This window comes from Nicotiana sylvestris, chromosome 7 (assembly GCF_000393655.2).
Source record: "Nicotiana sylvestris chromosome 7, ASM39365v2, whole genome shotgun sequence".
Taxonomy (NCBI): Eukaryota; Viridiplantae; Streptophyta; class Magnoliopsida; order Solanales; family Solanaceae; genus Nicotiana; species Nicotiana sylvestris.
The window spans coordinates 69,170,718-69,242,806 of NC_091063.1; the positions used below are offsets into that span (position 1 = coordinate 69,170,718).

General features: G+C 37.4%; 2 protein-coding genes across 5 annotated transcripts; one reads left to right on the forward strand and one right to left on the reverse strand.

The window, feature by feature from the left end:
* Positions 1-14,314: 14,314 nt before the first annotated feature.
* On the forward strand, positions 14,315-20,182 carry LOC104210808 (uncharacterized). Its single transcript, XM_070150854.1, has 7 exons — positions 14,315-14,894; positions 15,690-15,767; positions 16,210-16,244; positions 16,343-16,398; positions 17,689-17,787; positions 19,102-19,191; positions 19,746-20,182. Exons 1-6 carry the CDS (start codon positions 14,469-14,471, stop codon positions 19,158-19,160), a joined length of 753 nt encoding a protein of 250 aa, XP_070006955.1. The 5' UTR covers positions 14,315-14,468; the 3' UTR covers positions 19,161-19,191; positions 19,746-20,182.
* A 672-nt stretch (positions 20,183-20,854) lies between these two features.
* On the reverse strand, positions 20,855-24,123 carry LOC104210809 (uncharacterized). 4 transcript variants are annotated; one of them, XR_011401067.1, is made up of 6 exons: positions 23,831-24,037; positions 23,577-23,647; positions 22,688-22,777; positions 22,156-22,200; positions 21,624-21,668; positions 20,855-21,136 (listed from the first exon to the last, which is right to left on the reverse strand). XR_011401067.1 is itself a non-coding variant. In XM_070150932.1 (5 exons), exons 1-4 carry the CDS (start codon positions 23,955-23,957, stop codon positions 21,645-21,647), a joined length of 312 nt encoding a protein of 103 aa, XP_070007033.1. In that variant the 5' UTR covers positions 23,958-24,040; the 3' UTR covers positions 20,855-21,136; positions 21,624-21,644. The 4 variants fall into 4 exon arrangements, 3 of the variants coding, with proteins under 3 accessions (XP_070007033.1, XP_070007034.1, XP_070007035.1); XM_070150932.1 differs by lacking the exon at positions 22,156-22,200 and having other exon boundaries at positions 23,831-24,040; XM_070150933.1 differs by lacking the exon at positions 21,624-21,668 and having other exon boundaries at positions 23,831-24,035.
* Between the last annotated feature and the right edge of the window lie 47,966 nt (positions 24,124-72,089).

Consider the following 72,089-nt stretch of genomic DNA (forward strand, 5'->3'; position numbering starts at 1 on the left):
CAGCATAACTCTTTTGCATCGATTGCGTTATACGAAGCCTTTCCTGAATCACCTTCACCTTCTCCAAAGCATCCTGCACCAAGTCTGTCCCCAATATCCTAGCCTCACTGAGCTCGAACCAACCAACTGGAGATCTACACCGCCTCCCATACAAAGCCTTATATGGAGCCATCTGAATACTCGATTGGTAGTTGTTGTTATAACTAAACTCTATAAGGGGTAGAAACTGATCCCATGATTCTCCAAAATCAATGACACAAGAATGCAACATGTCCTTCAATATCTGAATAGTGCGCTCGGACTGCCCATCCGTTTGAGGATGAAAAGCTGTGCTCAACTCCACCTGAGTACCCAACTCTCTCTGCACGGCTCTCCAAAACTGCAAAGTAAAATGAGTACCTCTATCTGAAATGATGGAAACCGGAACACCATGCAAACGAACAATTTCCCGGATATAGATCTCTTCCAACCGCTCTGAAGAATAGGTAGTACACACAGGAATGAAGTGTGCGGACTTGGTCAGCCGATCCACAATCACCTGAATAGCATCGAACTTCTTCAAAGTCCGTGGGAGTCCAACAACAAAGTCCATAGTGATTCTCTCCCACTTCCGCTCGGGAATAACCATCTGCTGAAGCAAGCCACCCGGTCTCTGATGCTCATATTTCAACTGCTGACAATTGAACACCGAGCTACGCATCCCACAATATCTTTCTTCATCCTTCTCCACCAATAGTGCTGCCTCAAATCCTGATACATCTTCGCGGCTCCTGGATAAATAGAATACCGCGAGCTATGGGCCTCCTCCAGAATTAACTACCGAAGCCCATACACATTGGGCACACAAATCCGGCCCTGCATCCTCAACACCCCATCGTCACCAATGGTCACATCTCTTACATCATCATGATGAACTCTGTCCTTAAGGACAAGCAAGTGTGGATCATCATACTGGCGCTCTCTGATGCGATCATATAAGGAAGAAAGAGAAACCACACAAGCCAATACCCTACTGGGCTCCGAAATATCTAACCTCACGAACTGATTGGCCAAGGCATGAACATCAACCGCAAGAGGTCTCTCCTAAATTGGAATATATGCCAAACTCCCCATACTCACTGCCTTTCAGCTCAAAGCATCGGCCACCATATTGGCCTTTCCCGGATGGTAAAATATAGTGATATCATAATCTTTAAGCAACTCCAACCATCTCTGCTGCCTCAAATTAAGGTCCTTTTGCTTGAACAAATGTTGAAGACTGCGATGATCAGTGAACACCTCCCAAGATACGCCATACAAGTAATGTCTCCAAATCTTCAATGTGTGAACTATGGTAGCCAACTCCGAATCCTGAACGAGGTAATTCTTCTCATGGGGCTTCAACTAATGAGAAGCATAAGCAATAACTCTACCTTCCTACATCAACACACAACCAATCCTAACTCTCGAAGCATCACAATACACGGTATATGAACCTGAAGCTGATGGTAAAACCAACACTGGAGCTGTGGTCAAAGCTGTCTTGAGCTTCTGAAAGCTATGCTCACACTCGTTCGACCATACAAATGAAGCACCCTTCTGAGTCTACTTGGTCAAGGGCGATGCAATAAATGAGAATCCCTGAATAAACCGGCAATAATAGCCTGCCAAACCAAGAAAGATACGAATCTCTGTGTCTGAGGACGGTCTGGGTCAACTCTGAACTGCCTCTATCTTCTTCGGATCAACCTGAATACCCTCGTTGGACACCACGTGCCCCAAGAAAGCCACTGAACCGAACCAAAACTCACACTTGGAGAATTTTGCATTAAGCTTCTCCTCCCTCAATCTCTGCAACACAACTCTCAAATGCCCCGTGTGCTCTTCCTGACTATGTGAATACACCAGAATATCATCAATGAAAACTATGACAAATGAATCGAAATAAGGCCGGAACACACTGTTCATCAAATGCATGAACGTTGCTGGGGCATTGGTCAGCCCAAAAGACATCACCAAGAACTCATAATGACCATATCGGGTCTTGAAAGCCGTCTTAAGAATATTCGAGTCCCGGATTTTCAACTGGTGATAACCTGAACGGAGATCAATCTTGGAGAACACACTCGCTCTCTGAAGCTGGTCGAATAAATCATCAATGTGAGGCAAAGGATACTTGTTCTTAATTATTACCTTGTTCAATTGCCTATAATCAATGCACATTCTCATTGTGCCATCCTTCTTCTTCACAAACAGAACCGGCGCACCCCAAGGTGACACACTAGGCCGAATGAACCATTTATTAAGGAGTTCTTGAAGCTGTTATTTTAATTCCTTCAACTCCGGTGGTGCCATACGATACGGCGGAATAGAAATGGGCTGAGTGCCCGGCACCAGGTCAATACCAAAATCAATATCCCTATTTAGGGGCATGCCCGACAGGTCTGCAGGAAACACATCGGGAAAATCCCTCACAACTGGGACAGAATCAATACTGGAGCATCAGCTCTGAATCCCTCATAAACGCTAGATATGAAAGACAACCCTTCCCAACCATACGCTGGGCTTTCAAGAATGAGATCACTCTACTGGGAACATAATCAATCACACCTCGCCACTCAATCCATGGCAGACCCGGCATAGCCAATGTGACTGTCTTAGCGTGATAGTCTAGAATAGCACGACATGGAGATAACCAATCCATGCCCAAAATAACATCAAAATCCACCATACTCAATAACAACAAATCCACTCGGGTCTCCAGACCCTAATAGTCACCACATACAACCGATACACACGGTTTACAACAACAGTATCGCCCACCGGAGTAGATACATGAACAGGTAAATCAAGAAACTAATGGGGCGTACCCAAATAATGAGCAAAGTATGATAAAACATAAGAAAAGATGGAACCAGGATCAAATAATACAGAGGCATCTCTGTGGCAAACTGAAACAATACCTGTAATGACAGCATCTGAAGAAACAACATCGGGTCTGCCTGGGAGTGCATAAAGATGGGCCTGACCACCCCCTGATCGACCTCCCCCTCTAGGGCGACCCCTAGCTGACTGACCGCCACCTCTAGCTAGCTGAGCAGGTGGTGGTGAAGAAACTGGCACTTAAGTCGATGACTGACCCCTCTACTAGGACGAACTAGCAACACGACGAGGACACTGCCTCCACATATGGCCCATCTTGCCACACTCATAATAACTCCCAGGTGCTGGAGGAGGGGACTGAAGGAACCCCTCGCACCGGAGTGACTAGCAGATGCACTCGGCATAGAAGAGCCCTGAGCTGATGGAGCACGAGATGAATTCTGAGCTGGAAAGGCGCTGAGTGATGACTGGCCCTACTGAGATCCATGATAACCATGACCCGAAGATGTCCCACGATAACCTGGGCGAGCTGACTGAGCAAGCCTGAATGAACGGCCTCTACTGTGCTGAAATTGACCCCTCGAAGGAGCACCACTATAGCTACCAGATCCTCGAGGCCTCTTGGCCTCCCTCTCCTCTCGCTCCTGGCGATGAACAGACTCAAATCTCATGGGCGATATCCATAACCTCCTCGAAAGTAGAACCAATCATCCTCTCCCTGGTCATGAGAATACAGAGCTGATAAGTAAGACCATCAATAAACCTCCTGATCCTCGCTCTATTTGTCGGGACCAACTAGATGGCATGACGAGCCAACTCAGAGAACCTTAACTCATACTGCGACACGGTCATCTCCCCCTGACGCAACCACTCAAACTGCCTGCACAGCTCCTCTCTATGAGATTGAGGCACATACTTCTCCAGAAAGAGAACGGAGAACTGCTGCCAGGTAAGGGGTGCTGCATCAACAGGCCTACGCCTCTCAAAATCCTCCCACCAAGTGAAAGCAGCTCCTAAAAACTAATAAGTGGTGAAAGCAACCCCGTTGGTCTCCAGAATACCTGTTGTACGAAGCATCCTCTGACACTTGTCCAGAAAACCCTGGGAATCCTCACCCTCTGCACCACCGAATGACGGAGGCTAAAGTCTACCAATCCTCTCCAACCTAGGCTGATCGCCCTCCAGTATGGCAGGAACTACATAGTCCTGAGCAGCTGCAACCGGCTGGGCTGGATGTGCCCCCAACATTTGGAGTCCCTGCACGACCTGCTTAGGTGTGCGAGCGGCGGGAGTCTGATTGCCTCCCCCGGCCTGAGAAGCAGCTGCAGTTGTAGTGGCTGAAACCGCCTGAGCTAGGCCAGTGCAAACTAATAAGATCTGAGCCAAGGCCTTCTGAAGATCCAGAATCATGATGGGCACAGCTGGTGCCTGAGTTGGTGCTGCAGGAGCGTCTATAACTGGGACCTGATCCTGAATTGGGGCAGCTGGTGGATCTATAGGTGCTGCCCTCGCTGCTCTGCCTCTACCATGACCACAACCGTGTCCTCGGCCTCTGGTGGCCACAGTTGGTGGTACTGGGGGTCGTCCACCCCAACCAGTAGCGCGTGTCCTCACCATCTGGGAGAGAATAGAATAACAGAAGTTTAGTACTCGGATCAACAAGTTCGCACGACAAGAATTTCAAGAATATGAAGTTTTCCTAAAGGTTTTGCTGCCTCTTGAGGATAAATACAGACGTCTCTATACCGATCCACGAGACTCTACTAAATATGCTCATGACTCGTGAGACCTATGTAACCTAGGCTCTGATACCAACTTGTCACGACCCCAAACCCGAACTCGGTCGTGATGGCGTCTTTCGTGAAGACAAGGCCAGCCAATCAAACCCAATTCACTTTTTAAACAGTTAAATAACATAAAAGTAGTCTAAAACATGATAGCAATACTAAGTCACGAAAAATGTCAATAAAGTGCGGAAGTACAACCCAACACAGCCCTAAGCGGGGTGTTACAAGTCACGAGCATCTAACCACACTAAGTCCTCAAATGTAACTACAGAGATTAAATACTGAACTAAGGACATAAAGGAAAGAGATAGGGAGGAGCTCCAGGCTGCGAACGCCAACAACTACCTAAAAACTCCTCGAAGATCCGCCTGAAGCTGGAATGAATCAGTACTCGGGAGCGGGACCAGCTACGCCTGAATCTACACACAGGGTGCAGGGAGTAAAGTGAGTACTCCAACTCAGTGAGTAACAAATGTAAGTAATGACTGAAAGTAAGAAAACACGTAAGGCACACGACATTCTGTAATGAAGCAGTAAAAATCATTTAAAAGCAGTAAACCAGTGAAAAATCAAGTAAAACTTCTTTAAACAAGTAAACAAGTAATTGATAGGTAATTAAGGTAAAGTAAACAAATAGAAGTTCGCCCCTCGGGCACAATATTAACAAATCCGCCCATCGGGCAATATCTCAGAACAATACTAGCCCCTCGGGCTCAATCTCACATCACAATGGGTACCCGCGCTCACTGGGAGAGTGCAGACTCCTGGAGGGGCCCCTTACGGCCAAAGCACAATAACAAGACATCTCGTGGCATCAAAACTAGGCCCTCGGCCTCATATCAATCAAGCCACCTCGTGGCATACATATCGCAGGCCCTCGGCCTCATATCAGTATCAGTGTTTCCTCACAACGTAGGCCATCGGCCTTACTCAGTCAAAAATCATCACAAGCTTCTCGGGCAATATTTAAACGGTGTTTCTCAGCCCAACCATCATTTAAAAAATCATTTAAGTATTAAAACTGAGTAAACATGGCTGAGTAGTAAAACAGTGGAAAATAACATGACTGAGTTCAAGTATAAAGTCAAAACAGTGAGAAAATATCAATAAAAATCTCGAAAGATTCAAATAGTTGGCACTAAGCCCAAATATGGCATTTAGCCCAAATAATGATGATAGCAAATAGTTTTCAATCAAATATGCAGTAAAACCATCAACCGGGATGGACCAAGTCACAATCCCCAATAGTGCACGACCCCACACTCGTCATCAAGTGTGTGTCTCACCTCAATATAGCACTACAATGTGAAATCCATGGTTTCAAACCCTCAGAACATCATTTACAATCATTACTCACCTCGAACTAGCTAAATCTCTAGCTCACGATGCTTTTGTCCCTCGAATCGGCCTCCACGCGCGTCGAATCTATCCAAAATTAGAACGAGTACGTCAACATATGCTAAGGGAACAAAGCTCAAGCGAAAACAATCAACAAAGGGCACAAATCCCGAAATTTACCAAAACCCGACCACCGGGCCCACGTCTCGAAATTCAAAAATTTTTACATCAACGGACTCCTTATCTCCCCACGAGTTCATACATGCCAAGAACATCAAATTCCATCCACAAATGACCCTTCAAATCCCAAATGTTTGGTCTCCAATTTCAAGCCCTAGTTCTTCAATTTTAGGCTTAGATTCTATGATTTTTTAGGTGAAATTCACATAATAATCGAGTTTTAAGTCCAAGAAACTTACCTCCCAACGATTTCCCTTGAATCCCCCTTCAATCTCCTTCAAAAATCTCCCAAAATGGCTAACTATGGAGGAAATGAGCCCCAAAATCGCGGACAAGATGAGTTAAAAACATTCTGCCTAGGCCTTAATTTCCTTCTTCGCGATGCGGTCAAACCTTTGCGTTCGCGAAGCACAAACTTACTTTGACCAACTTTTCCTCTATGTGAACACAACATGACCATCGCGAACGCGATGCTTCCCCTACCTTACCCTTCGCGAACGCGCCCACCCTTTCGGGAACGCGATGAACACTTGACCTTGAATTCATCTGACCCAAAGTCCTCTACGCGATCGCGAAGACCTTCTCGCGAACGCGATGCACCACTTCCCAGCCCTCCGTGTACGCGAATCCCTTCTCGCGAACGCGAAGGCTAAATCCTTGCCTTCCTCAACTACCTCTTCACGAACGCGAGGCTCCACTCGCGAACGCAAAGGGTAAAATCTCTGCAACAGCTGAACAGATTTTCTGCAATTTCCTAACTCCAAAAATGATCCGATAGACCACCCGAAATTCACCCGAGGCCCCCGGGACCTCAACCAAAGGCACAAACATATCCTAAAACCTTATTTAAACTTGTTCCAATCATCAAAAAACCTCAAACAACATCAAATCGCCTAAAACACATCGGATTCAAGCCAAACTTTCTAAAATCTTCCGAATTACGCTTTTGATCAAAAGCCCAACCAAACCACGTCCAAATGACCTGAAATTTTGCACACACATCCCAAATGACACAATGGAACTACTGCAACTCTCAAAATTTCATTACGACCCCTATATCAAAATCTTGCCTATCGATCGGAAATCGCCAAAATATCAATTTCGCCAATTCAAGCCTAATTCTACTCCGAACCTCCAAAACCCGTTCCGATCACTCTCCTAAGTCATGAATCACCTCCCGAAGCTAACCGAACCATCGAAACTCACATCTGAGTCCTCTAATACATAAGTCAATATCCGGTTGACTTTTCCAACTCAAACTCCCTTAAAAGAGACTAAGTGTCTCAAACCTTACCAAAATCATTCCGGATTCGATCCGACCAACCCGATACCATAAAACATGGATAACGAAGCATAAAGAAGCAGAAATGGGGGAAAACAGAGCGGTAACTCATGAGATGACTGACCGGGTTATCACAGGATCTGGTTGCGGGTTTCGGTCTGGGAGTTTAGCATTGAAGGAACAAAACTTAATTGTATGCTCAATCCTCCTATAGGCCTTACAAAGAATCCTCTCCCCCGCATACAGTATGGGTTGGGTGTGGATACCTATGATTACTGCAGTGGTAACTAGTATTTCCAATGGCACTTGAACACATATCCTTGCGTACCTGCCCCTTAGGATGGAGGAGGTACATGTGTCGATCTTTAAGAGTTTTCCGATTCTGTTGCCAACTTGTTCAAGAATGGCCTTATCATAGAATTCCATCGGCAACTGGGGTAACCTGATCCACACAGCTATTATGGCTATCTTAGATTTTGCTGGGATAAAATTTGATTCCCATCGGTGAACCGATAAGAAATATCCCGCTACAAGCCATGGGCTTTCTGTCAAGATCCAAGTCATGCTCTCTTCGAGATTGAATTTGACTATAAAGAAAATCCAGCTCGAATCGATGAGGGTGAGGGTTCTATTGGTTTCCACAAGTGTGCTAGCTTTGCTCGCGGCACTTGGTGGGGAATTTCTGCCCAACTTTTTTGATAATTAGGGAATTTTCCCAAGGTTGGTAGAGTCTGACTTTGTCTTCATTTGTCAGTGGGATTGGAATGTTCTCGGCGTTAAGTTCAAATAAGGGAATGGATCGTGATTGGTGCAGTAGTTGGTACAAAGTCGATAAGAATTGGTTTGCCTCAAGGAGGGTTTTCAAGGAGGGTTTTCTTAAAGGAGTTCTTTTGCCATATCCCGTGCGTGGGGGACAGGGAAAATGTCAGGGGGTTTCGGAGGGGTTTGAAGTATGGGATCAATTGCCGGAGGTGGGCCTGTGGTATTTTGGGTTAAGATGGGTTAGTGAAAGTTAAAGAGAGGGTAGTCTCTCTCATAAAAAAGGAACTTCGATGTGTATAGAATACGTAAAGTAATGATTTGCAATACCTCAAAATCATAAGATTGAAAATTAAATGTAACTATTATCATAATTTACGTTTTGTTTATGTCATTTAATTAAATTGAGCACATTTTTCCTTCCGAAAGCAACTGGTAGTAGACATATCATTGCAGAATTGTCATTATCGAACTATGATTTCTTTTTTTTCCATTTTGATAAGATTTCAAACTCTGTTTTTTGTACTATTTTCAAATAAAGTCGACAGTATAAAATTATAAAGATTTCAGAAAAATAAATTACTAATTGATGTAGGATAGCAGTTAATCAAAAACAAAAAATATACCATTCGTTTCAAGAATCTTAAAATACAATTAGCTTACAACATTAGCTAGTATAGAAGTACATGCAAATAAGCCATCAAGGAGGAAACTATTATTTCTTTTGTTCCATTTATAGACATTTTTAGTATATTATTCTTATGACACATTTTTATTAATATAATTTATTTCATTCTTATTCTATTATTAAGAATTTGTCTTTATAGATTTTTTTTATGAAATATGTAAGACAATAATTTCTAAGTTGATACCATATAAAATGAAACATAGAACTAGTAGATTTTCCTCTCTTTTTCCTTTTCTCTTAACTCATAGAAACAAATTACACCCAATGAATTGCCTCCTAATGGAAAGAACACAGTACATCACCAGAAAAATAATTGTTTTATGTTTTTGTTAATTCTTCTACACTAGATAAACTTAAATTGTTATAAAATACATATTATACGGGTGTTCACTAATCAAGTATAACTCTCACTACTCTTCTCCATTATGTAGATAATGCCCACTGCTTCTCACCATTATAGTTGTAATTCTCACACCTCCATAACCTCCCCATGATCTTCCCCTATGTTCTCAATAGTTAATACCATGTTCATAACATCCCTTTGTATTACCTCAATGTCATCTTATAAATAGAGGGTTTAGACATCACATTGTACACACTTGAAATACTTGAATACATAGAAGATCTCCTCTCTTTCTCTTTACATTCTTGTCTATTTTATTATTCTATATTGTTATTTCGAGCTAAGTTTCTTAATACGTTATCAGTACGATTGTTCTCTGCGACAATCCTTCTCAACTTTTAGGAAATGTGTCACAACAAAGTTGATCTGTTTTTGTATTACCATAGCCAAGTAACATTGTAGCTTCCAATGCGTAAGAATGTTCTATGGATTATCTTATTTTGGTAAGTGGTTCATCATTCCAAGGTATGCTCCTACGTATATAATTTTTGTGCTTACTTAAATACCAATTGGAAGGGTTAATATATGGCAATATAAATGTCTTCTGGTCATAGTCGTCAAATGTTTTGTTGTAGTTCTATTACTACTAGTAGTATACGTATCATATTACTTGAGCAACATTTTCCATATAGCTACAACTCAAGTATTTATTTCATTCATATTGGTAGTTCATTGTCATACATAAAGTATATCTATCTATGTGGTGTATTATTACTTACAATGCTAAATTATTTTGTGAAATAATAAAACATCTGTGGTATACCATCTATCTTGAAGGATTTATCATGTAATAGCTCTTTGAGTTGAATGTCTTACATTAGAAAATATCCTTGAACTATAATAGAGTTACTCGATATATATGGTTGTCAAAGTAATGTAATATTTTTAAATGTTTGAAGGCAAGTCCCAATGCATGCGCTTTGGCTTATTATGCCATTAATTGAGGGTAAGACGGAGGGTTCAAGTCCCAACGCACCACAAGGGTTAAAACATCGGGTTCGAGTTCCGATGCACCGTGATTATAAGAGTTAGGTTTGAGTCACAACTCATTATGGCCTAACATACCGTTATATGGGTAAGACATTGGGTTTAAGTCTCAATGCACTATATTGATGATATAATGATGACTAAAGAAATATAATATATTTTTCATGAAAAAACATGAAACTTGTCTCACTTGATTTGCAACATTCTTGACGTGAATGTGGTAGCAGTGCATAATAAGTGTAATGAAGACAAGTGGTTGACCAATGAACATGGGTGTGTCACTGATCAAATAATAATAATCATCATTATGGTGATTGTAAAAATAAAAACAATAAGGGTTCTCAAAATATTCCTTCAAAAATGTGAAGATGATGTTTGCCATCAATGTGGTATGAAAATAATAAGCATGCTCATATGATTATAGTCCACTTGAAGAGAATGTGACTTGTGATATGCGTTGTAAATGCAAACTCATTCTTAAAATTGAATGTGAAAATATATATGTGATTCAAATTATGCATAAGAATGTGCTTATGCAAGATTGGATGAATACCACAACTCAACTCTAAGGGAGGTTTGAGAGAAATAAAGATAATGAATATTACAATATGGTTACATGAATATGTCATTGGTCGCGTACATGTGGTACGTCAAAAAATATTTTGTCGTGCCTTATAAAAGGTTATTAAAGGTAAAATTAAAGCAAGAAATGATTTTGTTTATGATGATTTTGATCAAAACAATTATTATGATATGATTTTCTCCGTGAATGAGACATTCACCATGTGGATGGTGTGACAAAAGATCTTGTAGTACAAAATTAATTAAGAGCTCCGAAAGAACTAATTTGTTACTATCCGGATGAATGAAATTTTCTTGATATTGATATTGTAGTAAGTCTCAAAAGAAACTTTTTGAGTTTCAAATGTATTAGCCAAAGTGGTTGGCATATTGAGACTATAAATGAAAGGAAGATTAATTATTTTCATATTACTATAATCACACCGGGTAAATATAAAAGGTTATCCGGTTTTTCTTCTATTTGTACTACACAAGTATAAGCATGATGATGGAATCACATACGATAGTAAATTAGATGTTTATTGAAATAAATATCAGTTGGCATGACCGGTAGGCCATCCCGGTTCAATTATGATGCGAAAAATTGATTGAGAATTCACACTGGCATACACTGAAGAAATAGAAGATTCTTCAAGAATTCTCTTGTGCTGCTTATTCTCATGATATACCGGTTAAGGTTGGGATTGAATCCGTTAAAATCTGGAACTAATAAAAGGTGATATATATATATATATATATATATATATATATATATATATATATATATATATATATATATATATATATATAGGTCCAGTCACCTGCCATGTGGGTCGTTTATTATTATATAATTTTAAAAAATGCATCTATTGTATGGTCACATGTGAGTTTGATGTCAACTTGTAGTATGGATTTTGCAAGGTTGATTGCTCAAATTATTAGAGCACAGTTCCATAATATAAATTATGATAATTTATCTTGATAATGCTGGTTTAAATCCAACTTGGTTTAGCAAAAATTGTAGGTCTCCAATTATAGTTAAACCATTGGTTATGAGATGTATTAGTTAACGTACAGCAGCACTTGTATACATCTAGCCAAGTTATGATAAATTCTCCATATCACAATTGGTTTAGGGTCAGGAACCAAATAAATTTTATCTAAAAATATAGATGTGTTATATGATTTAATTATCCCACCACAATGCACAAAGATGGGTTCCCAAAGAAGGTTGGAATATGTGTTGGTGATCCCAACATTAGTGGGAGAAAATAGGCAGCTAAAAAAATAATACATGGAACGAATTATTATGAGTACACATAGATGCTCGTACAAGAAAATTTGAACTTGAAGTTCAAGTGATAATTCATTTGCAAAATATTGTCAGGCGCATTTGTTGACCCAAAGCTAAATGTCATATTTCAGCTGTTAATGCTCCAAACAGAATAAAGTCCATGATGGACAGAGTTTATGAGACGCATGAAGCGTAATAGACTAATCGATTCTAAAGATAAAACTCCTTGAAGAAAGAGAGGAGCAAATGATAAAGATGGTCATAATAAGGAGGCAAGTGCTTTATAAGAGCACCATGACATAACATTTTATAAGACCTCATGGGAGAGGCTCAGATACCTGAAAATAATGAGATCTCGATAAGTTATGTCTTTATTGATTGATGATGGAACCGACGTAAAATGATCGTGGATGATATTGTTGATATAATGTGGCCCTTAATATTATTAATATTGACGAGGATCTTGAACTCAAATCTGTCATGAAGTTTGGACGGATAAATGATTGGCTAAATGAAAAGTACGCAGTGAAAATTGACTTCACATGAAAAATGTGAAGTTGGACGGATAGTCCTAAAACCTGAACGTATAAAGCCAATGGAGGTATAAATGTGTTCTTGTGCAAAAGGTTAAATAAAAAATCAAGTCGATAGACATAAAGACGACTCGTGGCACAAAAAGATTTGTAAATATCCTAGCATTAATTATATGGAGACATGTTCTCTTGTGGTAGATGCAGTCATTTCAGGTTTTGATCTGACAATATATTTGATATGCATATAATGAAAATCCTTGAAGGATTTAAATTGTTCTGAAGCATATCAAGGTTTCAAGAAATTTATTAAATAAAGCTTCAACAAACCATTATTATGTGGATTAGAGCATCATGGCATACATGATTTATTTTTGTTGGTGCACTATGTATATTGAGTATGACAATATGCTAGCGAGATATAGTTTTGTTCATATATGAAGATATTGTTATACTATTCGTATTATATTGCAAAAGGAATCCTTGATATAGATTTGTTTATTATAACTAATACTGTCAAGGTTTTGTTGGTTATGCAAATGCAGACATTTTTTGAAGTCTGTTCTTCAAACAATCTATTTGTATGTGAGGGAATTGCCATATTATCATTTCATAAGGTTGTCAATTGTTGATAATTATTCAAGTCATGTCAATATATTAGCAACTGATGAAGCGAGTGACTTAACACACTACAGATGTGTGACTTTTCTTTGAAGAGAAGATTCTAATAATAGTGAAGACGCTAATGTTTGCTTATCTCAATTGAAAGAAGGATATATTGAAGGAGGCAAAATAAATCCTATATTTCATCAAAATTCTTTGTCAGACACAATCTTCAACAGAATGATGAAATAGATGTTCAAGAAATTCATTCAAGTGATAATTTGGCGTAATAATTTACCAAGGCATTGTCGGTCTCAAGATTAGAGAAGTTGTTATACAAGCTTGGAATTTTTCATCTCCGAGAAATAAAGTGTTGTTTTCATCAGAGGGAGGCACATACGCGTTGTACTCTTTTTCCCTTAGCTAAGATTTTATCCCACTGGGTTTTCCTGGCAAGGTTTTTAACGAGGCAACAAGTAATGCGTATTACAATATATGTGTACTCTTTTTCCTTTACTAGGATTTTTCCCACTGGATTTTTTTCCTAGTAAGGTTTTAACAAGGCACATTATTTATAGACATTCAAGGGAGAGTGCTGTGAAATATTATAATTATATTAGTGGATGTCTATTACTCCTAAAGAAGTTACTCTCACTGCTCTTCTCCATCTCCATATCTCCCACTTCTCCAATACTTATGGTTGTAACGCTCATGCTTACATAACCTTCCCCGTGATCTTTCTGCATGATCTCAAATATTTAATGTCATGTTTATGGCATTCTTTTGTATATCTCTATGTAATCCTATAAATAGAGGGTTTTGGTACCACATTATACACACTTGAAATACATAGAAGAAATAAGAAAGCTCCCTCTTCCTCGTATATTTTTTGTCTATTTTATTATTTTATATTATTACTTTGAGCTTAGTTTTTTAACATAAATTATTTATTGAGAAAAATATAAAACCTGGTCCCACCTCCTAGAAGAGCGAGTTCTAGGCCACGTTTGATTAGAAAAATCCTGTAGAGAATGCGAGCTGCTCTGCAAATTGCAACCTTCTTTTTTCTGTAAAAATGTCCCTTCTGTTTTTAGAATTGTAAAATATACAAAAACCTCAACTTCCCTTCACATAAACTTCCTTACTCAATTCATTTCACTTCCTCTTTTCTGTAGAAAACTATTGAATTTTGCCATGGCAGCACTTACTCAAATTTCCATCAATTTCCTAGCCTTAAATACACCACACAATGCTTTGTACAGAAAACCAAACTTTATTGGGCTAAAACTGCATCGATCCATCTGTTGTTACAGTCATTTAAGTACAAGAAAAGAATCACTTTGGAACAAGTTAAGAGCTTTTAAGGAGAAATCTTCATTCTTGACAGTTAAGAGGGATAAAAATGGGATTTTGGAGAAAGGTGAGAAGAGAATGGTTTTCGTGAAATTCAAACAAGGGTTTGGATTTGATGGAATTGGTGATGGTGGTGGTGGTGGTGGTGGGAAGGATAATAGTAACACTGTGAGAGTGGTGACTAATCTTGTTCTAGCAATTGGGCTGACTTATCTTTCTATGACTGGTCAGCTTGGCTGGGTCTTGGATGCTATTGTTTCTGTTTGGGTACTCTCTCTCTCTCTCTCTCACACACACACACACTCTTCACACTTGCATCACTTAAAGTTAGCATATTAGCATTTAGATTCTATTGGCATTCCACTTGGTTATTGGAGATATGCATTTGTATTTACTATTTAGTTAAAGTTTAACTTATATAAACTGATGTTGTAAATAATTCTTTACAATATCGTGGATATTACTTAAAATCATTTACTTTTGCTATGTGGAATTGTCATTATAATTTTTTGCTATGTTGTGCGGACTCTCCAAAAATGCTGCCGCATTCGTGTCGGATCCTCCAAAAATACTACTTTTGAAGGATCTGACAACCATTCGGCGGCACTTTTGAAGAGTTCGAGCAACATAGGTTTTTTGTGGTATGCCATGGCTTGGGTACTTATCTCAGTTTTTTTCTTCCAGATTTACGTACATCTTACGTGTCACCTTTTAGGTTAATTGACTGATGTTAGTTTGGAAACTTCTGTTAATTCTCATTTGCAGCTTCTGATACTTAACATGTTAGGATAACATAACACAATGGATGGAACATGCTTATACTATGATGATGCTTATCCTTTCATATTTATGGTGGTTTTATTTTACTACATGTTAGAATTTACTTAAAGTTATCGCTGCTTGCGTAGTGCTTCAACCTAAATTAGTGAGTCATATATTACAGTATAATTTTTTTCATAATGCAGTCAATCTCTGTGTTGCTGCTTTGCATGTATTAGCAATGATTCTCTTGTCACACCGCACCTTATGAAAATTAACAGTTGTCCATTTTCTCGCTCCCAGCTCCTTGCAGTTCTGCTACCAATTGTAGGTTTGGGAGCTTTTATTTGGTGGGCTGGACGAGATATAGTTCAAGGCACTGTAAGTGAACTATACTCGCATCTCTTCACTTTGCGTCATCTATCCTGTTATTTCAACTGCCTGCTTCAAAGTTGCAAAAGTGTCTTCTTGTGCCTGTGAATTATCAAATTTAAGCAGCCTGTTGACTCATTTGACTGATTATAAAAGTGAAATGCTTAAGTTTCAACTGGAAAACAGAATTTCTGGAATAACTACTATTTTGTGACAAATAATTGGTTAGTCTTGTGCTCATATATTTTTACAATGTCCACATGATGCTTACACCATGCAGTAAAGGTTATTCTGTCGTAAGTGCAAAACTTAGGTTGCTATGGTGTTGAGAAATAAAAAATTTCAAAATTATACCAGATCAAATGAAGTGCTTTTCGAGTCCATCTGACAACTATGAACTATCGCACATGTTTCCTGATGTGTTTGCTAATGGATTTCTTCTATTGTACAGTGCCCAAACTGCGGGAATGATTTTCAAATTTTCAGGTAAGAGCAATGGAACCTTGTTTAAGAACAAGATATGAATCCAGGTGGCCTGATTATTTCTGTTAGTTAGTTATAGCATTGATTTTCACCCAGTGCAGGTCTACTTTAAATGATGAGGTTCAACTTTGCCCTTTCTGTACTCAGCCGTTCTCAGGTTAAATTTCATACTCTAAGTTGGCTTGTCTCCCTTTTTTTTTGACAACTTTCTCATAGCTGATCGATAGATAGCATTCGTGTTTCTTTTAGTTACCACTATTCTTCTCAGTTCTAGCATTCGTGATGGGAAATTGCATATGTTTTATTGTATTTTTTATGTAACCTTATGTTATTAGGTATCTGAAGGGAGTGCTGTCAAAATCTCGTGGAGTTGGGCCTCTTTCCAAGATTTTTGCATTACCAGTATATTTCTCATCATGTATGCACCTTATAAAGCAGATGTGGGTATTATTTTAGTTGGTGGAATGGGGGGTAAGGAGCGGTAAACAAGACAAGCCAAGTCTAATAGATAGTTTATTCAATTTCGGGAGAAATTTTATAATAAACTTTTGTGTTGTGTTCAAACTTGGTATCAGTGGCCATTAACACATGAAGCAGTTCTCTAACACGGCTTTTCTACACACTGAATACAGTTCATTGCTTTGTCAATGGACTTTGAGCCTGAGCTCAATTAGCTAAGGAATATCAAATTTCGTCCAATTAGTTAATTATTTTCTGAAGGAACCACGGAAAAGATTTATCAAGAAATTCAAGTATCAAATAGCGTGTTTCATGTGTGGCATGTACCGTTGTTTACCTTGCTTTTCTCCACCTCATAATCTTAGTCCTTTGTCTAAATGCATATATGCGAGTTAGACTATCTATGTGGGCTTTTTGCATTGCAGTTAGGCTTACTGCACTGATCTCCCACTCCTAGATTTCGTAAGGAGAACTTCATGTATTTCTCTTCTTTGCCTTAAAATTAATCGATGTCCTTTGAATCCTTGGAGTATATACATGTTTGATATTTTTAATGGTGATTAAAAGTGCACTTGGATACAGCAGTGCCATCAGATGTTGCTACCAATAATTAATATCTTAAGCTATGTTGTGTGGACTCTCCAAAATACTGCCGCACCTGTGTTGGATCCTCCAAAAATACACTACTTTATCCGATACGCACCTGGCGATATTTTCGGAGAGTCTGAGCAACATAGATCTTAAGAGTTGTTGGATATGTTTGACTTTCGTTTTGTTATCTTGATCTTTCTCGGTGTAAATTTTGAATTTTGTTTGTCAATTGATCAAGTCTTTGTTCAAACATTGATGTGGGCCATATCATGGTAACTGATCCAAGCTAAGCCTGTTATTTGATGCATCATCTTTATTGATGAGTTATATTGATGATCATCTTAATTGATGAGTTATTCTACACGTCATCTTTGAGCTAAATCAGTTATATCTGCAGTTGTTGGCAATGAGTTCGTGAGAGACCCAGTAAAGTTCTCTAACCAGTCAAACACATTTGGTCAAGCATTCAGTGATTTCAGTGCTCGTTCAAAGAAAGGTTTGCATTTTTCTTACATATTAGGGAAATAACAGTCTATTCATTTCATGTTGTTTTTTTTTGGAGATCGTTCTTTTAACGAGTTAATGCTGCCTCTCCCCTAAATGAGCTAAACTTTTGCAGTTCTCCTTCTCTAAAAGTTAGTCAGAATAAATAAATATGAAAATGAATTCTTTCAAGGAAGAAAACCCATTTTGTTCCAACTTTCCTGGGATCCTTATTGCTCTATTAGTGCATTCAAATCCCTTAGATTAAAGCCTTTTTCTAAAACTTAAGTTTTAGCAATTGAAAACGTTACAGGGAAGCTGCTAATCTTTGCTTTATTAGATACAAACTTTGTAAGAAGTAGTTTGTTATTCTTGTGGGAAATGTGGGACTTTCCCACATCGGTGGCCTAAAGCTACTTTATGGGCCTTTTAAGTTCTTGTCCATTTTATATATTTGCTTAAGAATACACACTACTTTATGTGCCTTTTAAGTTCTTGAATTTAAAATTCAAATAAACAGACACATCTGTTAATGAAATAAAGTGACTTTTCGGAAAAGGCCTGATTTTTGCTCTATAAAGAAACTTGAGATTCCCTACAAAGAGATTAAGAAAAATCTGCAAATATCAAATAGTGGCTTGTTGTATCCTGAAGAAGATTGTCCGTATTTTCCCCAAATCTATATACAGGCAATAACTTCTTAAAGGAAAGTCGTTCTCACGCCTCAAGCCTTCTCAATCTCGTTTTTCAATCACTGCTTTCTAACAAACTTAAATGCTTTGAGATCACTATGCTAGACTATGGATCAACTTTCTCATGCTTATTTACTTTGAGTTTCTCTTGAAACAAAAGGAGCCTCTAGTTTTTATTCTTCTGGATAGGATATGATATTCAGACATTTTATATTTATTTTTTTAGAAAAGAGAGTGTTATGCAATTAGTAACTATCTTTGAGTGAACATTCCTTCTAAATCCACCCCCTTCCCTTAGCGGGACACGTATTTTGGGAGGTTGATCGTGGGGACATAAGGATTCAGGAAAAGCTAAAAGGCTTCACGAAGCCTAAGATTTCAACCAAGCATTCTTTTGTTTTTCTCATTGTAAGTTTCTGTCTGAGAACTTTTTTAGCATATGCTTCTAAGAGATAATCTTCCAAACGTATTTCTTGGATAAGGTTGAAATAATCCTCATAAGAAACTTCATTTAACCGCTAGATTGTGGGAAACTGCCAAAAGATGTGCAACTTTTGATCACCGGGGGTTTGAATCAGGATCCAATGGATCCCTCAATATCTGAATTAGAGACTATTCATGTATTTACTTTACAGGTAAGGATTCCACTACCGGAATTGTTGATGTTGAAGCAGAAGTTAAGGACGCGGAGTAGGCAGTGGTCTCCAGTTGTACAGTGGCATATGGTAAACATATATGTGCATTAGAGAACAAATTTGTGTCTCCGGTTTTTTATTTATTTGAAAAGAAAATCCTTGGAGAAAGATCCCATGAACAAACATTTTGTTATTTATCCATATATTTGTCAGCGTAGATACAATGTCCAGAATAAGGGCAGCCCGGTGCACAAAGCATCTCGCTTTCACGCAAGATCCGGGGAAGGGCAGCACCCCAATAAAACTATAAAAATGTTCGAACAGGGTGTACAAGCTGTGGTTCTTTAAAGAAAGTCATTTCGATATAGTCATATTCTGTCCGTCTTTATCTGCTAGATGAAACCTTGTTCTGTGCATCTTTGCCATTCCTCGCTTGGGAGGGGTTTGTTTCAGAATTGATCCTTTTATTGTTGTTATAATTCTGGAGACTTTAGGCTAGCTTTGTATCGTTCGGGTGCTGGGTACAACATTATTTGCTATAAAATTATATGAGCATATGCACCCTACGAATTTAGGAAGGAGATTTATCTTTTAGCAGCCCTTTCATGTCATGTATGAGGATGCTTCTTTTTCTTCTTTCAAAGATATCATCATTAGGGAGTATTGGGAGGCAGCAGCAGCTGAATGGGAAGAAGACCGGAGAATCCCACGTTCGTATGAAGAGAAAAGCTTCGGGGGCACTATTCTTATGAAATACCGAAGAACACCACATTCAGCATAGCTTATCATGCATGGCCCTACATAGCATACAGTCAGCAAATACATGGTAAACGTATTATAGAATGCTGCTGATGATGTTAAAGAAAGTGGTGATACAATTATACTTGATTGTAGTATACCATAACATACAGAAGCGTGTATTCGTTATTCCCTCATCATGTAGATAGCATGGGTTGGCATTTTGTAAGAACGCGTTGTTGCTTCGCATCAGGCGAGGTGTTGATGGGTATTGTTTAATGTGACTCAATTGTATATCGTAGTACAATATTTTCTTTGAATTGGACGGTTTTCATTCCTTTAATCTTCAATTCCAAAGCTGCAAATGGTTTATTGGATTTATGAGGTATTGTCTCCACAAAATATGTAAGCTCTGGTTATAGAGATTAAACAGGTACCTTGGTAATTTTCTCAAGAATTAAAGCTCCGTTTGTATTGTGAGGAATTGAAAGAATTGCATAAAAAAATAATAGGTTTTACAAAACCTTTTTGCTATATAAGATGGAGTCTACGTAATATACTGCTCTTCCGAACAGTATAAATTTGTTAAGTTAAGCAAAGGTACATTTGCGAGCACTAGTTCATTTTCTAAACGTTGTAAAGCTTACCCTTGCATAAACCACAACTAAAACCGTTCCATATTTCCACCATCATATCACATAATACCAGCGCCTCATTTTCAGTTTTCTGTAATTTGTCTCCTTCAGTAGCTAGAATTGTAAGAATACATCTCCCGTCTAACAAGCATGAATATAGGCACCAAAAGCACGACGGAAGCAAGCAGCTTGATGATCAAATGAGCTTGGTGCATCTATTGAAGCTCCTAGATTATTTATTCCCAGCTGTTGAGGTACTATCATGCTACTCGGTTCATTAAGCTCCATCAAACCAGGTCTAGGCATCCGAATTTGTTAAAATGACAAAGAAAGGAATGAGAAAAACAATGTGGCTCGTCTCCTCGACGTACTCATGGTCATTATGCAAATGAATAACTAAATTTGCTTCAAAAGAAAGAAACACCACAGCCTTAGTAAGCAGAGAGTTTCTAAATGGGCCGACATTCTACAAGGGGGAAAAATACATAGCTAGTTGTCCAGCATTTCATGCGCAATTCAGTCCAATAAGAGAGGTGGAGGAAATGGGGGGAAACCATTTAACACTCATGGCAAAAATTTTAAACCGCAGAGCCCTAACAGCTGCTTTATTCAAGGAGATCAGAGAGACGCATCCACTGTCAGTGCGATCCTTCACCAACTTTCTGCCATGAGATGAACCAAATCAGCAGATAATAGAGAGAGAGAACATCATATTTCAAGCAGTCTAAGAATAGATATTTCAAAGCAGTCTGTTCAAGGTGAAATGTCCATATACACTGTGCACATGATGAGATGTTTGCTAGGTTCAGTTAACTCGCATAATACCTTTTTCTTCTGAAGTGAAGTAAGATTTAACTACCATATACTAGTAAAACCATATGGGCAATCATTTGGTCTTTTATTATTATGTCAATTCTTTTTCAAATTTCAATCAGCTAACTGCGGGCAAAAATAGATAAAATAATGGGTCTTAAAATGTTACATAGTTTTTTTGATAAAAGTATTACATAGGCATATGAAATGGACATATACGAAATAATGACACCAATTAGAGATCGTAGTAGAAATAGAAAGTTAAATATATACTTTAACATTACCAGCAACAACAAAATATTTGAATAAAGTTGTTCAACGTGAAAAGAAGTGTACCTCTTCCTTCTTCTTCCACTGTCAGTGCGATCCTTCACCAACTTTCTGCCATGAGATGAACCAAATCAGCAGATAATAGAGAGAGAGAACATCATATTTCAAGCAGTCTAAGAATAGATATTTCAAAGCAGTCTGTTCAAGGTGAAATGTCCATATACACTGTGCACATGATGAGATGTTTGCTAGGTTCAGTTAACTCGCATAATACCTTTTTCTTCTGAAGTGAAGTAAGATTTAACTACCATATACTAGTAAAACCATATGGGCAATCATTTGGTCTTTTATTATTATGTCAATTCTTTTTCAAATTTCAATCAGCTAACTGCGGGCAAAAATAGATAAAATAATGGGTCTTAAAATATTACATAGTTTTTTTGATAAAAGTATTACATAGGCATATGAAATGGACATATACGAAATAATGACACCAATTAGAGATCGTAGTAGAAATAGAAAGTTAAATATATACTTTAACATTACCAGCAACAACAAAATATTTGAATAAAGTTGTTCAACGTGAAAAGAAGTGTACCTCTTCCTTCTTCTTCCACTGTCAGTGCGATCCTTCACCAACTTTCTGCCATGAGATGAACCAAATCAGCAGATAATAGAGAGAGAGAACATCATATTTCAAGCAGTCTAAGAATAGATATTTCAAAGCAGTCTGTTCAAGGTGAAATGTCCATATACACTGTGCACATGATGAGATGTTTGCTAGGTTCAGTTAACTCGCATAATACCTTTTTCTTCTGAAGTGAAGTAAGATTTAACTACCATATACTAGTAAAACCATATGGGCAATCATTTGGTCTTTTATTATTATGTCAATTCTTTTTCAAATTTCAATCAGCTAACTGCGGGCAAAAATAGATAAAATAATGGGTCTTAAAATATTACATAGTTTTTTTGATAAAAGTATTACATAGGCATATGAAATGGACATATACGAAATAATGACACCAATTAGAGATCGTAGTAGAAATAGAAAGTTAAATATATACTTTAACATTACCAGCAACAACAAAATATTTGAATAAAGTTGTTCAACGTGAAAAGAAGTGTACCTCTTCCTTCTTCTCTTTGTTTCCCTTTGTGAAGAGCTTATAACCTCCGTAGAAGGCCAATCCCCAACCAGTAAGAGAGACGATCACAAACTACAAGGACCAAATTAAGTTCCTAATCAAACATCAAAGTGTATCAAGTGCAAGTGCACTATCTATTAGTGCTTGTGATTAACGGAGAGACTACAAATTCTAATTCTGAGTTAAACTTGTAACAATATAAAGAGTGATCAAATTACACAAACGTTAAAAAACAGCAATATAGCAAATCCTTTCCTATTAAATGCACAAATATGGCAATTTAGCAAATCATCTCCTGTTATACCCACATGTTATCACACCCAATTGGAAGGATTTCTAGTCAGTGAACTATTGAAGTTACGGCCCAAAACATTGGTGACTCACAACTGGAAGCCAAAGTTGTCGAAAAGTATGGATTTTGTCAAATCTAATATGCACTAATATTGAAAGGATACATACAGGGATCCATGTAATATAAGATTTTGCAGTGGTCTAGAATATATATATCTTTAGAAGAGGTAAAACATCATTCCCAATGAGTAGTAAGAAAGAAAGTCATTTCTCACAATCACAAGTGAGTGAATACTCTTCTGGATCCCAAATTCATAAAGAGAACCACAATCCCCACCTAAACTTGTTGTCAACCATGTTTAAGTGACCATTAAAATAATATAATTCTCTATCTGACATCTTACATTCAAAGTTCCTACTATTACTAAAGTACACCTTTAGGAAAAAGTTACGGAATGCTTACAACAAATTTTAGAAGTTTCAATTCAAACGTCAAGCAAGCCGATAATGCCAAAGCCAACAAACAAACATAACAGTTTAGACAAGTAGAAAAGACATTGCAAAGGTCTGAAAGACTCACGTGCTCTTCTTTCCATTTTGATGGACTCATCGGATCCTGCCAAAAGTTCACCTTTGGAGGTCCATGATGATCTGCATCAAAAAGAACAAATATTATTACTAGTTATTTCAACTTCCAGTATTCCGTGTCCATGAATAACAACATTACAAACAAATCCCATGGGTACTATGATTGCTTTTACAGGAAGATAATACAATTTGCGGAACAAATTAAAGTTTCATAAATTTAAGTTTAAGGAGAATTAGTGAAATTACCACCACCACCGGCAAGACCACGCCGCTGGATAAGCAAGGCACCTTGCTTCGTTGTACTAACTGATTTGGAAGCGGAGAATCGAGATAAGTTCGCTGCTTGACGTGCTGCTGCCGCCCACGCCGCCATTGTATCGTACCGTCCTGATATCGGAGTCTACCGGAGCTCGCTCCTAGAAATGAGTAGATGCAAGAAGACAATCACCAAATGACCCAAATGCCCTTTTTCAGTAGCTACTGAACGTACTGGGCCTTGGCTGCTTGGCCCAAAGGCCTTCGTAAAGATACAGCAAAAAGGGTGGGAAAATTTACTACCCTATATTTATGTCACCTTTTAATCTATACCCTATTTTAAAAAATTATTAATTTCGTAACCAACTAACAAAAAATCTATAATAATATTACCATTATACCCTTCCAAAACATATAAAATATGCATCACGCATACCAGATTCAAATTCCAAATCGCCCCCGTCTCTCCTTCATCACTCCGTTTCTCCTCAGATCGCCTCTCGCAAACCATATTTGAACCAGATTCAAATTTCAAATTCCAAATTCAAAATTATAAAATACATTGTAAGTATTCAAATTCATCTTCAGAATTCAAAATAGTTTTTGAAACTGGTTGATTTTATGATATATGTTTTCTAATTGATTGATTGAAGTTGTTTGACGGATGAAACATGAACTCTTCATTGATATGCTGAATTCTATTCTAAATTTGTTTTACGTTGAATTCTAACATTCTAATCCGACAAATTCAAATATGCTGAAGTTTTCCACTACATAATATGCTGAAATTTTTGGTTTATTTGTTAAACAAGCTGAGTTTTTACATATGCTGAAGTATATGTCTTGTTTATTTGCTAAAAAAGCTGAAGTTATTTAGTTCATCTTTAAAAACTTCAGCAAAACGAGCTGAAGTTATTTAGTTCATCTTTAAAAACTTCAGCAAAACGAGCTGCAGTTTTAAAGTACTTACATCTTTAGCAAAACTTCAGCAAAACTTCAGCATAGATGATGAAGTTTTTTAGTTAATCTTTAAAAACTTCAGCAAAACGAGCTGAAGTTTTCCTTCTACACTGAGTAAAAAAAATAAAACATAAATTAACATTACATATTGCACAAAAACTTCAGCATAGTTTTTTAGTTACTCTTTAAAAACTTCAGCAAAACGAGCTGAAGTTATCCATCTATACTGGGTGAAAAAAATAAAACATAAATTAAAATTACATATTGCACAAAAACTTCAGCATAGGTGCTAAAGTTTTTTATTTAATCTTTAAAAACTTCAACAAAACTAGCTGAAGTTTTCCTCCTACACTGGGTAAAAAATAAAAACATACATTATAATTTAATATTGAACAAAAACTTTAGCTCGTTTTGCCGAAGTTTTCAAGAATGAACTAAAAAACTTCAGCATTTTCCTGATATTTTTAAAGATGAACTAAAAAACTTCAGCATAGGTGCATTATGTATGTTATTATGATTTTTTGGAAAAACTTCATACCAAAAAATGCTTAAGTTTTTCGGAATATGTAAAATATTTTCATATAATTTTTAGTATGCTGAAGTTTTTTTAGTTCATCTGCTAAAACATGCTTAATATTTTGTCCTGCAATATGTAATTTTCGGATAAGTTTTTGTTAATTCCTCTGTTATTTTCTAAGTTTAGAAAGGATTAATATTAAGAAAATGCACAAAAACATCATCTTTCATTAAGTAAAATAAAAAATAAATTAAAATTATATATTGCACGAAAACTTCAGCATAAAATATTTAAGTTTTTTAGTTCATTCTTGAAAACTTCAGCAATGGGAGCTAAAATTTTCCTCCTGCACTATGTATTTTATTATGATTTTTTGGAAAAACTTCATACCTAAAAATGATTAATTTTCGAATGAGTTTTTGTTAATTCCTGCTGAAGTTATTTAGTTCATTTCTTCTGTTATTTTTCGAGTTTGAAGAGAACTAATATTAAAAAAGAGCACAAAAAACTTAAAACAAAAATAGAATATTTCATTAAACATTAAAAATATAAATTAAAATTACATAAAAAATAAATAACATTATAATACTTTAACTAAAAAGACTATTGTGATGATTACAAATTCTGTGTTTCGAGACCTTAAAAACCTCTTTCTGTCTCACCTCGATTTGCGTGCGCAATCCAAGCGCGTAGCTGGAAAGCCATTATATGAAATTTTGTGAAAATGATAAAATTTGCCTTTAAATGAGTTTAAGGTTACTTCGGTCAAAATTTTAGGTAAACGGACCCGGACCCGTGATTTGATGGTCCCGGAGGGTCCGTAGGAAAATATGGGACTTGGGCGTATGCACGGAATCAAACTCCGAGGTCCCAAGCCCGAGGAATGAATTTTTAAAGAAAATTATTTTCTGAAATATTTATGAGTTTTTGGAAATGAAATGTGTTGGAAATTTTATGGTATCGGCCCCGTATTCTGGTCCCGGATCTAGGTACATGTCTTATATGTGATTTAAGTTGAGTCTGTGAAATTTGGTAAGAAACGGACTTGAGATGACGTGAATCAGACCTTATTTGAGAAAAATTGGAAAATTGATGTTCTTAAGTGATTTCATGATTTTGATGCTAAATTCATAGTTGTTGATGTTATTTTGGTGATTTGAATGCACGAGCAAGTCCATATGATATTTTTAGGTTGGTGTGCATGTTTGGTTTAGAGCCCCGAGGACTCGGGTGAGTTTTGGATAGGCCACGGAGTGGAATTTTCACTTAGGAACTGCTGGTATGTTGCAGGTCTGCAGGCTTCGCATTTGCGTAGCCTGGATCGCAAATGCAAGCTTGCAAATTCGAGAAAATCTCCGCAAATGCGAAAGGATCTAGTATGCCTTGGGATCTCAAATGCGACGTAGTGATCGCAAAAGCGATCTCGCAAATGCGAAAGGCCCATCGCATTTGCGAAGTGGCCTGGAATCCCCCTTGGTTGCAAATGCGACAATCCGGTCGCAATTGCGATACTTTGTCGCAAATGCGACAACAACAAATTTCTGAGGGGTTCGCAACTGGTCGCAACTGCGATGTTTGAGACCAGTTAATTCACACTTAGACGCATTTGCAACCATTTTTCATATCTCCTCAAAGAATAAACTCTCGAGGGCAATTTTTCAAAGAAAATTTCTTCTCCAAATCAATTGTAAGTCATTTCTAACTAGTTTCCTTCAATTTTTAACATCTTTTCACATGATTTCAACTCAAAATAAATGATTTTCATGGGGGAAATTGGGTGTTTTGGGTAGAACCTAGATTTTTCAAATTTTGGGGATTTGAACCTCGATTTGAGGTTCAATTTCAAAACAAATTATATATTGGGGTTCGTGGGGGAATGGGTAATCGGGTTTTGGTTCGAACCTCGGGTTTTGACCACGTGGGCCCGGAGGCAATTTTTGACTTTTGGGGAAAAACTTTAGAAAACTTATTTTCATGCATTAGAATTGATTCATTTAGCATTTATTGATGTAATTAAGTAACTTGTGGCTAGATACGAGCGAATTGGTGGTGGAATCAAGAGGTAAAGCGATAGTTGAGACTTGAATTGTGCTCGTGGCATCGAGGTAAGTGTTTGGTCTAACTTTAGCTTGAGGGATTAGGAGTTGAGTCCTATTTGCTATGTGATAATTGTTGAGTACGACATATAGGCATGGTGACGAGTATCTATGCGTTGGTGTCAAGCATGCCCGTGAGTCTTATATTATGATTATTTTGACTCTGTTTATATTATTCATGCCCTTTTGTGATGATTTCTATTGTTGAGTAAAGTTTGTTGAAGTAATAGTGGTATTTGAGTATTGAAGAGCGTTGGCTCAAGTGTATAATGAATTGTGGAAGTATAATTGGCAATTGAACCTTATAGAGCATTGACTCAAATTGTAAAGAGAGTTGTGAAGTAAAAGTGAAAAAGAGAGAAGAAATATTATATTGTCTCCCTTGCCGGGATGTTGTTGCTTTTAATGTTATCTCCCTTGCCGGGATGTTGATGCTTTTGATATTGTTCCCTTGCCAGGATTTGGTTGTTGAACTATTGTGCCCTTGCCGGGATTTTTGTCATGACCCTAAACCCGGACCCGATCGTGATGGCGCCTCTCGTAAAGACAAGGCCAGCCGACACTTCCCATTTCAATTTTTAACAGTTAAACCATAAGAAATAAGTCTAAAACATAATAAATAGAATCTCAAAGTAGCAGATATTAGCATGATTTGCAGAATACAACCCCACATAGCCCGATATCGGGGTGTCACTAGTCATGAGCATCTATCAATCCTAATACAAGTCTAAAAAGTCTATAAGCTATTACAAAATGTCTGATAAAAGATAGAATGGTAAAGGGGGAGAAACACAGGACTGCAGACGCCAAGCAGCTACCTCGTGGACTCTGAAGTCTGTCGGGAGCTCTCAGTTCGCACTGGCAGGATCAGCAATGCATGAATCTGCACACGGGGTGCAGGGAGTAAAGTGAGTACTCCAACTCAGTGAGTAATAATCATAAATAAAGACTGAAAGCAGTAAATCATATAAGGCACATTACAGGGTATAATGAAGCAGTAAAACCAGTAAAAACTAACTCAGTAAAAGATATGTAAAAGTCATTTTAGTTCAAATTAAACTCATGAAAGCCTTTTTGAACAATTAAGCAGGTAATTGAAGGGAAATTAAGGAAAGATAAACATATAAAGGTTCGCCCCTCGGGCAATATATCAACAAATCCGCCCCTCGGGCTATCTCACATCACAATAGGCACCTGCGCTCACTGGGGGTGTGCAGACTTCTGGAGGGGCCCCTTACAGCCCAAGCGTAATATCAAGCCATCTCGTGGCGTCATCATTGGGCTCTCGGCCTCATATCAACAAGCCACCTCGTGGTGTACATACCTCAGGCCCTCGGCCTCATGATCATAATCAATGTTTCCTCACAAATAAGCCCTCGGCCTTACCCAGTCAAAAACCTCACAAGCCACTCGGCAGCAGTAAAACATTCTTCTTAGCCCAATTATCATTTAAAAGATCATTTAAGTGTTAAAACATAGTAAACATGGCTGAGTATGAAAATAGTAGAGTATGACATGACTGAGTTCAAGTATAAAGTCAAAACAGTGAGGAAATATCAATAAAATCCCCGAAGGGTTCAAATAGTTGAAACGAGGCCCAAATATAGCATTTAGCCCAAATAATGATGATAGCAAATAGATTTTAGTCAAATACGCGGTAGAATAGTCATTCGGGATGGACTAAGTCACAATCCTCAATAGTGCACGATCCCACGCTCGTCATCAAGTGTGTGCCCTGCGACGCCTTTGCCCCTCGAATCGGCCTCCACTCGTATCGAATCTATCCAAAATCAGAATCACGACATCAAAATATGCTAAGGGGACGAAGTCCAAGCGAAAATAATCAATATACAACACAAATCCTGAAATTACCAAAACCCGACCCCCGGGCCCACATCTCAGAATTCGATAAAATTCACATCAATGGGTTCTTTATCTCCCCACGAGTTCATACATATCAAAAGTACCAAAATCCGACCACAATAGGTCCCTTAAATCCTCAAGTCTAGGTCTCCAATACCAAGTCCTAGTTTCCCTACTTTTAACCCTTAATTTCCATTAGTTATGGCTCTAATCCATGAAATAATACCACAAGAATGAGTTTTAGGTCCAAAATCCTTACCTCAATGAAGTTCCCTTGAAATCCCTCTTCAAAATCGTCCAAAAAGCTCCAAAGCCGACTTAGAAATGGTGAAATAGCTCAAAAATCGCGAAGGACACAATTTATACCTTCTGGACCAGGCATTTTTGCATCTACGGTCATATACCTGCTTCTGCGGTACCTCATTTGCGGCCAAAGAACTGCTTCTGTAGTTTTCACTTGTTCTTCCCCGATCCGCATCTGCGATGCACCAGCCGCACCTGCGATATCACAGGTGCAGTCCACTAACCGCTTCTGCGATTTCTGCCTCCTTAGCTCCATTCCACTTCTGCGGCTCCCTTCTACGCATCTGCGAGATCGCACCTGCGGTCCCCAATCCGCAGGTGCGAAAATACCAGAAGCAGCAAAAATCAGCAGCTCACCAAAATTCTAACCTTCTCCGTCAACCATCCGAAATCACCCTGAGGCCCCCGGTACCTCAACCAAAAGCACAAATATATCCCATAATCTTATTCAAACTTGTACCAATCTTCAAAACACCTCAAACAACATTGAATCAACCGAAACACATCGGATTCAAGTTTAAGTTTCAAAAAATTTCCGAATTACGCTTTTGATCAAACACCCAATCAAACCATGTTCGAATAACCTAAAATTTTGTACACATATCCTAAATGACACAACGAAACTACTCCAACTCTTGGAATTCCATTCCGACCCCTATATCAAAATCTCACCTATCAACCGGAAACCGCCAAAATACCAACTTCACCAATTCAAGCCTAAATCTACTCTGAACCTCCAAAACTCATTCTAATCACACTGTTAAGTCCCAAATAACCTCTCGAAGCTAATTGAACCATCGGAACTCACATCCGAGCCCTCTAACACATAAGTCAACATCCGGTTGACTTTTCCAACTTAAGTTTCCTCAAAAGAGACTAAGTGTCTCAAACCTTACCAAATCCTTTTCGAACCCGAGCCAAACAACCCGATCATATATAGAACCGATAGACAAAGTAATAAGAAGCAGAAATGGGGGAAACAGAGCAGTAACTCATAAGACGACTGGACGGATCGTCACAATTTTATTGCAATTTTATTTATTTCCTTGCCTTATTGCTTGTGATTGTTGTTTGGGTAAGGAAAAGTGTTAAAGCACGAAGGGTGATGTCGTGTATTGTTTTGGTAAGAGAGTGTTAAAGCACGAAGGGTGATGTCATGTATGATTTTGTGAGGAAGAGTGTAAAGCACTAAGGGTGATGTCGTGCCGCATGATGTACAATTCCGTGCCAAATATATTGATTCTATGGTAAGGACGAGAGTAAAGCACGAAGAGTGATGTCGTGCGGTTTATATTGTTTCTTATGGTAAGGACGAGAGTAAAAGCACAAAGGGTGATGTCGTGCACTTGTTTGATTTCTGATTCTTGCTGATAATTGAGATATGGTGTTCCTTGTATTTACCTATTATCTTTCTATTCTTAATTGATGTTTTCCCATAGTATGTTTCCCCCTCCCACGGTTAGATGTACATTACTGTTCTTCTTTTTTGCTATATATGATTTATCTTCACAAGCTTATTTGGTAGTCTGGTCCTAGCCTCGTCACTATTTTGCCGAGGTTAGGCTAGGCACTTACCAGCACATGAGTTGGTTGTGTTGATACTACACTCTGCACTGTGTGCAGATCCCAGAGCAGTAACTTTTGGACCTTAGCTTGGGTGGCTGCCTTCAGTCCATATGGAGATCCAAGGTAGTCCTGCAGGCGTCCCCAGGCCCTGGCGTCTCCCTCTATCCCTTCATCCTGTTTTATTTACGTATGTTGGAAATAGTGTATTATTTGTCTTTCAGACTTTGTTTGTAGTACTCCTAGACCGTCTGTGAAGTTGTGACACCAGTTCTGGGTAGTTGTTGTTTGAGAAGTTGTATTAAATGTATTCACATAGTTTTAATGTTTCTTCCGCTTATGTAAATTTCGTTGTCTATAAGCTTTTGTTTCATAATTGTTAAAGGATTTAAAATGGGAAAAAGGTAATTTGGTCAAACAGTCGGCTTGCCTAGCTTTCATTAGTAGGCGCTATCACAACTCCCGAGGGTTGAAAATCCGGGTTGTGACAATTATACAAAAAAAACTAATCGTCCATATCATCATCATCACCATCGTCACTGCCAGATGGACGAGCATCCTCATCACCAAGACTATCAAATTTCACCAGCATCTCAATACTATCAATATTGTTGTTGATTTCTTCTAGCTCCCTATCGTACTTGTCTATGAGCTCATCCAGTTTCGGCCCAAAAGCCTCTATAATGTCTTGTTTAATTTTGTCAACTATTTGCCTTATTACAGCATCCATTTTTCTGTGTTTTGTATATTATCTGCTAAAATATATGTGTTTGAGCGAATAAACTGACAAGGTATAGCATGCTTATATAGGTGAAAAAAATTCTAAATGGTATATGAAAAGACAAAGAGGAATTTTAAACGTTGTCTAACTAAAAGCGTGCATGAATATGATAGGAATGCAATTATTACACTAACACATACCCCCAACGCAATATAATTACTACTTTAATTGTGTTTGTTACATTTACTCCTGTATACTATACAATTAATGCTGAAATATGCTGAAGGTTATTTAATTCATTTGGTAAACTTTAGCCCAATGTGCTGAAGTTATTTAGTTCATTTCTAAAACTTCAGCACTTAATAAGCTGAAGTTTTTGTCCTGCATTCAATAGTTTTTGTCATAAAGCTTTTTTAAAAAACTTCAACCCAATGTGCTGAAGTTATTTAGTACATTTCTAAAAACTTTAGCACTTGATAAGCTGAAGTTTTTGTCCAGAATTCAACAGTTTTTGTCGTAAAGCTTTTTCAAAAAACTTCAGCCCAATGTACTGAAGTTATTTAATTCATTTCTAAAACTTCAGCACTTAATAAGCTGAAGTTTTTGTCCCTAGATTCATTAATCCTATCATACATCTTTTTTTCAAAAAACTTCAGTAGAAGATGTTTAAGTGAACTTCTTCATTTGTAAAAACTTCAAGACAAACAACCTAAAAGTTTTACTCCTGCACTATGTAATTTTCTCATGTTGCTGAAGTAAAATTTAGTTTATGCTCAAGTCTTGTCCTCCATTAATCACCTTCTTCATGAGTTTTTTTTCGAAAACTTCACTATAAACAAGCTGAAAATGTTCTAGTACATTTGCTCAACTTCAGCTTCAATGTGCTTAGATTTTTTATGAACTTCATAATTAATTCTTTTGTTCACTTTTCTAATACTTGCCACTAAACATGCTTCTGCAGAATGAGTTCGATTTGCGTTGTTATTACTTTCAATGGGAGGTGGACTCTTGATTTCAAATACTTGGATCATGATATAAAACTTGTTCTACTTAATAAGCAAATATCATTCAATACTTTCCTGAAGAAAATTAGTGAAGTTACAAATATTGATTCAAGCAGACATTCACTAAAAGTATGGTTTGATATCAAACTAAATACAAGCAAAGGAATGCTTGTACCTTCAGATGAAGAACTCAGTACCTGTATACATTTGCTTACAACTGATTCAGCCTACAAGAATTGCCATTTCATCATCGAAAAAAATACAACATTCAGAATCATCAACATTCAAACAATCTCTTGCATATGCAATAGATTCAGAACCTTTTGTTGATTATCAACATGAAGTAGGACAACCAATAATGGAAGTAGACAACGAGCAACAACCTTCTAACATTACAGCTGCTACAGAATATATAATACTACAACAATTACCCACTCCTCCAATAAATTCAAATCAGTTTGTCGATGACCAAGAAGAATAAGGACAGCTAATAATGCAAATAGACAACCAACATACAATCTAACAAAGTTTTTGTTACCTTCTGCAATGATAAGCAACAACGAAGATGAAGTAAACATGGAGCTTATACCGATAATATCAGTAGAATTGAAGAAATTGCTGAAACTTCTAGTGCTTCTCAGAAATCAAGAAAAAGAGTGAGGAAAAAGCTGAAAGAATCTCCACCATGTAAAATACTTAGGCACGATGCGTTGCCTGAGGAAGTAAGAGTCGGATCAATTTTGAGAACAAACAAAACATGACTAAATTTTTCTGCAGCTTGGAGATAAACCAAAAAGTTGAATGCACTGATGTTAGATCATGTTCAAAGAGATACGAGCTAAAATTCATCGTGGAGAAATATGGTTGGAATGTATGTGCTACCAGAATAAAAAATTCCACACTATTCAGGGTGATAAAATATCATAACAACCATGAATGCTCGGTTGATGCAAGAAAATCAAATCAGAAGCATCCTACATCAAATTTTATAAGTGAACAAATTATAGAACATGTTCGAGACAAAAAGATAGAGGTTACACCAGCCTTATGTAGAAAATGAAATGAAAAAGAAATTTGGAATTGACATTGGTTATCACAAGGCATGGCGCGCTATTCAAAAATTTGTTGCTTGCATAAGGAGAACACCGGAAGAGAACTACCAGATTCTTCCTTCATACCTACACATGACAGTGCGCAAAAACCCAGAAACGTACGCAAGCATAAAAAGAGATTAGCAAAATAGGTAAGCAAAACAATACTAACCATCAGCCTGAAGTTTCAAATGTTCCTATTTGAAAAACTTCACACCTTATGATTTCTTTTTTTATGTTTCACTATACAGATTTGCTTACATATTCTTTGCTCCTGTGGCATTAATAGCTGGTTGGTCCTATTGTAGACCCGTTATTGCAGTAGATGCAATGTTTTTAAAGTCAAAATATTATGGTGTTCTATTTTTTGTTGTATCAAAGGATGCAAACAATCAAATTTTTCCTCTATCTTTTGGTGTAGCAGATTCAGAACACAACGAGGCATACATTTGGTTCTTCGGGGAAATGAGAAAAGCAATTCAAGGCCAACGTGAACTGGTTTTCTTGTCAGATAGAAAACAATCGATCGCGAATGGGATTAGAAACATTTATCCTGAAGTTCACCATGGTATCTGCCTCTATCACTTTGAGAAAAATTTAAGCAAAGATATGCAAAAGCCACGGTAATAAATCTTTTTCAAAGTGCTGCAAGGTCATACAAACGTGAAGATTTTAATCAGTTAATGTCTAACTCAAAAGTGTTGATAAGAAAACATACAATTACATAATGGAAGAGCCTTCAGAGAGATGGGCTCGATCGTGGTTCCCACGGCGACGTTATGATATGCTAACAACAAACATGGTAGAATCAATGAATTTCGTTTTACTAAAAGGGAGAGAGATACCTATTTTAAGAATGTTAGATTTCATCCAAAAAAAGTTAGGAGAGTGGTTTTATGAATGGAGAAAAAGGCAAATAAAATTTTTCACAGAGTATCAATATGGGCAGAAGAAGAGATGACTAAGAAGATGGACTTGGCTTGCAAAATATTTGTGAGTATATTTATTAACTTCAACTTTTTATATCTGTTACAGTGATTTACTGCTTACATTTAAAAAACTTCATACTTTTTCTTTTTGAAGCAACAATACACTAATATATTTTATTTTAATTTTTTATTCCTTGTTAGGTGTTTCACCTTGATTCAATATTGTTTAGAATAAATAGTAAAAGAATCGAATTCATTGTGGACTTAAAGAAGAGAACTTGTGACTGCTTGGAATTCTAACTTGATGAATTGCCCTGTCCACATGCAATTGCTACTATTAATAAGAGATATTTGCAGAAATCTGATTACTGCTCAAATTGGTATTCAAAGAAAACATGGTTGAAAACATATGAAGGACATGTGAATACCGTGGGAGATCAAAAATCATGGGATATACCACAAAATGTACAATTTGAGATAACAAAACCTCCCGATGTAGAGATTTTACAAGGAAGGAGACAAAAGAAGAGGCATATCCCTGTGACTGAATCAGTACCATTGAAGTCTACCAAATGCAGTCAATGTAAACAAGTTGGGCATAACAGAACAACTTGCTTGTCTTCTCCAGCACCTCATCCATATTCTAAGAAACACACTGAAAAATACTCCAACCTTCAATAATCCTTGGTCTGAATTTAGACTTTCATTATTGTATGACATATTTGAAATGTGATTTTTTTCATAGGAATAAAAAAAATAAGCTTTAGGACTATTTTATATACTGTTATAGTACAAATCACTCATTTTTGTTGCACAGGCTTACAGGTTTGGTTGCATTTTAAGAAAGTACGCAATGACTTCAGCGAGAAAAAACTTCAGCTTACAGTATGTGAAATACATATCTTTAACAAACACACACACACACATACGCGTACAACACACAAAAGAAACAGATGTACAAACAAAAGCTTCAGCATCTCTAGGCTGAAGTTATAGAAAATAAACTTAATAACTTTAGCATATTCTCTATTGAATATGCTGAAGTAAACAAAAATGCACAGCATAAAAACATAAAAAAGGATTACAAAAACTAAACATAAAAACTAACTAATTGTAAAAGTAACTTTTCAGGTGTTTTTATTGTTTTACATTCAGAGAAATTAAATGAAACAAGATAAGTAGGTGGTAAAATAAGTATGTGGTAAATGCAAAAATAAATGTAACTTCATCCATAATAAGCCCACAATTTTTCTATAGTAAAAAATAACTTCAGCCTGAAAATTTTTCACATAATCAATGTAAGTGCAAAAGTAACTTTTCGGTTCATTTACTATATGGTCAAACAAATTTAAATGAAAGATGGAGTAGGTGATATAAGACAAAAAGTAGCTAGTAAATGCAAAAAAAGATAAGTATCAAGTTAAAAAAATACCAAAACATGCTGAAGTTTTTGTCATAATCTTTTTTAAAAACTTCAACAGAAACTGCTGAAGTTATTTAGTTCATTTCTAAGCACTTCAGCACATAATAAGCTGAAGTTTTTTGTCCTGGATTCAATAGTTTTGTCGTAAAGCTTTTTCAAAAACTTCAGCAGAAACGTAAAGCTTTTTCAAAAACTTCAGCGGAAACGTAAAGTTTTTTCAAAAACTTCAGCCCAATGTGTTGAAGTTATTTAGTTCATTTCTAAAAACTTCAGCACTTGATAAGCTGAAGTTTTTATCCTGGATTCAATAGTTTTTGTCGTAAAGCTTTTTCAAAAAACTTCAGCCCAATATGCTGAAGTTATTTAGTTCATTTCTAAAATCTTCAGCACTTGATAAATTGAAGTTTTTGTCCTACATTCAATAGTTTTTGGCGTAAAGCTTTTTCAAATAACTTAAGCAGAAACTGCTGAAGTTATTTAGTATATTTCTGAAAACTTCAGCACTTGATAAGCTGAAGTTTTTTGTCCTGGACTCGATAGTTTTGTCGTAAAGCTTTTTCAAAAAACTTCAGCAGTTTCTGCTGAAGTTATTTAGTGTATTTCTAAAAACTTCAGCACTTGATGAACTGAAGTTTTTGTCCTATAGTCGACACTTTTGTTATGACTTTTAACCAAAACTTCAGCTTAAAAAGCATAAGTTATTTACTTCATACTGAAGTTTAGCATGCTGAATTTCAACAAAAATATACTTAAAATTCATGAAAAAAGATACAAACATATTTGATTCAATCCAAATCAACTAAAAAACTAATTAATGCGAATAGAACAAAAATTTAAAAGAAATCACATAATTCACACAAAATAATGTATATTCACATTATCCAATTTTGTTTTCACTTACATCTTTTGGGAAAAAAAGAAAAAATTAGTTTTTTGTTTACAAGTTATTCTCTTTTCAAAAAATTCACAGAGTGTCTTCATATTCTCCATAGTCATGTCCTAGTTGCTCTTCTCGGGTTTCTTAACTGCTATCTTGTTGCCACTTTACATGAGTCCAAAGATTTGCAGTCAAGTCTCTGTTGAATACCAATGCATGCCTTTGGTTATAGAACTCTAAAATTTGCTTCCAACTGAACTTTACTACTATGATTTTTTTAGGAACTCCCGTCTTATTTCATAACAACTTTACTACTATAATTTCATGCTTACAGATGAGACCTAGACACTAGCAAATCTCAGTGTCAAACTTAAGAGACATGCCCATGCTGAAGAGCTCCTGGTATAATAACTTTGCACCATATACACATCAACCTTCACTATGTCTTTAACTGATTCACAGAAGCGACAATATGGGCCCCTTACTTTGCCACCTTGTACGGACCACTGAATTACATTTGTCATATTCTTGCATTTCCCACATATGTGCATCTGGGAAGAGTCACTTTGTGTGAAAAAATGCAAGTTCGCTGCAACAATATGAACTATAAGACAGTCACACTCCATTTCACCAAATTTAATTCCATCAAAGTATTTTCTGTCAGCCACAGGTTGGCGAAGTTTACTACTATGATTTTTTAGGAACTTTTGTCTTCTGTCATAAGAAAAAAACAAGAAAATATTGGCAAAAACATGTTTACTGGTGTGCAGCTGGGAATTCTTGAGAAGCAAAGATAATGAAGAAGAAGTCCAAAATACTTCATATGTGACAAAGAGTAGCCACATCAAAAACTCGAGCTCCAGGAAATTTGCTCTTTTTACTAAAAGTTATATTTATTAACTAGTAAAAAGAGCAAATTTTCCTGGAGCTCAAGTTTTTGATCTGGCCACTCTCCTTCACATATGACGTATTTTGACTTTTCCTTCATTATCTTTGCTTCCCATGAACTCCCTGCTACACCCAATAAGCATATCTTTGCCAACATTTTCTTGTTTTTCTTTGAATATAATTTAAAGAAATATGATAGAAGTCTATGGATGACTATGAAATTTTCAAGTGAAGAGATTGTTAATATATCCAAAGAGTGAACCTAATCAATTTAATATCTATAAATGTAAAAGATATCAATTTAATATCTATAAATGCTGAAGAGATTGTTAACTGTTTTATGTTCAGAGAAATTGAATATAACAAGATAAGTAGGTGGTAAATGCTAGTAGTTGGTAAATGGAATAAAAATAATAGTAAAAAATAAGGCCACAATTTTTCTATAGCAAAAAAATAACTTCATTTACTATATGGTCAGAGAAATTTAAATGAAAGATGAAGTAGGTGATAGGTGATAAATGACAAAAAGTAGCTAGTAAATGCAAAAAAGATAAGTATCAAGTTAAAAAAATACCAAAACATGCTGAAGTTTTGGTCGTAAAGCTTTTTCAAAAAACTTCAACCCAATGTGCTAAAGTTATTTAGTTCATTTCTAAAAACTTCAGCACTTGATAAGCTGAAGTTTTTGTCCTGGATTCAATAGTTTTTGTCGTAAAACTTTTTTAAAAAACTTCAGTCCAATGTGCTGAAGTTACTCAGTTCATTTCTAAAAATTTCAGCACTTGATGAGCTAAAGTTTTTGTCCTGGATTCAATAATTTTTGTCGTAAAGCTTTATCAAAAAACTTCAGCAGAAACTGCTGAAGTTATTTAATGAATTTATAAAAACTTCAGTACTTGATAAGTTGAATTTTTTGTCCTGGACTCAATAATTTTTGTCGTAAAGCTTTTTCAAAAAACTTCAGCAGTTTCTGCTGAAATTATTTAGTGGATTTCTAAAAACTTCAGCACTTGATAAGCTGGAGTTTTTGTCCTACAGTCAACACTTTTGTTATGACTTTTAACCAAAACTTCAGCTTAAAAGGCAGAAGTCATTTACTTCATGCTAAAAATAATTCAACAAAAATGTACTTAAAATTCATGATAAAAGACACAAAACATATTTGATTTAACACAAGTCAACTAAAAAACTAATTAATGTATATAAACAAAATCCAAATTTTGTGCAGCCAATTCTCTAATCATAAAATTCACACAGAGTCACTTCAAAATCTCCATAATCATGTCCTAGTCACTCTTCTGGAGTTTCATAACCGCTATCTTGTTTCCACTTTCTATGAGCCCAAAGATTAGCAGTCAATTCTCTCATGAATGTCAATGTCTGACTTTGATCAAATTTGAAGACATCTTCTTTCTTCAACTGCATATCAATGAACTTAAGAACAAATACACCACAATCAACACTACAAAAAGAACATGAAAAAGAAATTGAAGAATAGTTAACACAAGGGCAAAAAATAATAAACATAAGATGCATGGTAAAACATATGCGAAACACATACTTGTTAGTCTGTAGCGGTGTGTTCATCCACTTCATATGAAAATTTTCCACAAGACTTTTCCCATAACTTTTATTGTTTGTACCAAATTCCAAGTATTTGAGACAGTGTGGGATCAACCGAGCATAATTTCTAACATTTTCAAGCGCACAGTCATATGTTACATTGCCCATGGAATCATACACATATATAGTTTTATCTTTAAACTACAGAATTCCAAAAAAGTAGTGCGTAGATATCTAGCCCGATAGTGGCTTAAGTCTAAAATGGAAAGAATACTTTTTCAGCAGATGCCCACGTGATACCACAGGAAAGGTCGAGGCCTTTTACGTAGTTGGCCACCTTTCATTCGTTTTTTCAACAAACCAACTAAAGTCAGTTAGTAGCTTAATAACCGCTTCTTCTTGTTCTTCATAATCCTCAAGTTCCTGTTTTTGGATGTCATCTTTCTCTTTGATTTGCTCTTTTTTTTATCATCCATTCTCTTTTCCTTCCTTTTTCTAATTTTCTCCATCTGTTGTTCTGAAGGATGAATACTAGTCAACTTGGTCATATATTGATCAAAAATTAAATTTGTTACTGCGCTTCTTGATTTTGGATAACTTGGAAGGTGATAGCAATATTTTTTGTGCAAGAAATATATGTCCACTTCCATATGCTGCAAATGAACAACAGCAAATGAAAACATGTGAAATAAAAACTTCACCATGCATAAGTATGAAGTTTAGAAAAAACGCATTATAAAACTACAAACAGCATGACAACAACTTAAGCATATTCAGTTTGAAGTGTTAGGAAATAATCTAAAAAACTTCATCATGTTTGATTTAAAAGTTTACAAAAAAACTAGAGAATGCATGTCAAAAACTTCAGCAAGGTTATGCTGAAGTTGTAGCAAATAAGCTAAAATAACTTCAGCAGTTTACTATGAATAAAACTGAAGTTTGCCAAATTACAGTACAAAAAATTTACTACAAAAATAAGCTGAAGTTTTGGAAAATACAGTTGAAAACCAATTCAAAAAACAAACTTAATAACTTACTTCATCCGACAGATCAAAGGTAGGATCCACAAGCTCGGTAAAAAATGATTTTGGAATATCAATTCCAGCTAATCTGAATGAATTGGAATTATATTCATCGGCATCCGTCTCCAATCACTCTGTAAATCTTTGCATCAATCCACTGTCTTGATTAACATAATGAAAGGGACACCTTCGTGTAGTCTTTCCTACTTTCAAATCTTGCCCCCTTGTCTTTTTTTTTAGGAATGACATAAGGAGATCTCAACCAATTACTCTCCACACGAATCTTTTCCCTTTTTTATCTGGTTTTGTTTTTGCTTGCTCTTCCTGCTATTCTGTCACAACTAACTGCTATTGTTTAGCAGCAGGGGAAAAACCACAGCCATCGTGGCAGATACTTGACCAACTTCCTGCTGTTCATGACGTTCTTGTCTCTCTTCACCAACAACAACAACAGCAGAATTAGCTTCTGAATCAGTCCCTTGTGTACTACCCATCGTAAATGAACATAAATTGAAGTTGGGGATATCACTGGTGTCACACATAGGAGAATTGGAAATCTTCCTTCTCTTAGGATTTGGAAGAAGTTGCGATGCATCAGATGAGATCTACAAAAGCAAGGAAAATAAAACATAAATACAACTGATACAAAAACACATTAGGCAAAAAAAACAACTTGTAATCGAATTGCAGAAAATAACTACTTGGTCTAAATGTTGAGACACAGATGGTGTTTGCATTCCAACAGATCCACTTCCTTTACCTTCAGATATGCCTATATCTTCATGCAAAAAAAAAAAATAATACTGACTAAATTTTATAAAATAATACCAACACACGTCACACCTGTCTGTGAGCCAACAGGTGTGAATAAATGTATTTCTCCTTTTTGATATAGCTGTATAAGCTCACCAAATTCTTTTTGAGCTGCATCGAGTCTTTCTGAAAAATCATTCAAAAGCATAACAAAGAAAATAAAGTATGTAAAATTTCAAACTGTAAAAAATATACTTGGATCAAATGTAATAAATTCATGATCTATAGAATAAACCTTGACGTTTGTCTTCCCCTGTGGTTTACCTAGTGTTTAACCAAAAATCTGAGTCTTTGGTCAAGGCTAAAAAGAAATTCGGGTTACTGATAATCAGGAGACGAAAACAAAATACTTTTGAGAATAATGGTAAAGCAGTAAATAGTTTTGTATTACAGTAAGATCCCAATAATATTTCGTATCCTTACAGATGGTGAGTTCTTCTCCTTTTATAGCTAATCCTAGGAGAAGAGGTAATGTCTTTGTCTTAATGAGGCAATTATGAGCAATAAATGACATTAAAAGAAACGTTACACAATCATTTATTTTTAAAACAAATATTCTAACGTATTTGATATTTAATGCTATATTTAAACTCTTTTACATCATCAGATTCGTATCTTCAACTTCTTCCGATCTTCGGTCTTTAGATGACTTGGATAGGTACGAGACTCGTACCTATTTTATAACGGTCCGCACCAATGTTGTTTTCTTTTTCCCTTATCTGTTGTCACCCGTGCCTCTTGGCTATTTATTGTGTTTTGACTGTTTGACCAGTCCACGTGTCATGCCACGTCACCTACAATATAAATTCAGTTTTTTCCCAATACAGATAGTCCCCCCACTTTCCATTTATTTATCAAGTAAATAATTGGGAAGTGGATTTTCATAAAAAGGGAATTTTTGCCGTAATTAATATTATGACAAATACTGACGCTTCAATTGTCCCTTCCATTTAATGTTTTACATGCATGTCACCATCTGATTGATTCTGCAATTCTACCCCCTTTTTTCGAGACTTCTTCATTCACACTATTTACGAAATGATAGTTGCCTTTATTATAGGCTTTCCTTCATTGCACTTCTAAATTTGACGGTTGTCATTATAAGCATTTTTAACCCTCTTTTGTTTACCTTCTTCTTCATAGATCTTCAACAAGCAATTTCTTACTTACTTGTATTTTCTCTCCCTTTTAGTACATCCTTCTTCAACAATGTCATCTCCAAACCCTAACCCTAGAAAAGTTCCAATTCTTGATCACTTCCCCAATGCCCCTACAAGACATAGGAGAGGCAGAGAAGGTAGGCTTCGGAGCTTGGGCCTAGGGTCCGCTCGTGATGGTTTATCTGGTCCTGCTTTTTCTTCTCCTAATATCGGGAGTTCTATTCCGAAGACCCCTTCTTCTAAAGGTAAAGAAATCCTTGATTCTTCTCAAGAACCTTTAGTCGATGAAATTGTTCCCAGTGATTTGTATTTTGGGAGTGATATAACGTCTCTTCAAAGGCAAATTGCAAATTTAGAAAAAGCTGACACTTATCCTTCATTAGTAACCGAGCTTACAATCCCTACCATCAGAAGGGATTGTAACTGGAGCAATAGTCTACGAATGTCAATTCCTTCCCCAAATCAAAGAATTTCTTCCTTTAGAAATGGTTATTCTTTCATGTATACTTACCCATTTACTTTGGGTTTTAATCCTCCGGTTGACCCAGTCATTATTAACTTTTGTCGTTTCTTTAAAATCTGTTTGGCCCAAGTCGGTCCCCTAGTGTGGAGAGCAGTGGCTTGTCTGAGATACTTATCTGCCAAAGCCAATGTTGACTTCACCCTTTCTCACCTTATTCATTTATACCATCCCAATTTAATGTGCCATGGGGTTTTTACCTTAACTGCAAGAAGCAACAAGGTTTTGGTAAATCCTGAAGATAACAGGGATCGTGGATGGTACACCCGTTACGTTGTTGTACGTACGGTGGACTTGCTTGGTGAAACAAATATTCCCTTCCCTGAGAAGTGGAATTTTGCACGTAAGTTTCCTTTTATTTACCGCACCTATTTTTGAGAATTCTGATTCTTTTTCTCACTTCGTCTCTTTTTGGTTTTTTGTAGCAACCATGGGAGATATGGAACTTATTCCTAACTTTCGTGGTTGGGTAGATTCAATTTTGAAGATTGCTCCTAAGGATCAAAGAACTTGGAAATCAATTTCTTATTTACATGGCTGGAAGGTGAAAACACATGGTATGTCCCTTTTTACACGTTTTTTTTACATGCCAAGCACCTTTTTCTCAATGTTGATTATGTATCCTTCTTTTGATCAGGATTTGGTGTTAGAGGAATGAAAGCTGAAGTAGCTATGGCCATTCGCATGTCTGCTAATGCTGCACTTGATTTGAACAAAACTCGAGCTTCGTTTTCCAAAAGGAAAGCTATAGGAGAAAGTTCTGAGAATGAGGAAGAGGAAGATACCTCTTTAATTGCCAGGCCAAGAGTTAGGAGACGAGTCATTAATAGTGATAAAATTGAGGATACCCCTGCTCAAACTTCGTCCACCGAGCCTGTTTTGATTCATTCTGACGGGGACACCGTGCCAAAAGATACTAATGAATTAACTCAGCGTCTTTTTGATAGTGGTTTTGAGAGTGGCAAGCCCGGTCCTGTTTTTGATGGAGCTCCTCTCTCCTCATTCGTTCCTATTTCCTCCATTCCTTTGCCAGTTTCAACTGCACCTGCTTCCATTCCTGTGTCAGTTTCTTCATCTTCTCCTTCCATCCCTTCTTTGACTCTTATGGCTCCTGCTGCTGTGTTTTCCTTTTCTGCTACTCCTCCTTCCATGGCTCCTCATCCCTTCATTCAGCATACAGAGGCGGGTTCTAGCAGTAGAACCATGGCTATGAGAAGTGTTACTCTTGAAGTTCCTGCCAACCATAGCCTTTTGAGAAAGACTGGTAGAGCTGATGTTTGGCTCGAGCCTCTAATTGGTGATATTGAGAAGAAGAAGATGGAGAGCCACAGTTGCATGACTCTGATGAATGACATAGTTCATTCTACTCTGAAGGTATTTTTCTTTTACCAACAAGTTTTTTATTTTCGATCTACAAATCCTCATTTCTATGAGTTGTCTCTGTAGGCTAACCTTATTGGTACCGAATTGATGGGAAGAATTTCCCTTATGGAAAGAAAAACCCGTGAGTATGAAAAATCCATCCATGAGGCCAAGGAAATAGCTAGGGGAGCCCAGCTTGAAGCAGCTAATTGGAAAGAACAGTTTGAGAATGCTCAGGGGACCATAGAGGAGTTGCAAGAAAGTAGAAATCTCCTGGAGCAGCAAAAGCGTGGTTTGACTTCTGAACTAGCAACTGCCAAGGCTTCTTCAAGCCAATTTAAAAGAGATAAAGAGCTTTTGGAGTGCTCAATGTCAGAACAATTATCAAAGGCTAGTGAAGAAGTCAGGGAGCTTAAGGCACTTTTAGCCAAGAAAGAAGAATATGCAGGAGAATTAGTTCAAAGCTTGACTCAAGCTCAAGATGACTTACATACCTCCTCTGACGAGATTCGAGCTTTGAAGAGCTCTCATGCCTCCCTTGAAGCTTCCCTTGATTCCCATTTAGCTGAACATCAAATATTGAAGAATGATCTTGCTATGTGGGAAAGGGAGTATGGACTTCTGGAGGAGAACTTCAACATAGAGGTGAGTTGGGCTTTCCTGAAATCTTGCCGTGATGCTCTGATGGAAGCTGCTCAGGAAAGCTTCGATTTGCAATCTGAATTAGCCAAAGTCTTAGACACTATCGAGAAAAGTCAACAACCTGTTGATACTCCTTCTCCTGCACTTGAAGCTCCTGGAACGGAAGAGCTTTTAAATGAAGAAGTGGCTACTGCAGCAATTGAGGTTGCAATTCTGGCTCCCGAGGGTGAAACTTCTATGACACATTCCATGGAAGCTGAAGCTCCTGTGATTCTTGCTCCCCTCGGTGATTTCAATATTCCAAGCCCAATTAAAATTGCTCTTGAAAATGAAATTGCAACTTCTGATGTTCCAACCCCTTCAGTGACTAGCTGAAAATGAAATTGCTGTTTTTGTTTTTATTAATTGGTGGTGTTATCCCTTGGAAACTTTAAGGGATCTTTTGACGAAGTCCCCAGTTATCATAATGGGGCATTTGTAAAAAACAAATATTTTGCTGACTAAGTTTGTACTTAGTCTTTTATATTAAGAAGTTTTTATTGGTACTTCTGTATATTTTATTCTTGCCCATTTATCTAGGACTTATAGAATAGCTTAGCATTTTTATTCTTTTAAAATGCTTTATGATTCTTCTCATGGATTATCAACATGAGGCTTATAAAAGAGAGCCCTTTTATTTTATCGACACTTAATGAAGAAGCCGTCTCAACTTCATAATAGTGTTTATAATACGATGAAAGAAATAGTAATACACGCGTTTTGTATGAAACAACTTTGGCAAGTTTCTATTCATGAACTTTAACAAGTGTTTGACTATTACATGTATTACAATACATCTACAACTTTCTCGTAATTGTTTTTTCTTGTAACAGATTTTTACATAACATAGAATAAACAAGGTTTTTCTTCATAACCTATTTCAGTACATAGTCATGACCCTATCTTTATATATTAAGAAGGGTTTGAGAGGTGACTTTGTTTATGAGTTTTGAGAGATGACTTTGTTGTTCTCATGAATGTTGAAGACTTCGTAACTTTTTCTCAACACTTGTCTCTTTGTGGCCGACTTTTGTTCGATATTCGTATCTGCACTTCTACACGTATCTGTGTACAATATGTAGTCCCCCAAGTGTTTGAGCGGTGAAGTATGAAGCCTCGAGCACTTGTTTATTTCTTTTACTTTGGCCCTTTTCCCTAAAACAGAAAGATATACGGGACTCGGAGGTGCGATTATAGATGAAGACTGCCTAACTCGTGTGTATTTCCATCAGATTAATTGTAACCCTGGGCTGGGAATTTAAGAATACTCCATTTTGCCTTGCAGGTTGTGACTCATCATTTGGCACGAGTTAGGGTATTTTGCCTAGCATCTAAAATCGTTAGTAAAACATTAATAATCCAAGAGAGAAATTTTAACATGGTGATACTTGACCGTAGGTACTTTCTCAAAAGTAATATCTTTTTAAGTGGACGACATTCCAATGTGAGGGTAAAACTTTTCCGTCCATTGTCTCCAACTAGTATGCTCCTTTTCCCGCAATATCACGGACTTTGTACGGTCCTTCCCATGTTGGACTTAGCTTTCCTGAGTTAGCAGCCTTTGCAGATTGGAACACATTTTTAAGCACGAAGTCCCCAATTTTGAAAAATCTGAGGCGTGCTTTCCAATTGTAATATCGTTCAATTACTTGCTTTTGTGTTGTCATCCTTATCAATGCAGCTTCTCTTCTTCCTTCAAGTAAATCAAGGTTGACCCGCATCTCTTCATCATTAGATTCCTCCGTTTCCTGATCGTACCGTCTGCTTGGCTCACCTATTTCAACTGGAATTAAGGCTTCCGCACCATAAACCATTGAAAATGGTGTTTCTCCAGTGCCTGTTTTGGTCGTTGTACAATAAGCCCATAATACTCCAGGTAACACCTCAGGCCAATTACCTTTTGAATCCTGTAACCTCTTCTTCAAGTTGTTGGTAATGACTTTGTTAGTAGATTCCGCTCGTCCATTACCTACTGGATGGTATGGCGTAGACGTTATCCTTTTGATCTGCCAACTTCGAAGATATTCTGTGATTTGAGCTCCAATGAATTGTGGTCCATTGTCACACACGATCTCCTTTGGTGCTCCAAAGCGGCATATTATATTTCGCCATATGAAGTCTTTAACTTCCTTCTCTCGTACCTGTTTAAATGCCCCTGCTTCTACCCATTTAGTGAAATAATCTGTAAGTACAAGTAGAAACTTTACCTGACCTTTTGCTTGTGGAAGTGGACCTACGATATCCATTCCCCATTTCATAAAGGGCCACGGGGCTATAACAGGATGTAGTAACTCAGTTGGTCTGTGCATATTGTTGTCGTACCTTTGACATTTATCACATTTGGACACGAAACTGGTTGCTTCTTCTTCCATCTTAGGCCAATAATATCCTGTGCGAATTAATGTTCTTACCAGTGATCGTCCCCCTGCGTGATTCCCACAATGTCCTTCGTGCACTTCTCTCATCACATATTCTGTTTGAGAGGGTCCGAGACACCTTGCTAGTAGTCCACCGAACATCTTTCGATAAAGATTTCCTTGATATAAACAATATCGAGCAGCTTTTTTGCGAAGCGCGTGAGCCTTTCCTTTGTCATTAGGCACGGTACCGTGCTGTAAAAAGGCAACAATTTCGTTTCTCCAATCCCATGTTAAATGATTAAAATTTACCTCGTTTTTATCAGATTCGAGAACGGAATGAAATAAATGTATGACTGAAGCATTTGTATCGTTTGCTACGTCTGCTGCAGATGCGAGATTTGCTAAAGCATCTGCCTCTACATTCTCATCTCTTGGGATCTGCACTACTTTCCAAGTTTGGAATTGCTTTATTAACTCCCGTACCTTTGCGAGGTATTCTTGCATTCGCGTCTCTCTGGCTGTATAAGTCCCCAGCATTTGATTGACCATGAGTTGATAATCACTCTTGATTATAATCTGTGTTATGCCAAGCTCTCGTGCCAATTCTAAACCTGTAATTATAGCCTCATACTCTGCTTCATTGTTAGTTATAGAATGATATTTTATAGCCTGTCTAATAGTCTCACCCGCAGGTGGTACGAGGACTATCCCTAGGCATGCTCCTTTTACATTAGATGAACCATCAGTGAATAAAACCCAAGTCCTCGGGTTTGCACCATTAAAAACTAGTAATTCTATTTCTGCTTCTAAATGCATCCCCTGGCTAAAATCAGCCACGAAATCAGCTAGTACTTGAGATTTTATAGCGGTCATGGGTTGATAAACAACTTCATATTCACTTAGTTCTATAGCCCATTTTGCTAATCTTCCTGAAAGTTCATGTTTATGCAAAATATTTCGAAGCGGAAAAGCAGTAACTACATTAATGGGATAACATTGAAAATAAAGTCTTAATTTTCTAGATTCCATGATCAAAGCTAATGCTAATTTTTCTAGCTGTGGGTATCGTGTCTTAGCATCCAATAAGGACTTACTTACATAATAAATAGGAGATTGTTTACCTTGGTCCTCGCGGACTAAAACAGCACTCATCGCGACTTCAGATACGGCCAGATAGATGAGAAGTTTTTCCCCCACCTTTGGTTTTGCCAACAACGGTGGTTTTGACAAATAAGCTTTAAAATTTCTAAGGGCTTGTTGACAATCTTAACTCCATTCGAAATGATCTTGCTTTTTGAGTGCAGAGAAAAACTTAAAACACCTTTCTGAGGATTTGGAAATAAATCTCCCCAAAGCTGCAATTCTTCCCGTTAATCTTTGTACTTCCTTTTTATTAGTAAGGATATCAGGGATTTCTTCTATTGCTTTGATCTGAGAAGGATTCACTTCAATACCACGGTTAGAAACAAGAAAACCCAAAAACTTACCTGATGCAACTCCAAATGCACATTTTTCTGGGTTGAGTTTCATATTAAATTTTCGCAAAATTTCAAATGTAACAGATAGATGAGAAATATGATCATGAGATCGCTGGGTTTTGACGAGCATATCGTCTATATATACCTCCATTGTTTTCCCTAAATGTTCTTGGAACATTTTGGTGACCAACCTTTGATAGGTTGCCCCAGCATTTTTGAGACCAAAGGGCATTACTTTATAACAGTAAGTCCCCCTGTCTGTGATGAAAGAAGTTTTTTCTTCATCACCAGGATCCATTTTAATTTGATTATATCCCGAGTATGCATCTAAAAAACTTAAAAGTTCATGACCTGCGGTTGCATCAATTAGTTGGTCTATATGCGGTAAAGGAAAGGAATCTTGTGGACATGCTTTATTTAGATCGGTATAATCCACACAAACGCGCCACTTACCATTTTTCTTGGGTACGACCACCGTGTTATCTAGCCAATTAGGATACTTTACCTCACGGATCGATCCGATTTTTAATAATTTTTGGACCTTATCCTGAATCACCTGGTTCTTGAAAGCACCTTGCTTTCTTTTCTTTTGCTTTATTGGTGTGAAAGAAGGGTCCTCATTGAGTTTATGAGTCATCACATCTGGTGGTATCCCTGTCATATCAGCGTGGGACCAAGAAAAGCAGTCTAAGTTAGCTTTTAAAAATTCGATTATCATACCTCGCATGTTTAAGCTTAAATTGGCTCCGACATAAACCTTCCGTTCAGGCCATTGCTCAAATAATATCACTGCCTCGAGCTCTTCAATTGTCGTTTTGATGCTTTCATTTTCTTCAGGTTCTTGAATTGTGTCAGGCCTTGAGTCCAAATCTGTCTTTTCTTGTTCAGTTGAAGTTTGATCTTTTTTACCTTCAATTGTTTCCTGTAATTGCTATTTTTCTTTATTTACGGTGCTCGTACTTGTTACAGCGTTGACACTTCTAGCCATCTGCTGATCCCCATGAATTTGGCAAATTCCCCATGGTGATGGGAATTTAATAACTTGATGTAGAGTTGATGGGACAACATCCATATCGTGTATTCATGGTCTCCCCATGATCATATTGTAGGCCATTTCCATATCAACTACCTGAAATTTAGTTTCTTTAACAACACCCATAGCAAAAGTTGTTAGAATTACCTCTCCTTTTGTTACCACACTTGAATTGTCGAAGGCTGACAAGGTGTGCGCCTTGGGTATCATTTTGTCTTCAGCTTGCATTTCACGTAATACCCTTAGTAGTATAATATTTACAGAAGTCCCTGGATCAATCAAAACTCGTTTTACATTAGTATCATGTACAAGTAAAGATATTACCAGTGCGTCATTATGTGAAGTTGTCACTCCTTTGGTATCTGCGTCGTCGAACGAAATACTTTTATTTTCTAGGACCTGCCGCACCCGTTTCCCGTGTGTAATTGTTACCTTAGAAACCTTGTTGGAGGCTGTGTAGGTTATGCCGTGAATATCTTCTCCCCCACTTATCACATTCACTGTCCTCTTGGGTGAAGGAGCTTGTTTTCCTTTCTCGCTAAATAACTCAGTGAGGTACCCTTGCTTCAATAGATGATCCACTTCACTCTGCAAAAATCTACATTCTGAAGTTTTGTGCCCGTGATCATTGTGGAATTCGCACCAATGATCTGGATTGCGTCTATTTGGATTTGACCGCATCTCTTTTGGCCACCATACCTTATCTCTCATGCTTCTTAAAACAGCTACGAGCTCGGAGGTAGAGACATTAAAATTATATCCGCCGAAGCGTGCCTTTAAAATTCTGTCATCATCTCGTGATTCTTGTCTGTTCCAATCATTCCTGAACTTTGAAGAAGAACCAAAGTCCATGTTCCTCGATTTTTTATCATATTGATGGCTATCTTGTTTCGACCGTGGGTCTTTTCCTGCAGGTCCCATATATGGATCGTACCTGTTTTTACCTAATCTTTTTTCGATTTTTGATCTTCGGGGACCACCCCTTTCTTCATGATGAAACTTAGGTACGGTATCTTCTTCAATTCGCAGCTTCGTACTATACCTGTTGTAAACATCATTCCACGTGGTTGCAGGAAATTCTCGAAGGCTTTCTTTGAGTCGTCTCGTGGCTTCAGAACTTTTGTCATTTAAATTACTTGCAAAGGCTATTGCAGCCCAGTTGTCAGGCACACGAGGTAGAGTCATTCTTTCACGCTAGAATCTATCAACAAAATTTCTAAGCAACTCTGAATCCTCTTGTTTGATTTTGAAAATATCTTCCATTCTTTTCTCAACCTTTTGTGCTCCCGAATGTGCTTTAATAAAAGAATCTGCAAGCTCAACAAAAGAATTAATAGAATTTTCAGATAAAAGAGAATACCAGGTTAATGCACCGTTGGTGAGTGTTTCTCCAAATTTCTTGACCAGTACCGATTCAATTTCTTGTTTGGTCAAGTCATTGCCTTTCACACCTGTTGTAAATGCAGTCACGTGGTCACGCGGGTCTGTAGTACCATCATATTTCGGGATGTCAGGCATTTTGAACTTTTTCGGAATTGGAAGGGGAGCAGCACTTGGCTTCCATGGTTGTTGTGAGTATTTGTCCATGTCTACTCCTTTTATTACAGGCGGAACTCCAGGGATTTGCTCAATACGCTCATTTTGTTCCTTAATCTGTTTCTGCAAGGTTAGTACTAAATTTTGCAAATATGAATTATTTGAATTACCTGGTCCCCCTTCCTGTGGTTCACTGGAGGTTGCTCCGTTTCCAGAATTATCAAGACCAGAACGGGAATTCTCCAATATATTATTATTAGGAGTTGGTGTGGGTGGTGCAGCAGGCAATCGACTAACAAGTGCCTAAAGAGCTTTGCCGACCTGTGCATCAATTAGCTTTTGTAAAGCTTCAGTTGTAATTCCTTCAAAGTGTTCAGATTGTTCTTGTTGATCAGCACGGGATTCAGTAACAGGGGTGCCTTCATGAGATTGACGTGGTGAATCTGGAGGGGAGGGAACCTCGTCACCTTGATTTTGATGGATTTGATTTTCATGGTTTCCCAATGTGTTATTACTGTTATTGTCGGTGTTGTTGTTTGACATGGTGACGACAATGGACAAGATATAGCTTAAGAAAAAGATTATCAGATTCCCGGTAACGGAACCAATTTGTTTAACCAAAAATCTGAGTCTTTGACCAAGGCTAAAAAGAAATTCGGGTTACTGATAATCAGGAGACGAAAACAAAATACTTTTGAGAATGATGGAAAAGCAGTAAATAGTTTTGTATTACAGTAAGATCCCAATAATATTTCGTATCCTTATGGATGGTGAGTTCTTCTCCTTTTATAGTTAATCCTAGGAGAAGAGGTAATGCCTTTGTCTTAATGAGGCAATTATGAGCAATAAATGACATTAAAAGAAACGTTACACAATCATTTATTTTTAAAACAAATATTCTAACGTATTTGATATTTAATGTTATATTTAAACTCTTTTACATCATCAGATTCGTATCTTCAACTTCTTCCGATCTTCGGTCTTTAGATGACTTGGATAGGTACGATACTCGTACCTATTTTAGTAACGGTCCGCACCAATGTTGCTTTCTTTTTCCCTTATCTGTTGTCACCCGTGCCTTTTGGCTATTTATTGTGTTTTGACCGTTTGACCAGTCCACGTGTCATGTCACGTCACCTACAATGTAAATTCAGTTTTTTCCCAATACACCTAAGCTGCATGCCTTTGTCGATATCAGCAGTTCCAGCTTCATTTAATTGTGCACCAACGTCGAGAAGCATTGGAGTATTCTCTGGAAGGTTTTTCTCAACTCTATCTTCATTCAATTCAGCATCATCAGAGAGTTTTTGAGTTGTGTCAATTGAAGCACAACTAGTTTCAACTTCCACTGCATATTCATTAAGAGGGGTAATAGATCAATGACCTATCTATATATTACTACTATATATAAATGAAGAAGGGGGTACGAACAAAGCAATAACAAGCTGTACAAAAGGTTACCTGAATTGTACTTCTGTACTTGATCAGGTAGATGTGATGCAGCGAATTCTCAACCTCCAGTAGTTTCTACAAATAGAGGTATGTATCTATCTAATGTAAAGTTTTTGAAAGTTAAAGTAAATTGTAAATGTTACTTTGACAAAATTATAAATTACTAGGATCAGGAATGTCGACAAACAAAGACAATGGATTGCATAGACTTCAGAACACTGAGGAAGAACAACTCGCTGGTACAAAAAAACAGTATTAGATATGCGCAAGTGTTACCAGAGAGAAAACAATCAGTTTTGTTGCAACTGCAAGCTAAAAGAGCTGAGTCAAAAAGGCGGCGACTTTCTCATCATTCAAGTAATGCAGTATCTTTGATGGAGTTTAATTCTATCCACCGAAGATGGTAGCGGGAAAGACGGGAGCACGAACGAGGTAGCTTATGCTTTTTTTCATCCTTACTATCTGGTTTATAGTCGAATCTTACCCTCAAAAACTAACTGCTCTTTCAATTGCTAATCCTCCGTCAGCTTCTGATGTAGGTTATATACAGACATAATATTTTATGTGTATATATAGGTATGCATTGATGCATAAATTGATCTACAATCATTAAAGTTAGTTTTCTTCATTTACTAGGTCATGCTTCTACAGCTACAAACATATCAATTACAATCGAGAAATAATATGATTGATTACTTCTCTGTCTTTGAAATAGGTGAGTCAATTGGAAGGACTGTCCTGGTGCCGGCAGCCGTGGTAAATTTCGGCTCCAATAGTATATATTGAAGTTGTTGCAAAGAAGAAAAAGATGTAGGTGGGTCCAAAAATAATACTTAAAATATCCTTCTCAAAAAAAAAAAAATACTTAAAATATCCCAACTGTATTAATTAGATTACTGTCTTTTTTTTGAAAAAATGACATAATGATCGTTAGTTGTGCCTTATGTGTTTACTCAACTGTTTATTATATTATGCCTCTATCGACACATGTATACTGTTGATCATCCAGAGATCACTGTAGTCTAACCCCTGTACATAAGTTACTAATATGATTTTTCTGTCAATGGCTGGCGATTGGCTGCAGGGTCGATATGTCTACAACCTTTACACAACGTACATATTGGTATGGGAAGGGTGAGATTGGCCATCAATTTATTGCTGCCCTTGGATCTTCCATGTTGTTTAGGACAATTGTAAGATCCTTGGCAGACAAACAGTACGTCCACTGTATTTTGTAATTGATGAATGCTCTTCTTTTTTAGTTTTGTTTACATTCACAATCAAATAGGGGTGGAGCAATACTTAGATTTTGAGTAGTATCACTAAACTTTTTGAGCTGTATCACTAAACTTTCTCAGTACAAAATTCTGATGTTGGGTCGTATATTTGAAGGAATTGCCACCTCTCCTATTCTCAGCCTTAAATTTGAATGTCATGCGTGATGCACACCTCTTGGGGTATTGTCTGTCTTCACATTGAATATACAGTTACTTTGGAGAGAAAAAAGATTAGCACTTCTTAAGATCCATAGACTGAAAAATATCTTGTAGTAAGGACATGGTGATATGATATCGTTTACTACTTTACTACAAGATTGTCTCTTGGAAATGTTAGTAATTGTATTGGGAAAAAACTGAATTTACATTGAAGGTGACGTGGCATGACACGAGAACTGGTTAAATGGTCAAAACATGATGATCAGTTAAGAGGCACGAGTGACAACAGATACGGGGAAAGGAAAGCTAAATAGGCACGAGAGGCAATTCGAATAATACAAGCTTCGTACCTATTTAGGTCATTTAAAGCCAAGAGATCAGAAGGCATTGAAGACATGGATATGATGACGAAAAGGAGTCCAAATTCAATATTAAATACCCAATACGTTAGAGAATTGGTATTAAATAGGAATGATTGTGTAACGTCTTATTTAATGTCATTTATTGCTCATAATTGTCTCATTAAGACTAAGGTATTACTCCTTTACTTAGAATCAACTATAAAAGGAGGAGGTCTCGTCATTTGTAAGGACAGAGGATATCATCAACATTACATTGGAATACAAACCTATTTACTGCTTATTTGTCATTCTCAAAAAGTCTATTATTTCTTTTTCGTCTCCTGATTATCAGTAGCCCGAATTTCTATTTGTCTTTAGCTTTGACCAAAGAATCATATTTTTGGTTAAACAAATTGGTTCCGTTACCGGGAAACTGATAATCTTTTCTTTGAAGCTACGTTTTATTCGTCTTTATCAACATGCCAAACAACAACAACAACAACAATAACAGTGATAACACATTGGGAAACCATGAAAATCAAATCCATCAAAATCAAGGAGACCAACCGAACATTGACGTGGTTCCCTCCCCTCCAGATTCACCACGTCAATCTCGTGAAGGCACTCCTGCTCCTGAATCTCGTACTGATCAACAAGAACAATCTGAACATTTTGAAGGAGGTGCAAATGAAGCTTTACAAAAGCTAATTGATGCATAGGTCGGCAAAGCTCTTCAGGCTCTAGTTAGTCGATTGCCTGTTGTACCACCCACACCAACTCCTAATAATAATACATTGGAGAATCCTCGTTCTGATCTTGTTAATTCTGGAAATAGAGGAACCACCAGTGAACCACAGGAATGGGGACCATGTAATTCAAATAATTCCTATTTGCAAAATTTAATACAAACCTTGCAGAAACAGATTAAGGAACAAAATGAGCGTATTGAGCAAATCCCTGGAGTTCCGTCTGTAATAAAAGGAGTAGACATGGACAAATACTCACAACAACCTTGGAAGCCAAGTGTTGCTCCCCTTTCAATTCCGAAAAAGTTCAAAATGCCTGACATCCCGAAATATGATGGTACTACAGACCCACGTGACCGCGTGACTGCATTTACAACAGGCGTGAAAGGCAACGACTTGACCAAACAAGAAATTGAATCAGTACTGGTCAAGAAATTTGGAGAAACACTCACCACGGGTGCATTAACCTGGTATTCTCTTTTATTTGAAAATTCTATAAATTCTTTTGCTGAGCTTGCAGATTCTTTTATTAAAGCACAATCGGGAGCTCAAAAGGTTGAGAAAAGAATGGAAGATATTTTCAAAATCAAACAAGGGGATTCAGAGTTGCTCAGAGACTTTGTTGATAGATTCCAGTGAGAAAGAATGACTCTACCCCGTGTACCTGACAACTGGGCTGCAATAGCTTTTGCAAGTAATTTAAATGACAAAAGTTCTGAAGCCACGAGAAGACTCAAAGAAAGCCTTCGAGAATTCCCTGCAACCACGTGGAATGATGTTTACAACAGGTACAGTACGAAGCTGCGAATTGAAGAAGATACCGTACCTAAGTTTCATCATGAAGAAAGGGGTGGTTCCAAAAGATCGGAAACCGAAAAAAGATCAGAAATCGAAAAACGATCAGGTAAAAACAGGTACGATCCATATATGGGACCTGCAGGAAAAGACTCACGGTCAAAACAAGATAGCCAGCAATATGATCAAAAATCGAGGAACAGGGAATCTGGTTCTTCATCAAGATTCAGAAATGATCAGAACAGACAAGAGTCACGAGATGATGACAGAAGTTTAAAGGCAAGGTTTAGCGGATATAACTTTAATATCACTACCTCTGAGCTCGTGGCTGTTTTGAGAAGCATGGGAGATAAGGTATGATGGCCAAAAGAGATGCGGTCAAATCCAAATAGACGCAATCCAGATCATTGGTGCAAATTCCACAATGATCACGGGCACAAAACTTCAGAATGTAGATTCTTGCAGAGTGAAGTGGATCATCTATTGAAGCAAGGGTACCTCACTGAGTTATTTAGTGAAAAGGGTAAACAAGCCTATATGAAAAATAGGCAAGAGCCACCAAAGCCTCATTCACCCAAGAGAACAGTGAATGTGATAAGTGGGGGAGAAGATATTCACGGCATAACCTACACAGCTTCCAACAAGGTTTCTAAAGTAACAATTACACACAGGAAACGGGTACGACAGGTTTTAGAAAATGAAAGTATTTCATTCGATGATGCAGATACCGAATGAGTGATAATCCCACATAATGACGCACTGGTAATATCTTTACTTGTATATGATACTAATGTAAAACGAGTTTTGATTGATCCAGGGAGTTCCGTAAATATTATACTACTAAGGGTATTACGTGAAATGCAAGTTGAAGACAAAATGATACCCAAGGCGCATACCTTGTCAGGCTTCGACAATTCAAGTGTGGTAACAAAAGGAGAGGTAATTCTAACAACTTTTGTTGCAGGTGTTGTTAAAGAAACTAAATTTCAGGTAGTTGATATGGAAATGGCCTACAATATGATCATGGGGAGGCCTTGGATCCATGATATGGATGTTGTTCAATCAACTCTACATTAAGTTATTAAATTTCCATCACCGTGGGGGATTTGTCAAATTCGAGGGGATCAGCAAACAGCCAGGAGTATCAACGCTGTAACAGATACGAGCACCGTAAACAAAGAAAAATAGCAATTACAGGAAATAGTTGAAGGTGTCAGCAATCAAACCTCAACTGAGCGCAGGAAAACAGATTTAGACTCGAGACTTGATACAATTCAAGAACCTGAGGAGAATGAAAATATCAAAACAACCATTGAAGAACTCGAGGCTGTGATATTATTTGAGCAGTGGCCTGAACGGAAAGTTTATGTTGGAGCTAATTTAAACTCAAACATGCGAGGTATGTTAATTGAATTTCTAAAATCTAACGTGGACTGTTTTGCTTGGTCCCATGCTGACATGACAGGGATACCACCGGATGTGATGACTCACAAATTAAACGAAGACCCATCCTTTACACTAATAAAGCAAAAGAAAAGAAAGCAAGGAGCTTTCAAAAATCAGGTGATTCAAGATGAGGTCCAAAAGCTATTAAAAATTGTGTCAATACGCGAGGTAAAATATCCTAATTGGTTAGCAAATACAGTTGTTGTACCTAAGAAAAATGGTAAGTGGTGGGTTTGCGTGGATTATACAGATCTTAACAAAGCCTGCCCAAAAGATTCTTTCCCTTTACCGCATATAGATCAGTTAATTGATACAACTGCAGGACATGAACTTTTGAGTTTTTTAGATGCATATTCGGGGTACAACCAAATTAAAATGGACCCTAGTGACGAAGAAAAAACTTCTTTCATCACAGACAGGGGGACTTGCTGTTATAAAGTAATTCCATTTGGTCTCAAAAATGTTGGAGCAACCTATCAAAGGTTGGTCACCAAAATGTTCCAAGAACATTTAGGAAAAACCATGGAGGTATATATAGACGATATGCTCGTCAAAACCCAGTATTCTCATGATCATATTTCTCATTTATCTATTACATTTGAAATTTTATGAAAATTTAATATGAAACTCAATCCAGAAAAATGTGCATTTGGGGTTGCCTCAGGCAAATTTTTGGGCTTTCTCGTTTCTAACCATGGTATTGAGGTAAATCCTTCTCAGATCAAAGCAATAGAGGAGATCCCTGATATCCTTACAAGTAAAAAAGAAGTCCAAAGGCTAACGGGAAGAATTGCAGCCTTGGGGAGATTTATTCCCAAATCTTCAGAAAAATGCTTTAAATTTTTCTCCGCACTCAAAAAGTAAGATCATTTTGAATGGAACGATGATTGCCAACAAGCCCTTAGAAATTTAAAAGCTTACTTATCAAATCCACCATTATTGGCAAAACCAAAAGAAGGAGAAAAGCTACTCATCTATTTGGTTGTGTCAGAAGTTGTGGTAAGTGCTGTTTTAGTCCGTGAGGACCAAGGTAAACAATCTCCTATCTATTATGTAAGCAAGTCTTTATTAGATGCTGAAACACGATATCCACAACTAGAAAAATTAGCATTAGCTTTGATCATGGCATCTAGAAAATTAAGACCTTATATTCAATGTCATCCCATTGTTGTAGTTATTGTTTTTCCATTACGAAACATTCATGAATTGTCAGGGAGGTTAGCAAAATGGGCTATAGAATTAAGTGAATACGAAATCATTTATCAACCGAGGACTGCTATAAAATCTCAAGTATTAGCCGATTTCGTAGCTGATTTTAGCCAGGGGATGCATTTAGAAGCAAAAAAAAGAATTACAAGTTTTTAATGGTGCAAACCCTAGGACTTGGATTTTATTCACTGATGGTTCATCTAATGTAAAAGGAGCAGGTCTGGGTATAGTTCTCATACCACCTATGGGTGAAACTATTAGGCAAGCTATAAAATGTCATTCTATAACTAACAATGAAGCAGAGTACGAGGCTGTAATTGCAGGTTTAGAATTGGCAAGAGAACTCGGCATAACACAAATTATAATCAAGAGTGATTCTCAACTCGTGGTCAATCAAATGTTGGGGACTTATACAACCAGGGAAACTCGAATGCAAGAATATCTCGAAAAGGTACGGGAACTAATAAAGCAATTCCAAACTTGGAAGGTAATGCAGATCCCAAGAGATGAGAATGTGGAGGCAGATGCTTTAGCTAATCTCGCATCTGCAGCTGACGTAGCAAATGACGCAAATGCTTCAGTCATACATATATTTCATTCCGTTCTCGAACCTGATAAGAATGAGGTAAATTTTAATCATTTAACATGGGATTGGAGAAACGAAATTATTGCTTTTTACAGCACGGAACCGTGCCTAATGACAAAGGGAAGGCTCACGCGCTTCGCAAAAAAGCCGCTCGATATTGTTTATATCAAGGAAATCTTTATCGAAAGATGTTCGTTGGACCACTAGCAAGGTGTCTCGGACCCTCTCAAACAGAATATGTGATAAGGGAAGTGCACGAAGGACATTGTGGAAATCACGCAGGGGGAAGGTCACTGGTAAGAACATTGATTCGAGCAAGATATTATTGGCCTAAGATGGAAGAAGAGGCAAACAGTTTCGTGTCCAAATGTGATAAATGTTAAAGATACGGCAATAATATGCACAGACCAACTAAGTTACTACACCCTGTTATAGCCCCGTGGCCCTTTATGAAATGGGGAATGGATATCATAGGTCCACTACCACACACAAAGGGTCAGGTAAAGTTTCTACTTGTACTCACGGATTATTTCACTAAATGGGTAGAAGCAGGAGCATTTAAACAGGTACGAGAGAAGGAAGTTAAAGACTTCATATGGCGAAATATAATATGCCGCTTTGGAGCACCAAAGGAGATCGTGTGTGACAATGGACCACAATTCATAGGAGCTCAAATCACAGAATTTCTTCAAAGTTGGCAGATTAAAAGGATAACATCTACGCCATACCATCCAGTGGGTAATGGACAAGCGGAATCGACAAACAAAGTCATCATCAACAACTTGAAGAAGAGGTTACAGGATTCAAAAGGTAATTGGTCTGAGATATTACCTGGAGTACTATGGGCTTATCGTACAACGACAAAAACAAGCACTAGAGAAACACCATTTTCAATGGTTTATGGTGCGGAAGCCTTAATTCCAGTTGAAATAGGTGAACCGGGCACACGGTACATTCAGGAAATAGAGGAATCTAATGATGAAGAGATGCCCGTCAACCATGATTTGCTTGAAGGAAGAAGAGAAGCTGCATTGATAAGAATGGCAGCATAAAAGCAAGTAATTGAAGGATATTACAATAGGAAAGCACGCCTCAGATTTTTCAAAATTGGGGACTTCGTGCTTAAAAAGGTGTTCCAATCTGCAAAAGCTGCTAATTCAGGAAAGCTAAGTCCAACGTGGGAAGGACCATACAGAGTTCGTGACATTGCGGGAAAAGGAGCATACGAGTTGGAGACAATGGACGGCAAAGTTTTACCCTCACATTGGAATGCCGTCCATTTAAAGAGATATTACTTCTGAGAAAGTACCCACGGTCAGGTATCGCCATGTTAAAATTTTTCTTTTGAATTATTAAAGTTTTACTAACGATTTTAGATGCTAGGCAAAAACCCTAACTCGTGCCAAATGATGAGTCACGACCAGCAAGACAAAATGGAGTATTCTAAAATTCTCAACCCAGGGTTACAATTAATCTGATGGAAATACACACGAGTTAGGCAGTCTTAATCTATAATCGCACCTCCGAGTCCCGTATATTTTTCTGTTTCAGGAAAAGGACCAAATTGAAAGAAATAAACAAGTGCTCAAGGCTTCATACTTCACCGCTCAAACACTTGGGGGACTACATATTATACACAGATATGTGTAGAAAAACATATACGAATATCGAACAAAAGTCGGCCACAAAGAGACAAGTGTTGAGAAAAAGTTACGAAGTCTTCAACATTCATCATCGTGTTCAACAAACACAAGACATTCATCATAATGTTTTTCCTATGAGAACAATAGAATCATCTCTCAAACTCATAAACGAAGTCACCTCTCAAACCCTTCCTAATATATAAAGATAGGGTCATGACTATGTACTGAAACAGGTTATGAAGAAAAACCTTGTTTATTTTATATTATGTAAAAATCTGTTACAAGAAAAACAGTTACGAGAAAGTTATAGATGTATTTTAATACATGTAATAGTCAAAAAACTTGTTAAAGTTCATGAATAAAAACTTGTCAAAGTTGTTTCATACAAAACATGTGTATTCCTATTTCTTTCATCGTATTATAACACCATTATGAAGTTGAGACGTCTTCTTCATTAAGTGTCGATAAAATAAAAGGGCCCTCTTTTATAAGCCTCATGTTGATAATCCATGAGAAGAATCATAAAGCATTTTCAAAGGATAAAAATGCTAAGCTATTCTATAAGTCCTAGATAAATAGGCAAGAATAGAATATACAGAAGTACCGATAAAACTTCTTAATATAAAAGACTAAGTACAAACTTAGTCAGCAAAATATTTGTTTTTTACAAATACCCCATTATGATAATTGGGGACTTCATCAAAAGATCCCTTAAAGTTTCCAAGGGATAACACCACCAATTAATATAAAAAAACAGTAAAGTTTGAAATACATTCAACTAGTCACTGAAGGGGTTGGAACATCAGAAGTTGCAATCTCATTTTCAGGGGCAGTCACAGGCACGGTAACAACTTCTGAGGGAGCAGCAATAGGAACGGTTTCAACTGGGCCAGGAGTGTTAAAATCACCGAGGGAAGCAAGAGTCACGGGAGCTTCAGCTTCCATGGACTGTGTCATAGAAGTTTCACCCTCGGGAGCCGGAATTGCAACTCCAATTGTCGCAGCAGCCACTTCTTCATTTAAAAGCTCTTCTTCCCCAAGAGTTCCAAGTGCAGGAGAAGGAGTATCAACTGGTTGTTGGCTTTTTTCAATAGTGTCTAAGACTTTGGCTAATTCAGATTGCAAATCAAAGTTTTCTTGAGTAGCTTCCATCAAAGCATCACGGCAAGATTTTAGAAAAGCCCAACTTACCTCTATGTTGAAGTTCTCCTCAAGAAGTCCATACTCCCTTTCCCACATAGCAAGATCGTTCTTCAATATTTGGTGTTCAGCTAAGTGGGAGTCAAGGGAAGCTTCAAGGGAGGCATGAGAACTCTTCAAAGCACGTATCTCGTCAGAGGAGATCCTTAAGTCAGCCTGAGCTTGAGTCAAGCTTTGCATTAACTCCCCTGCATATTCTTCTTTCTTCTCCACAAGTGCCTTAAGCTCTCTGATTTCTTCACTGGCCTTTGATAATTGTTCTGAAAATGAGCACTCCAAAAGCTCCTTATCTTTTTCAAATTGGCTTGAAGAAGCCTTGGCAATTGCTAGCTCAGAAGTCAAACCACGCTTTTGCTGCTCCAGGTGATTTCTACTTTCTTGCAACTCCTCTATGGTCCCCTGAGCATTCTCAAACTGCTCCTTCCAGTTTGTTGCCTTAAGCTGGGTTTCCTTGGCTATTCTCCTAGCCTCAGAGATAGCCTTCGCAGACTCTTGATCCTTCTTCTCTAGAGTGGAGATTCTTCCCATTAACTCAGTACCAATAAGATTAGCCTACAAGGGAAGGCATCAAATGTGAGAATATAGAGAGATATAAAAAAACTTGTAAGTTAAAAGAGAAGTACCTTCAAGGTAGAATGAACTATGTCATTCATCAGAGTCAAGCAACTGTGGCTCTCCATCTTCTTCTTCTCAATATCTCCGATTAGAGGCTCGAGCCAAACATCAGCTCCACTAGTCTTTCTCAAAAGGCTATGATTGGCAGGAACTTCAAGAGTAACACTTCTCATAGCCATGCCTCTGCTACTAGAACCCGCCTCTGTATGTTGAATAGGGGGAGGGGGAACAATGGAAGGAGGAGTAGTAGAAGAGGTAAAAATAATGGGAGTTGTGGGAGTCAAAGCAGGGACGGTAGGAGCAAATATGGGAACCAAAACAGGTAAGGAAACAGGAGTCGATAAAATAGGCAAAGAAATACTCGTGGTTGTCAAAGGAATAGAAGGAATAGAAGAAATGGGAATAGAAGAAGAGAGGGGAGTTTCATCAAGAACTGTTCCAAACTCTCCACTCTCAAAACCACTAACAAAGAGACGTCGAATTGATTCATTAAAGCCTCTTGGAGTGGTATCCTCATCAGAAAGGATTTGAACAGGCTCGAAGATAGAGGCTCGAGCAGGAGTATCTTCAACTTCATCTCCATCAATGACGCGTCTCCTGGCTCTTGGCCTAGCTATCAAAGAGGTATTCTCTTCTTCCTCATTCTCAGAACTTTCTTTTACAACTTTTCTTTTTGGTAGCGTAGCCCGAGTCTTTTCCAAATCAAGTGAAGCGGTTGAAGACGCTCGAATGGCAACGGATACCTCAGCTGTCATACCCCTGATACCAAATCCTGATAAAAAGAGGGATAAAGAATTAAAATAAGAAAGAATTCAATATACGTCAAAGCATAAGGAAATACATACCATGGGTCTTCACTTTCCAACCATTCAAAAGAGAAATTGATTTCCAAGTTCTCGCCTCCATAGGCGCAATCTTCAAAATTGAATCTACCCAACCATGGAAGTTAGGAACGTGTTCCACATCTCCCATGGTTGCTATAAAAAGCCAAAAAGAGACGATATTAGAAAAGAAATCAAAATTCTTAAAAAATAGATACGGTAAGAAAAAGAAAAACTTACGTGCAAAATTCCACTTCTCAGGGAAGGGAATGTTTGTTTCACCCAACAAATCCACCGTACGTATAGCAACGTAACGACAATACCACCCTCGATCCTTGTCATCTTCGGGTTTTACCAAAACCTTCTTGCTTCTTGCAGTCAAGGTAAAAACTCCATGGCGGAATAATTTGGGGTGGTATAGGTGAATAAGATGGGAAAAGGTAAAATTAACATTGGCTTTGGTAGACAAATACCTTAAGCAAGCCACAGCTCTCCAAACAAGAGGACCTACTTGTGCTAAGCAAATTTTGAAAAAGCGGCAAAATTCAAGTATAACTGGGTCAATGGCAAGATTAAATCCCAAAGTAAAGGGATAAGTATAAACGAAAGAGAATCCAATTCTGAAAGAAGAAATTCTCTTGTTTGGGGCAGGAATCATCATACGAAGATTATCTCTCCAATTACAATCTTTTCTAACAGTGAGAATCACAAGTTCAGTTATTAAAGAAGGATAGGTGTCAGCTTTTTCTAAATTTTTAACTTGTTCTTGGAGAGATCTTCTATCATTCCCAAAAGATAAATCATTGGGTACGATTTCTTCAACTAAAGGTTCTTGAGTAGGTTCAGAAAGTTCTTTACCTTTAGAAGAGGGGGTCTTTGGGATAGAACTCCTAATACCAGAAGAAGAAGAAGAAGCAAAACCAGATGAACCACCACGAGTGGATCCTAGGCTCAAGCTTCGAAGCCTACCTTCTCTGCCTCTCCTATGTCTTATGAGGGCATTCGGGAAGTGATCTAGAATTGGAACTTTTCTAGGGTTAGGGTTTGGAGATGACATTGTTGAAGAAGGATGAACTAAAGGGGAGAAAAAGCAAAAGTGAATAATAAATTGCTTGTTGAAGATCTATGAAGAAGAAGACAAAATAAAGAGGGTTAAATATGTTTATAATGACAACTGTCAAACTTAGAAGTGTAATGATGGAAAGCCTATAATAAAGGCAACTATCACTTCGTGAATAGTGGGAATGAAGAAGCCTTGAAAAAAGGGCGCATAATTGCAGAACCAATCAGAAAGTGACACGTGTGTATATCATTAAATAAAAGGTGACACGTATGCAAAGCATTAATTAGAAGGGACAATTGAAGCGTCAGTAGTGTCATAGTATTAATTACGGCAAAAATTCTTTTTTTATGAAGATCCACTTACCAGATATTTAATTGATAAATAAATGGAAAGTGGGGGGACTATCTGTATTGGGAAAAAACTGAATTTACATTGAAGGTGACGTGGCATGACACGAGGACTGGTCAAATGGTCAAAACATGATGATCAGTTAAGAGGCACGAGTGACAACGGATACGGGAAAAGGAAAGCTAAATAGGCACGAGAGGCAATTCGAATAATACAAGCTTCGTACTTATTTAGGTCATTTAAAGCCAAGAGATCAGAAGGCATTGAAGACATGGATATGATGACGAAAAGGAGTCCAAATTCAATATTAAATACCCAATACGTTAGAGAATTGGTATTAAATAGGAATGATTGTGTAACGTCTTATTTAATGTCATTTATTGCTCATAATTGTCTCATTAAGACTAAGGTATTACTCCTTTACTTAGAATCAACTATAAAAGGAGGAGGTCTCGTCATTTGTAAGGACAGAGGATATCATCAACATTACATTGGAATACAAACCTATTTACTGCTTATTTGTCATTCTCAAAAAGTCTATTATTTCTTTTTCGTCTCCTGATTATCAGTAGCCCGAATTTCTATTTGTCTTTAGCTTTGACCAAAGAATCATATTTTTGGTTAAACAGTAATCAGGTTGGTGTTTGCATACCCTATCCGATTCAACAATGTCTGGATCATTCTTGCCAAAATAGGAAGACCTGCAACTTGATCACTAATAGTTTTGGGTAACTGTATGAGTACAATCGGACAACCTTGCAGTAACAAGCAGCAAGTTGAAAACTATCTGATGAAACAATCAGAGGTTTGGAGTACCTGTGCCTATCAACATAATCACAATTTGGAAAAGAATGGCGAGCCCGTGCGCGGGCATCACTTCTCTAGTATATATATATATATATATATATATATATACTAGAGAAAAATTTATACCTGTAGTGAAAATTTCACTACAGGATATTATCAAAAGATCAGTTAAAACTTCAACTCTAACAAGACTGAAGTTCGACAGTTACAAAACAAAAACTTCAGCTTTAGAGCTGAAGTTCGACAGTTACAAAATAAAAACTTCAGCTCTAGAGCTGAAGTTCACCAATTACAAAAATAAAAACTTCAGCTGTAGTGCTGAAGTTCGCCAATTACAAAACAAAAATTTCAGCTCTAGAGCTGAAGTTCACCAGTTACAAAAACAAAAACTTCAGCTCCTAAAGCTGAAGTTCACCAGTTACAAAACAAAACATTCAGCAAAAAATATGTTGTACTTTTTACAAAAAACAAAACACAAATTCAAATCCAAAAATAATGCTGCAGTTCATAAAAAATATAACAAAAAAAACAAAACATGAAACAAAACTTCAGCTCCTATCTAAGGTATCATTGAACTATTATAAACTTCACACTTTATACTTGTAGTGAAAATTTCCTGTGTATCTTCACCTACAAGTTCCTTGCAAATAGCTAGTATTTTTGCATACCGATTGTCTTTTCCAATAGTGCTAGACGCATCACTCGATGTCAGTTCTAAAGTACCAACAGGTGTTTGATCTCCATCACCAAATAAATTGCCTTTTGCAATATCACTTCCCAAAGCACAACTCGGTGCATGTTTTTCAGTATCAACAACTTGATCATCTGCACCTTTATCAGTTGTTAACTCTTCATCATTTCTATCTTTACTCAGTCTATAAACACTAGATTGTTCCTTTCTGTCACGACCCTAGTTTGCCCTCTGTGAACTGTCGTGACGGCACCTAGTCTATACAACTAGGTAAGCCTAACAAATGCGGAACATAAACGAAACTTGCGGAAGAAAATAACCAAAAACCAAAAGTAACTGAATGGAACAATAGTTATAATGTCGCTCGGCATATAAAACACAACATTATCAAAACCAAGTACACTATCCCAAAACCCCGAAACTCACAGAAACACAAGCCTTTGGAATATCTAACAGTCTAACTCCAGAATATCTAACAAGAAAGAAAAATACAGAAGGGCAATGTTTAACAGCTAGAATAGAAATGGACTTCTTGGTTTGCAGATGCGGCAGATGTACCTCTAAGTCTCTAGAGCAGTCGCCTCCCTCAAGGATGGTAGGCCTGAGTAGCGGTACCTGGATCTGCACATGAAAAACATGCACAGAAGGGACATGAGTACACCACAGCGGTACTCAGTAAGTGCCAAGCCTAACCTCAGTTGGGTAGTGACGAGGAAGGTCAGGGCCCTACTGAGGTTAAATAAAATATAAAGATCAACAGTATAGAACAGAACGGTATAAATAAATTCGGCAATAAAATAACAAAGGATGTACAGGACAGCAATAACTATATAGAAACAAGGTAAACATGGAAAGAAAATACAGCTCGGTACCAATAATAACAATCAGGGATCTCCCAGGATACCGTCCTATAGTCCCATCTGTACATATCCAGTGGATCTCCCGGGATCTCGTCCCAAAGTCTAACTCGTAGTGCACGGGGATCTACCGAAATCCCGTCCCGTAGTCCCAAATGTAAATACCCAGTACTGGGGGAATCTACCGTGTGCATTCCCGTACATTTATATAACTGTGCAGGGGGATCTACCGAGAATCTAACTCGTAGTCTCAAAGTAAACGTGCAGGGGGATCTACCGGGAATATAACCTGTAGTCCCAAAGTAAACAGACAAGGGGGAGCTACCGGAATCCCATATCCGTAGTCCCAAAATAAATATGCAGCAGCAGCAGGAATATATACAGAAATGGCAAAATTTCATATTAAGACACTAAGTGATTCTAGCCTAGCATGTTGCACAGATTTCAAGTAAGGCAGGTTGAGCAAATAAGGCAATTAAGTCACTTAGACCTGCTTTCCTAAGCTAACAACAGGCTTAATAGTGCAAGTAATAAAAACAGGAAGGGAAACATACTAGTGATTACTTAATGAAAATCGGATTTTCAACAATTAGCACAAGTACGCACTCGTCACCTCACATAAAAGGCATTTCAATTACCAAATATACTAATCCTAAGGGGAAGGTCCCCCACACAAGGTTAGACAAGCCACTTACCTACGACCGACTCAAAAATCAATCTGAAACCACGCTTTTGCCACTAGTACTCGACTCCAAATGGCCCAAATCTATTCAATTAAATTTCATAATGTAAATAACACTTCAAGTAACTGATTCTAAAATTATATTCTAAGCTAATACGCGAAATTAGGTTAAATGACCAAAATGCCCCTCGGGCCCATGTCTCGGAATCGGGTGAAATTTACATTTTCAGAAATCTCGTACTCTCACGAGTCTATACATAGCAAGAACACTGAAATCAGAGTCCAAATGGCCCCTCAAATCCTCATTCAAAAATCTCTTAAACTCAAGCCCTAATTACCCAATTTTTCCCAAATTTTTCACCACTACTTAGGTCTTCAATCACATAAAAATGAATTATGAAGTCAAGGATATTACCTCCAAGCGATTCCTCTCGAATCCTTCTCCTATCCTCTTCAAAGAGCTCCAAAAACAATTAGAAATAGTGGAAATAAACCCTCAAGTCGCGGAACTCCTATTTAAAATAATGCCCAGCAGTTTCCGCATCTGCGGTCCTGGGACCGCATCTACGATCCCGCTTCTGTGGAACAAATGTCGCATCTGTGAATTCCCACTTAAGGCCAGATTCCGCATCTACGACTCCCAGTCCGCAGATGCGGTACCGCTCTTGCGGTAATTGCACCACTTCTCTGATTCCTGATGCACTCCCAAATTCCGCTTCTGCGGTCACTAAGCCGCTTATGCAGCGCCGCACCTGCGGTCCCCAAACTGCAGGTGCAGAAATACCAGAAGCAGCAAAAAAAAATACAGCAGCTGCAACATTCCTCAAACTTGCCGTTAACCATCTGAAATCACCCCGAGGCCCCCGGGACCTCAAACAAAAGCAAAAGCATCACCTAATACCTTATTCAAACTTGTACCAATCCTTAAAACACCTAAAACAACATCGAAACCTCGAATTAACCAAGGATTTAAGCCTAAGAACTCCAAATTTCCTCAAAATACGCTTTCGATCAAAAAGTCTATCACAACCCGCCCGAATGACTTGAAATTTTGCACACACGTCATATTCAACACTACAGAGTTGCTTCAACTTCCAGAATTCTATTCCGACCCTCGGATCAAAATCTCATTATCGGACCAGAAACTTCAAAAATTCGACTTTCGGCATTTCAAGCCTAAATTGGCTACGGACCTCCAAACACAATTTAAAACACGCCCCTAAGCCCGAAATCACCCAATGAAGCTAACGGAACCATCATATTTCCATTCCAAGGCCGTCTTTACATTGTTCCGACTACGGTCAACTTTCTCACACTTAAGCTCTCATTTAGGGACTAAGTGTCCCAAAACTCTCCGAAACTCAAAACCGAACATCCAAAAAAATCAAATAGCAGAAATAAACTCAGAAAAAACAGTTAATAGGGGATCGGGGCGTTAATTCTTAAGACGATCAGCTGGGTCGTCACACTTTCCAACTTGTTGTTGAACATGTTCATCGCCTTCAACAAATGCTTCCTTACGTGTAGCATTATCATTTGCGACTTTATGCAATGCATCATGAGCAGCATGTTCTTCAGTATTAACAACTTGATTATCTGCACCTTGCTTGCTTCCAACATTCTCAGTTGATAACTATTCTTCATCATTTCCATCTCTGCTCAGTCTATCAACACTGGAACGTTCCTCTTCAACTTGTTCTTGAACATGTTGTTCGCCTTCAAAAGTCGCTTCCTCACGTGCAGAATTTACATTTGCAATTTTATGTGATGCATCATCAACAGCATTAATATCTGATAGATGTTCGTAATAGTCGTTCATCCTATCATATTGTCGATGGTTACTCAAATCAAAATTGCCATCGTCCATTCCATTTGATTTGTCGACAATCTTAAACAATTGTTCAAACTTCTCATCGAAATATTCCTAGAAAAAAAATTACTAACAATCATTAATTTGAATAATATTAGCAGAAATAAAAAGACTTCTCTATAAATTAGCTTACCTTCACTTTTCCAAAAACCGCATCCACAATAGCAGATCGCTCATCCTTTTTAAACTTATCAAAAAATTCTTTCACAATTGTGCTTCTTTCTTTTTTTGCATGCCTTTGAACCTCCAGTGTTACCCTCTAGTATAGACACACAACAAAAATTCAGATATAAAAGAATGCTGAAGTTCATCACAAACAGAACAAAACTTTAGCTCAAAAACATGTTGTACTTTTACAAAAACACAACCAAAAAACTTCAGATCAAAACTTACAGAACATATTGTGTCGAGTAATTCATTATCATCAAACTCCGTTGTAGAACGGTTAGAATGACTTTGGGTACGAGATGATTCGCCAATAAAAGGAGTTAGATTCACTTCTTTTGATCGACTCCGACTACGTGGTGATTCGCCAATAACAGGAGTTCGATTCCCTTCTTTTGATCGACTCAGACTACGTGGTGATTCACCAGTTGAAGGAACCGCATTAACTACCTTTGAACGAATCCGGCTACATGGTAATTGTCCAATTAAAGGCATTGAATTCAATTCTTCTTTTGTATGAATTATATCCAATACCCTAAAGTCGCGATATCTCTGTTTAATACAAAAAAGTATATTATGAGGGGGGGAAACTAATACGTCAACATATTAACACAAAGACAAAAAAAATTAACTTACATCATGACTACTGAAGAAATCAAAAAGTTCGTTATATTTAGGCTCTCCCACACATACATAACGTAACATCCTGGGTACCTAAGGGGTATCAAGGTACTCATCCTCTCTTATATAGTTCTCCCAAATATCTAGGAAGCGCTCATAGAACCAAGCACATAACGGATATAGAAATCCACCAACTTTATACTCAGTTAAAGAAATTTGTTCTGCTTGTCCAATGCATGTTTCAATGAGTAAATGAGCTTCTCATAACATACATTACCCCAAGGATATTCAGCATAAACCTTATCATCTTCAACAATAGCTGCATACTCCTCCAGCACAGATGATTCAGTCTTTTTCACAAACAAAATAGACTCTATAACAAGAATTTTCATAAGCTTCACAGCATCATCACCACTCTCGCATAGATGACTGTGATTCATAACATTCTTTGGAATTTCATTCCGAATCATAAAATCTCGAATATTCTTCAAGGCCACACCCTTGGACTTACCAAAATAACGCTTCAAAATATTGCTCTCTCGATTAATTAATTTTTCAACATTATGTGATGTGATCCACAAATCACATATAATGTGAAAGTCTTCAAGGGTGAAGGAAACATCATGGCCAAAAATCTTGAAACTAATGGAGTCTCGATCATTGGTGAATATTCGAGAAAGACACAAATAATGAACCAACTTTATGCTGTATTTGAAATTCTCCATAGCCATAATGTATCAAAATGTACCATTATTAAGCTTATCCCGTTGTGTAGGAGTCAAGAAACTTGCAATTAAACTCTTCAAATCGTGGTTCCCCTTCCAGTAACCCTTATAGTTAAACCAATCTCGAAACTCAAAATATTTTTGCCCTGGTCTTGTAGGTGGAGGAGCAGGGACATAAGGACCTGGGTGTATTATAGGTTGTTTAGGTGCTTTAGGTGCATTAGCTTCTTTACGTGTTTTAGCTGCATTAGGATCTTTAGGTGCTTTAGGTGCCATCTGTTCAAAAAAAAAAAGGTAAAAGATACAAAAAATAACATCAGGACATTATCAAAAAGATCAGTTAAAACTTTAACTCTAAGAAGGCTGAA

Bases quoted from the DNA above. Each gene is read 5' to 3' on its own strand.
- LOC104210808 (XM_070150854.1), top strand. From the start codon at position 14,469: ATGGCAGCACTTACTCAAATTTCCATCAATTTCCTAGCCTTAAATACA. The intron at 14,895-15,689 runs GTACTCTCTCTC...TCTCGCTCCCAG, and splicing joins ATGCTATTGTTTCTGTTTGG to CTCCTTGCAGTTCTGCTACC. The intron at 16,245-16,342 runs GTAAGAGCAATG...CACCCAGTGCAG, and splicing joins AATGATTTTCAAATTTTCAG to GTCTACTTTAAATGATGAGG.
- LOC104210809 (XM_070150934.1), bottom strand. From the start codon at position 23,957: ATGGCGGCGTGGGCGGCAGCAGCACGTCAAGCAGCGAACTTATCTCGA. The intron at 23,648-23,830 runs GTAATTTCACTA...TTTTTGATGCAG, and splicing joins TGGTCTTGCCGGTGGTGGTG to ATCATCATGGACCTCCAAAG. The intron at 22,778-23,576 runs GTGAGTCTTTCA...TGGTCCTTGTAG, and splicing joins CAAAATGGAAAGAAGAGCAC to TTTGTGATCGTCTCTCTTAC.